We start from the raw sequence: 62,561 nt of genomic DNA on the forward strand, positions 1-62,561 counted from the left end.
CGAGGGCCCCTGCCCCCCACCTTGGGTGGACGAGGGCCCTTTAAGGCACCTGTGGGGGTGAGGGGAGAGGGGCGGGAGCTGGTGCCGTCCTGGCTGCAAGGACGGACTACGATTGGCAGGCTGTTGTGGGATGGAACCAATGAGAGGGTGTCAAGACGCAGGGACAGGATGGGGCCGTCCCTGGGAGGGGGCAGAGGGGCACGTAGTCAGGACTTGGTCAAAAACGACCCCAGTCCCTGTAGTGTAAAGAACGTAAATTTAAGGCCGCAGGCCAATCCTGGGCACAGAGGAAGGTTTGGCCACGCCCTCAGAAGGCTGGAGCCAATCAGGCGGGACAACCCAGGAAGGATGGGATGGCGACTCCCGGGTAATTGGTCAAGCCCTTTAGGTTCAAGCCAATCAAATGAAGGAGTTGTCCATTCTCTAGGCCGAACAGGCTTGCCACTACCCAATCCTGTGGCCTGGCTGTTCTCTTTCAACCAATGCCGCGCGAGCAAAGCCCTTGTCGCTAGGCAAAAAAACGACAGTTGACCCCCGTGAGGGCTTTAAACTAGCTACGCCCCGATCTGGGAGCGAGCCAATCCCTTAATCGAAAGAACCTGTCGCCGGGCAAAGAAAGCGGCGACAGACCCAATCGGGAAACGAGATAGGTCCCGCTCCTCAGCGCGTGAGGGGGTCGTGGGCTGGAAGGACGGCGGGAATTGGCAGGGAGGGGGCAATCCTGGGACCCCGGGGACCTGAGAGGCCGGTCCCGGGTCTGACTCGGATTGGCCCGCCCCGGCGGGCGGGGCAGGGGTGTAGTGTGGGGCGGGGCGGACGCTGGGCCGGGAAGCGCTCTCCCTGGGCCTCAGTATTTCCGCTTCAGCTTCTGGAAGTCGCTGGTGTTGAGCCGTGGCCGCGGCAGGTCCCCGAAGACCTGGGTGTCCTCGGCCTCCCGCAGCACCAGCGCGCGCATGCTCGCCGCGATGCGGTCCAGGTCCGGCGAAGAGGGCTGCGGGACCGGGGCGGGGTCAGCGCCCGCTGCGGCCCCGCCTCCTCTCCCTCCCCACCCCCGCCCCAGCACTTTTTGCCTACAGCCAGGAAGGCCCCTTACCCTGACTTGCTCCGTGTGGGATCCTTCGACCCAACTCAAACACCACCTCCTCCATGAAGCCTTCCTGCCCCTCTCCTCCTTCCCTTCTTGGCCTGACTCTATGCGCAAGAACAGCTATCTGTCCCACTGCCCTTCCAGTTCCTTCTTACACAGCGGAAGTGCTGCTTCTCTGCTGACCATCAAGGCTGTGTGCACCCAGAGGGTGTCATGTCTAAGGATTTGGCCTGGGCTTGGCACTGAGTCATGTAACAATCAGGCCTCTGCCACCGACTAGCTGTCAACAAGCAGTTCATCTCCAGAGGCTTCAGTCTCCCCTTTCAAACACGGGGCTGATGACGGAGTCTGAGACAATCAGCACAGTGATTTCTCAAGAACTGGGAACTACCATGTTGCCGGCGCTGTAGGGAAAGGATCCCTTTTCACATTGGCCTCCAGTCCCAGCAACTAGTGCGATCTCCCTTATGGCCTGACACCTTGAGCTGGGTCTGGCTTCCAGCAGAATGGGAGAGGCTCCGCCCTTTCAGAGACCAGCCCAGCACCCCCACCACTTGGGCCTCAAACGTTCACTGGGTTTCCCCCAGGGGCAACGCAGACAGAAGCTGCGGATGGATGCTGCCAACATGTGGCCACTGAGAGGCACCATAGGGAGGGGGACCGCGGGACCCCAGGGCCTCCTCCCTTGCAGTCTGTAATTCCTTTCCAAAAGGAGGCTGGGTTCCAATCCCTGCTCTGCCTCTTCCAAGCTGAGGTCTCAGGGAAGTCACAGATAGTCCCTGTGCCTCAGGGAGGTTCAGTGCTGGGCGATGAAGAGCCACCCAGGGCAGCCCAGGAAGGCCACATGTAGGATTGTGTGGGAGAAACGGAGGAGGTGGGGGAGGGGCAAATTCCAGGAGGAGCCAGGAACATGCAGGGTGGGGAGAGAAGGTGATCTAACCCCTCTGAGCCTCAGTTTCCCCTTCTGGAGGGGATACCAAAACACCTGTGCCTTGCCTGGAGCAGGTATTCTATAAATAAAGCTGTTCCTAAAAACCCAGAAGAGACTTTCTCTGTAAGGCACTGGGGTACAATTTAAGGCTGCAGGAGTTAAACCTTTAGGGCTCTGGCCCCAAAACCTGCCTCATGAGTTGGAGGGCAAGATCAATCCTAGGAAATGTGGCTTCCATGCCTGAGGGCTTCCTGGAGGAAGTGGCTCTGAGTCCCTCCCTCCACCCTCCTCTCCTTCTCCCCTTTGCTCCTCACCGGCCCATTCTCCTCATCCGATGACCGTGCTTCTGTCCTCTTCTCCTTGAAGGCCCAGACGGGCACGGACACGGGCAGGGACTTAGCATACTGCTGTGTGGGCAGGGCTGAGGCTGGGGGCACTGAGTAGGCTGGGGGACCAGCAGGGGTCTCCTCGCTCAGGCTGCCATCTGGGAGAGAGCGTGGACTTCAGCCTCCGTCCTTGCCTTTATCCCAGTATCCCCCAGGGGTGGGGACAGCCTGGGACACTTACCGTCTGTGCTCTCAGGGTCCGACTCACAGAAGGGGGGCAGGTCCTGGAGTGTGGCATCCTCGTCCATCACAAAGAGCCCTGTGGATGGTGTTAGTGGCCCGGGCCAGTTGGGTCCCTGCTGCTCTTCATGTGCTCTGGATTCCAGCCACCCCCACCGCCTCCCCACTCCTTGCATCGGCCAGGCCCTTGCAAGCCACAGGGCTTCTGGAATTATTCCCTCTGCCTCAAACACCCTTCCCCTAGTTATCTGCCTGGTTATCAGCACAAACAAATCCAGTTTTTGTCTGTTACACCCCCAGGTGAAAGCAACTGGCTGGATGAACATGAAATCAGCAAGATCTGTTTGCGATGAAAGACTCAAAATACAGACTGAGCGAATATGAGGCGATTATGATCCCTGTTTGATAAATGGGGACCACGAGGCACAGAGAAGTTAAATCACTTGCCCAAAGTTTCCCAGTTAATAACCATGTCACTAGGATTTGAACCTGGGCCACCTGGCTCCAGAGTCTGTGCCCTGAACCCTATGCGGGTTTTCTCCAGTGAAGAAGCAAGCGTTAGTAGTAACAACAAATGAGTAAGTCCTACTTATCGAGCCTGCCCTGCAAACTCCTAATCACTCTTCAAAGCCCTAATGTTATAGTCCAGTGTCTGAAGCATCCAACCTCTGGATTCCCCTCCAAGACAGCCAGTTGCTTTCCCCCCTGGCTTCCTTAAGCTGTTGCCTGCATCCCTGATTCTTCTGTAACATCTATCTTTGTTCTCACAAGCATGAGGTGCCCCAGATTTGGAAACAACTCCTGTTCTGCTCAAGCTCCCAGCTCAGGTCTCAACCCCATGGTCTCCACAGGGCACTGCCTCCCGTCAGGACTACCAATTTCTTGGCCAGATTGGGAGTCTCGCAAGGAAAGGGCCTGAGCGGGGCACCTGGGTGGCTCAGTAGGTTAAGTGTCTGCCTTTGACTCAGGTTGTTATCCTGGGGTGTTGGGATTGAGCCCCACTTCGGGCTCCCTGCTGAGCAGGGAGCCCGCTTCTCCCTCTCCCGCTCCCCCTACTTGTGCTCCCTCTCTCTCTCTCTGTCAAATAAATAAATAAATTCTTAAAAAAAGAAAAGGGCCTGAGCTGCTTTGTGTCTGTGTCTGGCACCTCCCAGCACAGAGCTGGGCCCAGGTTAACATGTAAGGATACAGGCTCAGAGAGGGGCCGTGACCGCTTCAAAGTCACACAGGGAGGCACAGGCAAACCAGCCTGCCCCCAGGTTCTTTGAGATTGCGGCTGCCACAAAACACCAGGGCTCAGAGACGGGCAAGTCCCACCTCTCCAGGAAAACCGACCTTGGAGACAAATTGCCAAGCCAAGAGCCTCCCCAGCCCCTGCCTCTCTCACCTCCATTATCGCTGACACCCAGCCGCTCCCCAGAGGTCTCAGTCTCTGTTGGCTCGTCCTCATCTTCCTCGTCCTCCTCCCTGGGCAGGGTAGGCCGAGGTGGGCTCCGCGCAGGGCTGGGTGGCTGTGGTGCTGGTGGGGGCACGGGGGGGCGGGCGGCGGCAGCAGCCCTGTGGGCCAGGGCGATGTCGTGGAGGCAGCGGCGGGCAGCCTCGGCCAGGGCCCCACGGCCGTGGGCTGCATAGGCACAGGGGCCCGGGCGGGGGGCGGGGGGCGGTGCGGCAGTCAGCAGCACCAGCTCCGTGCCTGTCCGGGCCCGGAAGCGCTCAGCGGCCCCCACCACCGCCTCCCACAGCTCCTCGGGGCGCCCCGACGCCATCCACGCCCTGCAGGGCAGAGCAGGACAGAGAGCTGAGGCCCCGCGGACTGACTGCACGGGCTAAACCTGGCCCCCAGGCGTCCACCTGCCCGTAGACGCCACTCCCATCCCTCCTGGCCACCTTGTCCCAGCTGAGCTCAGCCCCTTCCCCTAAATTCCTCCCCATCCGGACCTCTTGGCCCCGTCCCCAACCCTCCGGCCCCATCCTTCCTGTTCCACCTTGTCCCAACAGCCCCGGTCCCTCCTCTTGGCCCTGCCTTGTCCAATATGGGAACCACCAGCCGCATGTGACTAAGGAGCACGTGAGATGTGGCGGGTCCAAGGTGAGAGGTGCCGTGAGTATGAAATCCGCACTGGTGTTTGAGGACTTAGTACAAAGAAGTTGGATGTCAGAGGTCTCCCTAGCAGTCTGTTGACTACGCGTCGAAGAAATGACATTTCAGATATAATGGCTAAATAAAATATATGGCGGAAATGAATTTCATCTGTTTTCCTTTTACTTTTTTAATGTGGCTTCTAGGAGATTTGAAATGATTTGCATGGCCAGCATTCTTTTTCTGCTGGACCATCATTCCTGCCTCTTCCTGAACCTCTTAGCCTCCAGTTTGGGCAGTGCGCTGCCCCTTGGGGATCCTTCTACACTGCACCCGACCCTGCCCCTCCCTAGTATCCCCAGGACAAGGTCATGGCCCCTCAGCCTCACAGTCTTCCAAACTTCTGAGGCCTGAGGCCTTCAGTCAAGATCACGTGTCATCTAGTTACTTGTCAATCTTTCTCTCACCCTCGTGTGGAAGGAGCTTTTCCTCACCCCAGATTGGGTCAGTCCCCCCTCTTCGGACTCCAACAATGTCTGAGAATCCCCCCATTCTAGCACAGGGCTCTCTGGGGAGGACTGTCTGGATCCATCTCTGTCTCCCCAGCCACTGCGGAGCCGCCTGAGGGTGAGCCTGTAGGATTCATCTCTGAGCCACCAGCCTTGCCCCGCAGGGTGGCAGGCAGAAAATGGGTACAAACTGTTCTCTGCGCCTGACTCCATCTATGAAGCTTTGTACTTCCTACAAGACTGTTCTGCCAGTTCCTCTGGAAGTCTTCCTTGAGCCTCCAGGATGGATCAGATGCCTTCCCTAGACCCACAATGCCCTGGGCTACCTCCATTATAGCTCACTGTCCCTTGAGCTTATGACAATTGTACCTCTGTCTGCCTCCTCCATCAAACTGTGAGCTCCCCAAGGTCAGGGATCTGTGCCCCAGGACAGGTTGGCCCTAAGCAGACAATCTGCTGGATGCATCTCCTCATGAGATGAAAAGAGCAAAGTGCTGGGGCGCCTGGCTGGCTCAATTGGAAGAGCATGCAACTCTTGATCTCAGGGTTGTGAGTTCGAGCCCCACACTGGGTGTAGAGATTACTTAAATAAATAAATAAACAAACTTAAAAAAGAGAGAGAGAAAAGAGCAAGGGGCAAGGGGGCTGGCTTCCTGCCATCTCAAACCTGCTGTGTGACCTTGGACCACTCACTGGCCCTCTCTGTGCCTCATTTTCTTCTTCCTGTAAACCAGAGTGGTTGAGCCAGGGCTGCTGGGAAGCCAAGGAGCCTCCTCACGGAGGTAGGGGGCACCCCGTCACTGGAGGAATTCAAGCAAGGCTCTAGTCCAGCCAGGGTCATGTGTAGCTTGATTTCAAATCGCCGGCCCTTTTCAACTCATAATCACATGAGCCAGTGTTTGCTGAGCACCGACTCCGTGTAGGGAGCCCACACCTGTCATTTCACCTCCTACCTGACCCACTAAGGTGGGAGCTGTTACCTCACAAACGAGACAAGCAAGGCTCATGGAGTACAAAGCCCATGCTGGAAGCCACATGCAGCAAGAGCACAACCATTCCTGACAGATTCCATAGCAAATTCACACTGCACTTCCCACAGGCAAGGCAAGGGATGCAAGCGGGTCATCACCATTTTCATCCCAACCTCTCCCCAACCCTATGAAGGAGGGACTGTTATTACCCCACTTCACAGTTGCAAACTGAGGGCCAGGGAGATTCAGTATTTTGATTAGGGTCATAGGGCTGGAGAGGAGAGCCTGTTCTTAATCCCAAATGCCATCTTGCCTTCCTTATCAGGAAAGGTTTATGTCCAGTTGGGGAAAGTGAGACTCAGAGAGCCTCAGGTGGTGGTCAGAAGGCCCAGAAGTTAAATGGGTCAAAGCAGGGCTGACTCTGCTGTCTGCCTGACTCCAAAATCCAACAGAACTGAGAGGTGCTCAGGGTCCCCCCTAGTTGATGGAGGAAACCAAGGCTCAGGGCAGGGAAATGACTGGCCCAAGGTCACACAGCCTGGCAGTGGTAGGCCTGGGGCTCTCACATCCCTGGGACATCAGGATTAAACTCTCTGGCCTAGATCTTAGAGTAGTTACAGGATTGAAAAGAGTGAAATGGGGTTGAGTGGGTGTGAGGGTCCCTCCACTGTAAGAAGAAGGCCTGGGCAAATAGGAGGAGGGCAACTCACACCTCTCTGCTAAGGCCTGGGGGCTCTCTGGAGTTAGTTCTCCAAAAGTAAAGTGGCCAAGACCAGGGGAGACTCCACCCTTTCAGCTGCTGGAGGAAGTCCTGTACCCTCTAAGGAGCTCAGAAATGAATGGAGGGTTCCCCAGCCCCCCAAATTGAGGATCTTAGAATTAGGGAGAGGTGAGACTTGTCCCCCATAGGAGGGGGAGGGGAGAGCTAAGGTAATTGGCCTCTTAGGATGAGATGAGCACGTGAACTGAAGAAAATCATTCTAGGAAGAGGTGAGGAAAGAGACAAAGTCCGCCAAGGAATGAGGGATGCTAGTGAAGCCCCCTTCCAACCACCTGTCAAACTAGCAGTGCCCCTCCCCCAGCCCCAAAGTGGGAGAAACTCGAGGATGCCCCTCCACCCCACACCCCGCATAGCCAGGGTAAAGATGAACGTCTGGGCATTTCCTCAACCTCTCAGAGACCTCCTTCCCACCTCGCCCGGGGGTCCAGGGAAGACCCACTTCTCTAGGAAGAAAACAGGAAATCCCGCCCAGGTGGGGGTCAGGACCGGAAGTCCCGCCTTTGGACGGGTGAGGGGTGCCCCGAGTCCCCCCGAGCAACCCCCAGACCCCGTGGACATGGTCCACGACCAAGGCAAGGATCCTAGTGGGTCTGGAGACCGGAGGATAAGGCTGTCTAGGTTTTGCCTTGGGTCAGACACGACGGTTCCCGCGGGCGACCCCTTTCCAGCGCTCAGAGTAGGGTCGCTGGAAGATCTCTGTCCTCTGATCTACGCAGGCCATACCCCTCCCGCGAGCTACTCGCCCTCCCAGGGCCCCTCTCCTCCGGACGGCCAAATCCTCCCCACACCGCGGTTCACAACGCCGCCTCCACTCACGTGCCCGTAGCCAGCATGGCCGGCCCGGCGCCGTCACCGCCCTCAAAAGACATGGCGGCGCCTTGCGTCACTTCCGCGTGGTTGGCCCTCCTCCGTTCTGCACACTCCGCCTCCCTTATCCGGGCCGCCCGAGACCAAAATGGCCACGGGAACATCACCGGCTCACAGTGGGGCAATGATGACGGCATGGTGCCCGTAAGAAAGATGGTGAAAGAAAGGCTTCAGCTTGCTCAGAAACAAGCCAGAACCATCTCGATTTGTTCCCAAGAAATACGGCCATCGGAATGTGCACTCTCAGGACCACAGTAAACTAAGGCCAGCGACCTGACGCCCCTCACCCATCGTCGACCTTTTCCATAGAAGTGGAGGAAAGCAGTGCCCATTAACGACATGGCAACCAGCTGGCATCACTTGCCCAAAATGTATATGGACTCTCCCTCCAGCCTATCCCCCTTCAGCACCAAGGGTGGGAAAGATTCAATATGGCAACTTTTTTGCTTCGGTTTGCCAGGCTTCAATATGGCGGCCCAGACCGCCGCCTCCCGACGGTGACTCAGGAATTCGACTGGGTCCGCTTCGTTCCCGGGGATACTGACGGCTTCATCCCGTTAACCCAAGTCTCTCAGCACCTTTTGTGACGTACACCTCCTCTCACCTTCCTTCCCTTTACCCGTTTCTTTTCCAGGACCTCGCTGTCGCGCCCCTCAAAGAGATGGGACTGCCCCGCATTAACATGGCCGCAGCTGACAGGCTTTGGCAGTGCCCTCGAGCAAAATGGCATCTCCTTGGCTTCGATGCCAGTATACAATATGGAGAAAGAAGTAGGCGTTTCGGCGAGAGCTCGGGCGAGGGGGTGGAGCCCTTGGACCCTCCCCCTTGTTTACTGCGTGGTCAGGGGAGCAGCACTGCGCTTGCGCACTCTCGCTGGCCTGCTCCACCTTCGCCATATGCGACATGTGACTTACATCCTCGTGGTTCAAGTTCAACCACCCCATCTGAAAGATGGTTACATCCACTCCCGTTCTAGAACAGGCAAGGGCGCTACCACTGTCCAGGCTTGAGGGGAGTCTCCTATCCGGATGTGACAGCACGATGACCCGGAAAGGGAGAGGGCCGGGGGAGTGGGACCTCGGCCGCGGCTATGGAAGGAGCCGGTTACAGGGTAAGCGCTGAAAACGCGTTCTTTCCTTTCTGTGGATGCGAAGCGACGCCCTTCGGTAGTCTGCTTCGCCCCAACGCCCCGCCGGGGCTCTGGGAGCCCGGCTGAACCTTAGCAAATATACCGTTCCTTTATAAATGCGCTGTCACCCTCCTCCACTGCCCTAGGGAAGACCCTTTAGCCCCGCCCCCTGGGCGGCTGGGACGCTCCTCTGGGCCCCGCCCCCTGGGTGTCTTCCTGCGCTTGGGTCCCGCCCCTCACCGTTCCTGTCCCCAGGTGGTGTTTGAGAAGGGTGGCGTGTACCTGCACACCAGTGCTAAGAAGCACCAAGACCCGGACTCACTCATCGCTGGCGTCATCCGCGTTGTGGAGAAGGTGAGCCGGGAGGGAGCAGGGCTCGGGCAGGCCCAGAGCGGGATGGAGGCAGCATCTGTAGGCTATAATCTGGAGATCACGATGGGACGGTAGGAAGGCAGAGGGTGCGGACTGGAGCGAGAGAGGGGGCTTTGTGAGCCTGAGGGTCCAGACGGGGAAGAAGTTTGGAAATACGGCTTGGGGAAACTGGAGGGGAGGGGTCTCTCTAATCCCTCTTTTCTTTCCTCAGGACAGTGATGTCCTCCTGCAATGGGTTCCTGTAGAGGACGCTGGAGATTCCACCCAAATTCTCTTCTCCAAGAAGGTAGGCTTTCCTCCCTTCTCCTTTCTCCCCTTGTTTTTTTCCAGGTTTGAGCAGTGGAAGACATTTGAAGGACCTGGGTGCAATCTCAGACTTACTCTTGGGGCATGTGTGATCCTGGTTGGGATCTAGGCTCTCTTTGCTCCTTGGTTTCCTTCTCTCTGTGAAATGGGGCTGAAGATGCCCATTCAAAAGAAAGAAGACACCGAGAGATTCATAACCATGGGGACAGCGGCCCCCTCATCCCCTTTTCTCTTTGGGAGAGCCCTGCGAGGGTGCAAGAGGACAACACAGACCATGGATTCAGGTTCCACGGGCTCTCAGTCTGCACGAACTTGAAGGGGTATGGCATTCCCCTGGGGGCAGAAAGTACACTTTCTGGTATTCCTTTCTACTTTGGGTACCAGGCCCTGTGCTGGGACCTGGAGATGAGTCTGACCCTGCCTCAGTCTTCACCCCCATTCGATTTTGGGAAACTGAGGCACAATGATTGGAAGCCCCTTTTGCAAGGTCAGAAAGCTAGAAGGTGTTGGAACTTGAGTTTGAACCCAGACTCTCTGGCTCCAGGGGCCTGCCCCTTTCTGGAGGAAGCAGACATTTGCACTGAACTCGAAGGATGAGAAGGGGGCAAGAAAGTACTTCAGGGATGGCAGGAGGAAGATCGTTTCAGGATACAGGAGGAAATAGGATGTCTCTGGAGAGGGGTTTGCTGGGAAGGTGGTTGGGCGTGCAATGCCTGACTGAGAAGCTTGGACTGTGTTCTAGGGGCCCCCGGGGGAACCATGGGAGAAGGATGTGGGTGTGGAAAGCTCCCTTGGGAAATCATGCGGGAGATGGGCAGAAGGTCCGAATGGAGGGAGGTTGTAGGCTGGGAGGTGAGAGAGAAGATTAGAATGATGGGCCAGGGAGAGAGAAGGAAGCCTCACTTGGGGCAGTGGGGCTTTGAATAACCTGGTGGGGGTAACAAATGGAGATTCCAGAATTCTGTTGAGGAACCTGGCTTCCCAGGGTTGAGGAAGAAGCAGCCAGCATTCTGCATTTTTCGTCAGCCTCACAGGCCGGCCGAGTACCTTTCTTGAAAATGTGGCTGTCCTCCTCGGCACTCTATTTTTGACTAACAGAAACCCACTGAAACAGGCTTCAGCGGAAAGGGCACATACGCACGCAGGATACACTTAGCTCCAAGGAATGCAAAATTTGGCTGACAACAGGTTAAGCAGACAAATTTATTTCTCCCCTTTCACGAGACACTCAAAAGAGGTATGGGGCTGCTGGCCTTGGTTGGCAACATCAGGGCCTAGGTCCCTGAGACCCTCTTGTGTGTGCCCTGGTCGCCTTTAGATGACTCCTTCAGCTGCAACCCCTGCATCTTCCTTTTAAGGCAGGAAGACGGGGGCAGGCAGGGTGGCAGTCATACATCTGTTCTGCTCATCGGGAAAAGCAAGACATTTCCCAGAAACTGCATCAGCTAGGAGTTGTTTTTGGCCGTGTGAAATAGAAACAGAAGTGATAGAAACTCCTACCTTTCCCATCAAAAAGTCCAGAAGTCAGCCCACAGGTCCACGTGTCATCACCAACCGGCATCCTTCCATCTTTGCTCTGCCATCCCCGGCATGTGGCGGCCATCCTCATGGCTGCCTTGTGGTCCAAAAAGGCTGCTGGAGCTCCAGCTTTTTTGGACTGGTTTTGCTCACTGTATATGTGTGTTGCAGGTTGGCCAAGGAGCTCTGTTCATCGTGATTGCTCAGGGAAGCATGCTGCTAGAGCAGCTACTGTTCCTTGTGGCAGAGAGCAAGAGCCTGGCGATTAAACAGTCCATCCTGGAAGGGATGTGTCCCAGCCCCTTGGCCAGAACTAGTTGCATGACTCCAGCCAGCCAGTAGAGCTCAGTGATCTGCGATCCTGCTGCGTGCCCAAGAGGCAGAGGGTTGCAAACGCTGGCAGAAGGCAATAGTGGTTCTCCTTATGTAAACATTGGTGAAACAGCACATTCACCTCACAAGACACAGAGGACAGGGATGGCTTTGCCAGGGCTGGTTCAGCAGCCTCGTGGACAGGTGTCTCTGTGACTCCCTTCGTGGCCCTAGTTGGCTGCCAAAGCTACAGATACCACGTTCTCCCTCAGTAGCACCCAAAGACTGGCCTGAATAGGGTGGTGTTCACCCGTGGAGGTGCCTTTTTTATCAGGAATTTCCCTTTTAAACTCCTCACAGATGGCATCTCGGCTCCCACTGGCCAGAGTTGGGGCCCGAGGCCACTCGGAACCACAGGGAAGGCTGAGAAAGCAAATAGTGGGAGGTTTTAGCTTCTGTTGTGGGAGGGGCTCTGTCTGCCTGGAAGGAGCAGCAGAAATGGCTTTCGGGTAGACCCACCATCTGGGTCCTTCCAACAAGGGCCCCTCGTGCAGGGTTTTGTTGCGGGAGTCACGGAACATTCCGGTTACTTTCAGCAGGAAGGGATTAAAGGCAGACAAGTAGAGGCTTGGCGAGTTTGTACAAAGGCCAGCGGAACAAGACTGACCCTGCAGAACTGACCTGCCAGGGGAGCTGCCACCACCTCCAAAATGAGGACAGTGGGGAGACATCATCGTGGGACCTGTGGACACCCCAGAACACTACACCCGAGCTGCCACCCAAGGGCAGGAAGCCACTTGGCCCTCACCAAGCTAGTGACTGGGCGCTGGGAGACTGAGCCAGCCACCACCTCTACCCTAGTCACCTCTCTGTGTGTGGGAAAACAGGAGTCTCCAACGTCAGCCACGCAGCCCCGAGCGGCAGGAAGTTGCCCCTGCCTCTTTCCTGCTTTCTGCTGTCTTCCATCATGTGTCCTGACCTATAGCTGCAAAGGAGTCTGGGAAATGTAGTTTTCGCCTTCCAGCCTCTGCCTGACAGGAAGGCACACGCTAGCCTGTGAAAGGGACTCCCAGCCTCTGCAGCACTCATGTACTTTGTCCCCTCCCTGTCCTTCCCCATGGCCTGTGGCCAGCACTATCGGCTGTGACTGCCCTGCTGTCTGCCTTGGTTTCCCTCTTTGTTCACTGGGGCTGCCTTCCAGGGCAGCCTCACAGCTCGGATCTGGAAACCCCCCGAATCTACAGCCCCTCACTCTCTGCTTTTCCTCTCTTCTCCCAAGGATGTCAGTGGGGGTGAGTCCTGCACCTCTGAGGAGGAACCGACCTTTGACCCCGGCTATGAACCCGACTGGGCTGTCATCAGCACCGTGCGGCCACAGTCCCGCCATTCAGAGCCCACTAGAGGTAGGCTGAGCCGGTGCCCCTGAGGAGACGTGTCTTACCCTCAGTGGTCGTGGCTCCACAGGCTTTGCTGGCCACAGTCACGATGGCCGTCCATCGCTGGCCTCCAGTCTCAGGAGAGTGGATCGGGGTGCAGCACTGTCCCCAGCCCAGGTCCAGCCTGGCAGGGTCTCCAGGGTTCGCCGCCTTGCTCATCTCACCGGGCTCCTGGATTGGTTGTGGGCACCTCCACATGGTTCCTGCCTGTGAAGGTGTCCAGGCTGTGGGGGTGACCGTGCAGGGTGAGAGGGCGATTTGGGCTGTCCTAGAGTCCTACAGGGTGCTGGGGGCACTAGAGGAGGCATCCGGCCCGTCTGGGGTGTGGAGAAGCCCTCCAGGAGGAGGTGATGCCAGCCCCTGGCTCTGGGGGACACCTGGGAGTTTTCTCTCTCACGGAGAGACCAGCTGTGCAAGGCCAGAGGCACAGGGCCCTGAGTGTGTTTAGGACACTTGAGTGTGGGGTCTGGAGTGAAGAAAGGGCTGGAGATGAGATGCGCAGGGGGCAGGAGATAGACCTGAGGGGCCTGCCACCAGGTTGAGGAACATGGTCTTCACGCTGAGGGCCACAGGGAGCCAAGGGAGATTTTAGAGCAAGTCAGTTGTGTTTCCAAGGAGATGTGAGGAGACCCAGGGCTCCCAGACGGCTCTCAGCGGACATCTGTGCTGCCTATGACTCCCCACACCTGCTCCCGACACTGTGCTGTTCCTTAGGTGCAGAGCCCAGTTCCCCCCGGGGCTCCTGGGCCTTCTCAGTGAGTCTCGGGGAGCTCAAGTCCATCCGCCGGTCCAAGCCGGGCCTCAGCTGGGCCTACCTGGTCCTGGTGACCCAGGCCGGAGGCTCCCTGCCCGCCCTCCACTTTCACCGAGGGGGGACCCGCGCCCTTCTCCGTGTCCTCAGCCGCTACCTGCTGTTGGCCAGGTGAGCCTTTTCCCAGTACTGGGCCTTTGTGGCAGGTCCTGGCCCCCTGCGGCTGCAGCCTGGCCCCTCAGGGCTGTGAAACAGACTGATTTAAAGGCAGAAGAAGGGGGGCGCCTGGGTGGCTCAGTCGGTTAAGCGGCTGCCTTCGGCTCAGGTCATGATCCCGGGGTCCTGGGATCGAGCCCCACGTCGGGCTCCCTGCTCAGCGGGAAGCCTGCTTCTCTCTCTCCCTCTGCCGCTCCCTCTGCTTGTTCTCGCTGTCAAATGAATAAATAAAATCTTTTAAATAAATAAATAAATAAATAAATGCAGACTAAGGGAATCAGCTGGCACTTGTAACTGCAAAGCCAAGGAGTGGTTTGATTTCAGGCAGGACCTGGGTCCCGAAACATTAGGAAGAATTGCTCTTTTTCCCTTTGAGTTGGTGTCGTTCTCTGGGGGTCCCTGCAGACATGGCTTAGCAGCCCCCATGACCAAAGCAGCTCCTTCCCCAACAGCATCCCAGAGCCGCCTCTCTCTTGCCTGTCCCTGAATCAGTCACCCTCTGAGGCGCAAGGCCCTCAGCCCTCAGTGGCCAACCCTGGGTGCTGTGTCCATCCCTGGGGTCCAGCTGTGGTCAGGCCCTAGGTGAGGGATTCCCCAGGGGCAGTTGGACACTGAGGGGGAGAGGACACGTGGGGCCCTTTGCCTGGGTGTCACCACATGGCCCCCCTCCCCAGCTCCCCGCAGGACTCCCGCCTCTACCTCGTCTTCCCCCACGACTCCTCAGCCCTCTCCAGCTCCTTCCACCACCTCCAGCTCTTTGACCAGGACAGCTCCAACGTGGTGTCTGTGAGTGTCCCAGTGCCCAGCCTGGCCCCTGTGGGCAGGGAGGGGTGGACTGTAGTGGGCGAGGCAGGATGGGGTGGGGCTGTGACCTCCCCCTTGGCCCTGTCCACAGCGCTTTCTCCAGGACCCCTACTCCACCACCTTCAGCAGCTTCTCCCGTGTGACCAACTTCTTCCGGGGAGCCCTGCAGCCACACCCAGAGGGGGCCTCCCCCGACCTTCCTCCACCCCCTGATGATGAGCCAGAGCCTGGGTTTGAGGTCATTTCCTGTGTGAGTATCAGGTGGACCCTGGTATCTTCTGGCTGTCACCTGGGCAAGTGACTGTAATTCCCTGGGCCTCCTTTTCCCCTGTAATGGGGTGACACAGCACCCTAATCATCAGATCACATGAGGAGTGACTTCAAGGAGAGTGCTTGGAGCCTGTGTACCTATTGCCTGTTATTATGGGGGTGGGGGGTGCTTGCGGACACAGAGGTGACTTTGGCGCTGAGCCAGGGAAGGGGATGCTTACCACCCTGCATGTTAACTGTCCGTGGAGCTGACAAGCGCTCTGAGCTAACTTGAAGGTGGCCTAGGACAGGGCCGGGGAGGATGTGGGAGGCCCTGAGCTCACCTGCCTTGTGTCACGCAGGTGGAGCTGGGGCCGCGGCCCGCTGTGGAGCGGGCACCTCCGGTCACAGAGGAGGAGTGGGCCCACCATGTGGGCCCCGAGGGCCGCCTGCAGCAGGTCCCCATGCTGAAGGCCCGCATCTTCTCGGGGGTAAGGTGCCGGGTGTGTGCTGTGCGGTGGGGGGGGGCCTGGGGTGGGGGGCCTCAGGGGCCCCTCTGAGCCTCTGGCCGCTCTCTCCCCCAGGGTCTGAGCCCTGGCCTGAGGCGCGAAGCTTGGAAGTTCCTCCTGGGGTACCTCAGCTGGGAGGGCTCAGCCGAGGAGCACAAGGCCCACGTGCGCAAGAAAACGTGAGTGAGCGAAGCTCCGGCCGCCCGGCTCCGGCCTCCCAAGTCCAACTTGTCCCCCGTCCCAGCACGGTACCTGGCACATCACAGGTGCGCAGATGGGCTCGCTCCCCAGGCGTCTGTCGTGAGCCCGTCACGTGCTGGGCAGCCGCGGTCGCACACGGAGATGGCAGTAAGCAGGCAGCCTCGTCTCCCGTGGGCGTCAGTTTTCGTCCCAGCAACATAATGTCGCAGCCGTCGTCACTGCGGTGGGCCTCCTGACCCCGGGGGGCCCGCTTTTCCTCATTCCTGGTACACATTGTGCCCCGACTGCGTGTCCTGGTCCCCGCCCCGTGCTGTCTGTCCGGCGGGGATGACAGACTTCAAACAAAAGCCCACAGGGAGGTGCCTGGCTGGCTCAGTTAGTAGAGCATGTGACTCTTGATCTTCGGGTCGTGAGTTCGAGCTCCACGTTGGGGGTAGAGATCGCTTAAAAAAAACAAAACTTTAAAGAAAAGCTCACAAGGATGTTGTGGGTCTTGAGAGATGTCAGAAAGGAGCAGCATGGGGACTGTGGCAAGGATGAGTAGGTGGCCTGCTTCGGTGGCCTCATGTCTCCCCTTCCCCTCCCCCTCAGGGATGAGTACTTCCGAATGAAGCTGCAGTGGAAATCCGTGAGCCCCGAGCAGGAGCGAAGGAACTCACTGCTGCACGGTTACCGCAGCCTCATCGGTAGGTTGCAGGGCCAGGGGGTGGGGTGGAGACGTGGCAGATAGCAGGGAGGGGACAGGGGAAGCCCCTGCCTCCCCAGCAGTAGGGATGACGTCATCTGCAGTGGGGAGATGGGCAGGGAGCAGGGGTTGGGAGTGGCCAGGGATGGGGCAGGGGGAGAGGGGGAGCAGGGGAAGGGAGCCAGACTCCTTGGGTTCAAATCTGCCGTCTATTTGCCATCAGATCTTGGCAAGTGATTTTGCCTCCTTGGACCTCAATTTCCCATCTGTGGATGGGTTAGTAACTGTCAGTTGCTGGGAGGCTGAGTGCCTCATGTGAGGGTGTTCGGAGTGGTATCTGGACCTACTCACACCTGCCTGGGGTCGGCCGAAGAGAGGAGTGGGGGCTGGTGCCCGTGGCCAGGAGGGAGGGGCCCCCACAGCTTTCTCACTTTCGCACTCTGCGCCCTGTCTTCACAGAGAGAGACGTGAGCCGTACCGATCGGACCAACAAATTCTATGAGGGTCCTGAGAACCCAGGGCTGGGCCTGCTGAACGACATCCTCCTCACCTACTGCATGTACCACTTTGACCTTGGTGCGACACCAGCCCGGGGAGGGGCTGGGGGCCAGGCCTTCCCTTGCGGGGGTGGCTGGGGGCCTGGGCTGGGCCCTGACCTCCTGTCCACCCCCAACCTCAGGCTACGTCCAGGGCATGAGTGACCTTCTCTCCCCGATCCTCTACGTCATTCAGAATGAGGTGGACGCCTTCTGGTGTTTCTGTGGCTTCATGGAGCTCGTGGTGAGGCCCACGGCAGGCGTGGGAGACAAGCCCCCTCAAAGGATGGGGGTCTGGTTCCTCACGTGGCCCTGCCTCCCACAGCACGGGAACTTCGAGGAGAGTCAGGAGACAATGAAGCGGCAGCTCGGACAACTCCTGCTGCTCCTGAGGGTGCTGGACCCACCGCTCTGTGACTTCCTGGGTGAGTGTCTCCGCGGGCGGGCGAGGGAGGGTGGGGCCACAAGCCCCGCCACAGAGTCTCTGGAAGTGGCCGCTGACGGGGTCCAGGACGTTGGGTCCTGATCCAGACAAGGGAAACATCCCTGCAAAAGCCGGAACCCAAAATTTACATGTACAAGCAGGATTGCGGTTTGGAGCGAAACCCCAGCGAGCGCAGCTGTGAGCGCACGCCTGCGCACCCTGCCCCCCCACAGGCTGGCTCCTTCAGGCCCCCCTCAACCCCATACTTTGCAGATGAGGGGCCTGGGGCCTGGGCGTGCCACTTCCAGGGGCGCTTGGACACGAGCTGCCCGACTGGCGATGTGGCTGTCTGAAGTATGCACAAGAACAGATTTAACCTGATCTGCGGGACATTGCAGTCATTTGCAATTTTTCATCACATTGCATATCGTCTGGATAATTTCTTTAGGCTAAATTCCAAGAAGTGGCATTGATTGTATTTGGGGCAGTAGATCTTTTTACAGCTTTTGAAATGTTTGTTCCCATCATTGCTTTCCTGGAAATTCTTACCAGCTTATGTTTCTGCTAGCCGAGTCCGTGAGTGTCCATTTTCACACCTCCTCATGCCTCCACCAGCATTGGGTATTGAGAGATTTTATTTTTTCCCCGAGTGTCCAGCATCCCTTCTATGTGACGGTGGGACACGGGATTAACTCACTTCATCTGGAATCTGGAAGGCAGGATGGGAAGGGTTCCTGTTGACACAGAGCATTCCTGGCTCAGCTCTGAAGCCTTCTCATGCTGGGCATACGTTACTTGCCTAGACTGGTAGAGATTCTTAGAGCCAGGATAACTTCTTAGAAGCTCAGTCTGACCAGCCTGCACGCTATGAATTAGGATGGGATTGGAATGGATTTTGAGCTTGTTCTTTGCTGAGCACCCCTCCCTCCCACCACTGTCTTCCTCCAGACTCCCAGGACTCTGGCTCTCTCTGCTTCTGCTTCCGGTGGCTGCTCATCTGGTTCAAGAGGGAATTCCCCTTCCCGGATGTCCTTCGGCTATGGGAGGTGGGCCCGCCAGTTTGGGTGGGAGGGCAGAGAGGAAAGAGAAATCAGTCAGCTGTCCCAGGCTGGGAGGTTGGTGGGAAGTGGGCAGGGGATGGGGCAGAGCTGGGTGGGACTTCCGGCAGAAGCTGGGCCATGACTCCTCGCTCCGGCTCCCCCAGGTGCTGTGGACAGGGCTCCCTGGTCCCAATCTGCACCTGTTGGTGGCCTGTGCCATTCTGGATATGGAGCGTGACACCCTCATGCTTTCTGGCTTCGGCTCCAATGAGATCCTCAAGGTGAGGCCCTGGCTCCTTCCCGGTCCTCCCCCCTCCCTGCCCATCCTGTCCTCTCTAATTGGAGACACGTCAGCTGGGGTGTGAACTCCATGGAGGCTGGCACTATGCCTGTGCCGAGGGCCTTGGGGTAGTAGGTACTCAAAATAGGATTATTCAAAGTATGGTTGGCTAAGCGGTGGGTGAGCACCATGGCCATGAGACCCGGCCTTTTTCTCCTACTGCATCCCACCCCTGGCTCCCAGCAGTGCCCCCAGAGTGTGGCCAGCACATGAGGGGGGACCTGCCCCTTTCCCAGTACATTAATGCGAGGCAGGGCCACAGGGGGTGAGCTCAGTGTCCTTTCCCTTCGTTGTATCCTGCCTGTGGCAAGCCACTGGAGAGGGCATGACATCCCCTCCCCCCCAGCCCGGGCTCCACCCAGTCTGTCTTTCCTCCATTGTATCCCCAGCACGAGGCACAGAGTGGGCGCTCGGGCGGTGGTGGTTGAGTGCTGACAGGCAGGCAGGCAGGCCTGACCCACCCCCTCCCATAGCACATCAACGAGCTGACCATGAAGCTGAGCGTGGAGGACGTGCTGACGCGGGCTGAGGCCCTCTACCGGCAGCTGACCGCCTGCCCGGTGAGTCCCCGACCTCTCCCAACAGCCTTCCCCACCCAACCGCCCCCACCTCCGGGGGGAAAACCGCTGACGTTTCGCCTCAACCCCGCACCCCTCCAGGAGCTGCCCCACAACGTGCAGGAGGTCTTGGGTCTGGTGCCCCCCGCAGAGCCCCAAAGTCCCTCGCCCCCTACCTCTCCACTGCCTCTCTCGCCCACCCGGGCCCCACCGGCCCCACCGCCCCCCGAGGACACAGCCCCGCAGCCGGACAGCAGCCTGGAGATCCTGCCAGAGGAGGAGGAGGAGGAAGAGGAAAGCGCAGAATCCTAACCCCCCTGGGCCGGTGGGCCCGCCCAGCACAGGCACTTTATCCGGCTCCCAGAGGCTGGGGAGGAAGGGTGTGGACAGGGCGGGCCTTCCCGCCGTGCCTCCCGTGCCCTCCCAATGAGCTGATTTCCTTAAACGGACACTTCTCGTGTCCAGTTGTCCTCGTGTAGGTGGAGGAAGGAGCCTGCCACCTTGGCATGGACCCACATGGGGAGGGGGTGGTGGCTCGGGGTCCCTTCTGGCCAAGCTGCCGAGCCGACATCTGACCACGTGATCCTGATCCGGCCAATGAGACGTAGGAAAAGGACCCTTGTGGGCTCGTGGAGGTAGGGCTCTGTCCCCCGCCTGGATCTGGGGCTTTTGGAGGAGGATGGGGTGCGGGGGTATGGCCACCACCAGTAGCTGTGCGGGGACACATCCCGGACATAACCGAGATGGAAGAGCCTGCAGAGCTGTTGAGACGCTCTGGGGACTCTGCTTACCAGCTTCTTGTTACGTGAAAAAAAAAAAATAAACTCGTGTTTAACCCACTGTCCGTCGTGCTGTTACTGGCATCAGGACTCTATCTGTTTCGTGACAGCCGGAGTGGACACTGTGATTACCATTTCCCAGTGGCGCAAAGCAGTGTCGGTCCTGTCCCCCGCCCCCAGCGGAGCCCCACCACCCAGGGAAGAGGAGGACAGCTTCTGGGGGCTCCAGAATAGGCGCAGCCGCTTCTCCCGCTAAGGCTAATGGCTTTGCTCCACACAACGGGGGAAGCGACTGAACCCAGGGAGAGGGCAGGCGCACACGGCTTTTTCTGAAAATACTTTTAATGCTCGGGGCTCTTGTGGGTGATGTGCTGAGCGGTTATCCTTTGTGCAGCCGGGGAGTGGGTGGCGTCAGCCTTTTCGAACTCGCAGCGGGGACGGCTGGGCACCAGGCGCACAACCCCATCCTCGGTGTCGCTGTCGACCAGCATGTGCCCGTCTCGGCTGTTGATCAACACCGCCGCACGCAGCGCCGACTTGACAGCGGTCTCCACCCAGCCGTGCGGGTAGGCCGTGTGCTCACCCGCGAAGTAGATGCGGCCGTAGGGGACCGCCCAGTCGTAGTCCGGCCCCTCTTCCTTGTCCTCACGCCAGAGCAGCGGCGGCTGCACCACGAAGCCGCCCTGGCTATGCGGGTCCTCGGCCCAGCGCTTGACGATGCCGCTGCCGTCCCACAGCCGGTACACAGTGGGCCCGTGCAGCGCCGCCACGTCGTCGAGCGCCACGCGCATCGCGTCTTCCGGGCTCAGGCCGGCGAACGAGGCCGCCGCGTCCGACCACGTGTACGAGGCCAGCAGCAGCGCGCCCTCGCCCGGCGGCGGGTAGAATATCACGCGCGACGGGCGGGCGGTGCTCGAGTGGCCGCCCTCGATGTGCTCGTCGTGCCAGAAGGGCCGGCGGAAGCTCAGGAACACCTTGGTGGCCGGCACGTAGTGCAGCGCGCGCAGCGCCTCCTGCCGCCTGCGCGACAGCGGCGGCGAGAAGGTAATGCGCTGCAGCGCCGGCCCGCTCGCCGTCAGCAGCACCACGTCGGCGGTCATGGCCTTCAGACTCCGGGCCCTGCGCGAGCTGGCGATGTGCACGCGCACATCGTGCGTCCCCTGCGTTATCGCCACGACGGGCGCGTGCAGCAGCACCGGCCCGGACAGCGAGCTCAGCAGCGCGCGCGGCAGCAGGTCCCAGCCGCCCACGATGCGGCTGTACCTGCGGGCGGGGCGGGAGCGTGATGCCGGAGCTCGGGCACTGCCCCTCCTCGCCGGCTCCTCCCCGCGGGCCCCATCCCGGCGCACTCCCGGGTCCGGGTTCTAGTTTTCGCCTGCCGGGTCCCTTCTTGTCCCGCCCCTTCTCGCAGGCCGCGCCCACTCCCCTACCGGCCCCGTCACCTGCCGGGTCCTCGCTGACCCCGCCCACCCGTCTACCCCGGCCCTCGCCAGTCCCCGACGTCCCCCGAGGACCAGGGAGCAGAGAAGTGGCTGACCCGGGCACCGCCCCTCTTCTCCTCTGGGCCACGCCTTTCTCCGGGAACCTTTCCTACCCAGTTCCGCCCGAGGACCCGGGATGAGGAGGCCCGTGTGGCCAGACACGGGAGCCCCTTCTCATCTTCCCATCAGCCCGGCCTCACCCAACGCCGACGGCCCCGCCCACTCCGTTAACTCGAGCGCCGGGGCCCTCGTCGGCCCCGCCCCTGCCAGCTGGCCCCGCCCCTCACCGGAGCCGGTCGCTGAGGCAGCTGTGGGCCCTTAGGGCCTCGGCGAAGCTGAGATAGAAGAAGCCGTCCTTGGACATCACGTCTCCCAGGAGCCTCACGGCGGGCTGGCTCAGGTTCCCCTCCCCGAGGAGGTATTCCTGCAGGACGGGCGCACGCCCGGGTCAGGACCCAAGCCGGCTGCACCTCCGGCTCTGTCCCCACCCCCACGGGGGTCCCTCCCAGGCTGAGCCACTTGGTTCCGTGACATGACCGTGAGCTTAGTACGGTTCTCTGAAGCTTGGCGATCCAGTGCCCCCTTTGGTGACAGATGACGGAAGCAAGCCCAGGGAGGGAGGCGTGTGCTGCCCTGGGGTGAGGCAGGGGGTCCACGGTAAGCCTGGAGTCCAGGATTTCCGCGTTCTGACTCCAGGGCTACTGCCCCACGGGCACCCTCCTTGTTCAGGTTTCTCAGCGACGCTGAGGCCCCCACTCACCAGGAGCGTGTGCCTTTCAAACTTCTTCATTGCCTTTCTGCAGCCCAGTGTCTTGAGATCTTTGAGGGCCTGTGGTGGAACAAGAGGACAACGCTGAGCTCCAGGGGCAGGACTGCAGAGGCCAGACTTGGAGTGCAAAGCTGGGGTCTCTCCCTGCACCTGCCCATGGCCAGCCATTTGCCACTCTTGTTCAAGCCGCCAGGCCTTTGCCCATGCTGTGCGCTTGGCCTTGCCCTCCACTGCAATTCACTGTCGCCACTCTGTAAAGTCTCCCCCAAGTCGTTACGGCCCCTCCTGCCCCAGCCTCAGCCCACCCTGACAGTGTCACGCTCATCCCCATTGGGCATGGTTTGGTCTGCATCTGTCCTAGCCTGTGAGTCAATGCTGTATCCTGCTGGTGCTTAGTGATTGTCACCCGGATCCCTGTGGGCACAGACAGAACTGGTTCTTCCCCCGCCCAAAGCCCTGCCGTGGCTCCCCAGTGCCTGGAGCCGCAGAGTCGCACCCTCAGCCAGCCCCTTGGTCACCATCTCTTAGGGAAGCTCCAGTTCGGCAGCCCTATGTGCAGTGCCCAGCACCCCCCGCCCCCATCTGCACTGGTTCCCCTGCTTCATCTCTGCCTGAAACACAAGTAGCCACCCTTTACCGTGCTAGTCAAGTCCCTTCCCTTCCTGACAGCCCCGTCTCACTTTAGCCCTCTTCGCTGTCCACCTGGCTTCTCCCTTGAGATCAGGGAACTCGCCAAAGGATGTGCCCCTTCACTCACTCACTCATCATTCACCTCGAGTCTCCCTAGGCTCCCTGAACTGGACGGTGCCAGGGCACAGAAATGGCCTGGACTTGGTGCCCACCCTTGTCCCAGAGGGGAGATAAACAATTAGGAGCTCCCAGAGGAGGTCAAGGCCTGCTCTTCCCTGAGGGCACCAAGGAAGGCTTCCTGGAGGAGGGGACATTGGAGCTGGTTCTTGGGGGATGAGCAGGGTTCTCTGGGTGAGAAAGGGAAAAGGCCTTTCAGGCAGGGCGGGAAGCAAGAGCAAGTAAGGGCGTGGGTGCAGGATGGTGCAGGAGCACAGTGGGTATGAAGGAGTACGGAGCTGGGGTGTTAAGGCCACCATGAGGGCTTTGAGGGGTAAAAAAATTTCTTGGAGGAGAGAAGATGAGGCTGGGGGTGTGAGAGAGACCAGACCATTCAGGGCTTGAACCTGAGGCTAAGGTGCTGGGGAGCCATAGGGGGCTGTGAGCAGGGGAGGAGCAGGGTGAAGGTCCAGGGTAAAGGATGAAACCTGAGCTGGAGCAGGGGCTGTGGGGACTGAGAGGTGGGAACAGTGCAAGCGATCAGCGGACAGGAAGGGTGGGGCAGGGGGGCACTGATGGTGGAAGGGAGAGGGAGGGAACTAGGATGGCACCTGGGGGTCTGTCTGCCTGTGACTGGGGTGGGGGTGATGGGGCCATTATGAGCGGGGAGAACGTGGGAATATGAGTGGGGTTAGGGAACGATGCTGAGCTCACTGGGAGCTGGCGGGTCCTGGGGTACGGCCAGGGTGGGCACAGACAGAAGGCTGGGTCTCCAGAGATGGATGGGGAAGACATCAGCCTGCAGGTCAAAGTTTACGCCAAAGATGTAGAAGGTGAGGCTGTCCGGAGAGTGTGTGTGTGTGTGTGTGTGTGTGTGTGTGACGTTTACACCAAAGATGTAGAAGGTGAGGCTGTCCGGAGTGTGTGTGTGTGTGTGTGTAGGGGATCAGAGACCAAAGGCTGATGGAGCTCTGGGGATGAGCAGCATTTATGGGAAACCACAGATGGAAGAGCCAGCGACGGCAGACTGCAGATGGGAGGAATGAGAGAGACAAGCAGCCAGGCACGGAGGAGGCTGGGCAGAGGGCAGAGCGCAGAGGGGAGTGGGGGACGGCTGCCTACCCGGTTGAGAGCCATCTGGTAGATTTCTTCGGGCGAGTGGCCCTTCTCCCTGGGGCGCAGTTTGTAGCCCAGCTTCTCAGGCATCTTCTCCACCACGTAGTTCCGCAGCTTCAGGTTGTTCACTTCTATCCACGTGTTCTCATCGTACTGAGTGAATTTGGTCAGGTTGAGCCCCAGGCTCTTGCAGAGCTCGTGGAGGATCCTGAAGGAGCCGGAGAGGCCCGTGAGGATCAGGCAGGGCATGTGTGTCGGTGTGTGTGTGTGGAGGGGGGGTCAGGGCCCCTCTCCGGGGGCTTGGGGATGGGCATGAGGCTGCAGTGGGGCTAGAGTTGGGGTCATGGGTGCTGAGGCCTGGGATGAAATGGGAACAAGGCTCAAGGCTGGAAGGCTGAAGGTGTAGCGGTTTGGGATTGTGTTTGGAGTGGGAGCTGGCTTTCACTGGGGCTGAAGTGGGACTGGGGACAGAGTCTGGGTTGGGTGGGGGCTTGTCATGGGGAAAGGACAGGATTGGGGTCTGGCGCTCTGGCTGGACGTGGTGGGGCTGGAGCTGGGAGATCTTGAAGTTAGATCAGGACAGAGGGGGAGGTGGAGTCTTGACACAACTTGATTGGGGTTTTGGGTTTGGGGTCAGAGTTGAAGTTCAGCCTGGCACTGGAGTGGGGATGGAGTTGGGGATCTGGCTGAGTCTGAGCATAGCCATGGGACTGGGGGTGGCCTCGGTGCCCGCCTGGCTGCCTGGTCAGGCCTCACCTATGCGAGCTGGGCATGCGCATGGCTCCCAGCTCCCCAATCCAGCCCGTCTTCCGGTCCCGGTAGGTGAAGATGCGGCCCCCGATCCTGTTGTCTGCCTCCAGGATGGTGACCTGGGGGATGGGGGGGACAGCAAGCAGGGCCCTTCAGCTCCTCCCACTGACCCCCCCCACCCCCAGCCTCCCATCCCCACGGCAGCAGAGACCTCAACTAGAGAAGGACCCCCTTCTTTATGGACAAGTGAGAGGAGCTGAACAAATGTCATAGCAAACACTTAAAATATGACACTCTCCAGACTGCAGCAGGAAGACGGCAAGCCAGATTGCAAAGGGACTTCCCAGCCCGGAAAGTGGGGAGATTTCTTGCAGGCACAGAGGTCCTGGCCCAGCCCATTCTCATTTTTGGATTTCAGTGACAGAGGCAGTGGTTAGACCTCAGGGGGCACTTCTCCTTGAGTGGAATTTCCATCTCCACCAACACAAATTTCCCCCAGGAGGTTGGAGGACATTCAGAGGGAATTCCTCAGGAATGAGAGAGAGCAGGACAGGGAAATCAAAGGCCTCTCAGCCTCCCTCTGGGTTTCACTCCCCAGACCAAGCAGCAAAGCACATCTCTTCTCCCCACTTCCTACCAGCCCCTTAACCGGGATGTAGCCAGGCCCCTATACCCAGGACTCCCAGCCTGCTGCAGGAAAGACTCAAGGTAGATGACAAGCGGCACTTCTCACCTTGTGTCCCGCATCACTGAGCACCTTGGCAGCTACCAGCCCAGCTGCACCAGCACCAACCACAATCACCCTCTGAGGCTTCGAGGTCCGATTGAGCCCCAAGGTCACAACCTTGAGCAGCACCTCGTAGTCAGGATCATGCATACATTTTTCAAAGGGATCCTGGCTGTGGGAAGTCTTCCAATCCAGGGAGGCCACCAGGCTGAGGAAGATGGAGACCAGGACGAGGAGGTACCGGGCTGGAGGGAGGAGGGACGGGGTCAGTGGGCAAGTCAGTAGGTACGTGTGGGGAGAAAATTGGGCTCCGTACCCCCTGTCCCCGTGGCCCCTTGCTTACTTACCTAATGAGGCCATAACTCTCGGTGGGAGATGGTGTCTAGTTTGGAGGGGAGGCAAGGGTCACTGTGACAGGGGCCTGGCCGCCCCTACGGCCTCATCCCTCCATCCCCATCTAGCTGTCTCCTGTTCTGTGCTCACCTATCTGCCCTTCGGTACCCCTCCCTGCACTCCTTTCTCTTCTCTCTTCCCCTCTCCTCTGCCCTCCCTGTCCCCAAGTGTCTGTTTCTGGGGGTCCCAGTCTCTGCAGCCTCCTCTCTACCTTGGCTCTCCGTGGACAGCAGCAGCACTTCTGTCCTCTGTCGCTCCCACTGGTCTGCCCCGTCCCCCTTCGCCTGTCCTTAAACCAACTGAGCCCCGCCCTCCCCTCCCTCTGGGAAATCTGTGGCAGGGAAATGAAACTACTCTCCTGGGTTGTAGGGTCAGGTGCTCAGAGTTTAGCTGAGGCTGGAGGGGGTGGGTGGTGGGGAAGGGGGGCTGAGAGGAAACGAATCAGTCTATTTTCTTCCTTTTGCCCCAGATAGTTCTGGGGCGGTTAGAAGACCGGAAATAAATGCTCAGGTAACCATGCTAAGGGGGCCTGGTCTCGGGGTCCCTGTGTCTGCCCTTGGGGTTGCATGTTCCCTGTGACGGCCTCCGAGTCCTCCTCTGTGTCAGCTGTCGCTGTGCCCTGAAGGGCCCTTGCTGGCTCCACTCCCCTCCCTCACGGCTGCTCTGAGCCTCAGTCTCTGAGGCCAGCCTGCCGCGGTCCTGAGCCCGGTGCCTGCCTCCATGGTTCTGGTCTGCAGCTGTCAAGTGGGGGCCATTAAAATGTGGGGAGGATAAGGCACTGAGTCCAGGTCAGGCCCTGTGAACAAGCACCTGGGTCAATACTACAACTTGCTCCTTAGGAAATGCCCGCTGCTACCACCGTGGGGGGTACTGGGAGGGGCTCAAGGAGTGACCCCCTGCTCCCCAGCCCTGCACAAGGAGCAGCCCTGGATGTGTGCTCATCCATCCCATCCCTGCACCGAGATGCTCAGCTGTGGTGCTCAGCTCAGGCTAGGGTGCCGGGGGCACCTCAGCCAAAAGGCCGCAGGAACCTCTGCCTCTTTGCCTCTGGCCTTAGCCCTTACCATCCCTATATGTGGGGTGCTTTTTTCCTGAGGTCAGGCAGTGAGAAGAACAAGATGACCGGGCTCCAAGGAGTCTCTCCACTTGTGGCAGCAAGGGTCCCTCGGCTCTGGGGGCTTTAGCCAAGGGCACATGTGGTAGGTCCCCTGAAGTGGGTGGAGGTAGAAGACACAACTTGGGAGATTTTTCCTGGGGCAGGGGCAGAGGGCACCAGGCAGCTGGTGAGGAGTAAGGCCAGAAGCAGCAGATCCTCTGCAGCAACAAGATGGGAAAATCCGAAAGTGTACATCAAAGAGGGATGTGGTTTGATGGAGGATGGGGGGCGGGAGGGGAGCATGAGTCAGAAAACATGATGCGGGGGCCTGGGAGGAGCAGCCAAGAAGGAAACAATCCGCTGGACAGAGCCTTGAGCCTCGAGACCGAATGCCAAGAAAGCGAAGGGCACAAGTCAGCACAAACGGCAGAGACCGTCCCCACGGTGAGGACCCACTAAGGTGGTCCTGGCTCAGTGCTTTGCGCTCACTGTGGGCCTCACAGTGTTGCACTTGGCAGAGGAGGGATCTGAGAGATGGAGAGCGGGCAGGCAGGGGAAGACCCCAGGACTTGCCCAAGGCCTCCGAGTGGGAAGGCCTTTCCCGGGCCGCCCCTGCCTGCTTCCTTCTCGGTGACGCGGGGCATCTGAGCACCACCATGCTTGACTCTACTCACAGTAGCTGCATGAGCTCATGGCAATGATCGCTCCTCTAACCCCAGGGACCTTGTTGGAGGGCAACCCGGCCCGCCGAGGGCAAGGCTCGTGCCCCGGGTCCCACAATGGGGAATGACAGAGCCGGGGGTCCTGCTGGCCCCCGGCGAGAGGCCCATCTGCTCTACTTCCTCAAGGCAATGTCGGCCCGGAGAAAGCGAGCAGCCATACCATGGAAACAGAAAGGGGTGGAGGCAGCAGAGCCATGAACTCCTGCACTTGTCTAGGCAAGAGTGTTGGTCCCCAAAACAGCTTGGGGGGCCCTGCTGGGGTCCCTGAGCCGACCCCGCTCGTTTCTCTCCCACACAGGATTTCTGTTCAAAGCCCCCTGGCTCCGGGCACACCCCTGGCTCGCCTCCTGGACTCTAAGTGAAATGCCAACTTCATGGGGCACCTGGGTGGCTCAGTTGTTAAGCGGCTGCCTTCGGCTCAGGTCATGATCCCAGGGTCCTGGGATCGAGCCCCGCATCGGGCTCCCTGCTTGGCGGGAAGCCCGCTTCTCCCTCTCCCACTCCCCCTGCTTGTGTTCTCTCTCTCGCTGTCTCTCTCTGTCAAAATAGATAAATCTTAAAAAAAAAAAAAAAAAGAAATGCCAACTTCAAGGCGTCAGCAGGGCAGGGAAAGGGAGGGAGAGGAACCCAACTCATGAGGCGACCCAGGGTTGGGAGCCAAGAGCGCCTGAGAGTAGGGATCCTGTTAGGGCAGGGCTCCCTATGAAATGCCTACGGGTGCTATTTACTACCACGTCCCAGATACTTCATACATTTTACTTCATTTACTCCAGTAAGGATTCTGACAAGGTGGGCTTAGCTGTGCCCTTTTTACAGTGGAGAAAACTGAGGTCCAGAGAGGTCACCAGCTGAGAAGCGGCAGCACCTGGGTTGGATCCCAGCAGCCTGGCTCCAGGCCCATGTTCTGAAACGCTTGTTCGTCAGCAGCAAGCTCGGGCTTGTGAACTAGGGAGGGGGCCAGGCCAGGGTCTGTCTGCCTCATCACCGTTGACATCTGGGGCCATCTTTGTGGGGGTCATCCTGTGCGTTGTAGGATGTTGAACAGCCTCACTGGCCTTTACCCACTAGATGCCAGTAGCACTTGTCCCTCGAGCTGTGACCACCACAAATGTCTCCAGACATTGTCAATCATTCCCAGGGGAAGGGGAGGCAAAATCACCCTAAGAACCACCGGGCTAAGCTCAGGTTGATGTTTAATGGAAGTCCCACAAGCAGCCAGCTATGGTCCAGGACAGAGACCTGGGTACAGCTGGCAGGACAAGAAATACTGGGGGCCACACAGTTGTGCAGGGGACAGGGCTCGAGCTTTACCATATTATTCTCTCTGAGGCAGTTCAAAGACTGTGAGTGGTCGCTACTAAAACTTTCACCAAGTGTCTGAGGGGGGAAGGCCTGCCCAGGGGATGCCCAGGGCCCCAGGTGGAAGTCAGGGGTCCAGACCTGGATCCGGGAGAGGCTCAGAGAGCAGAGGACAGACTTACCTGAGGCCCTTAATCTATGGCCTGACTCCCGGACAGAGTCCCCCTTCCCGCAGAGCCCTCCTGCCCCTCCTTCCCCTTTCCAGAACCCCTGGGCCCCATTGGGGGGCACTCACAGCATGGCTGGCTCTGGGGGGCTCTCTCAGCGCCCATGGCCTTTCTGGTTAGCCCGGGACAGAAGTCATCGTCGGGCGTGTACGGAAACGGGGTCAATGGCAGTAGCTTTGTCCTGATTCCCGTTAGACCAAAGGTGCCAGGGTCCTGGTGAAGTCAGAGCAATTGGGAGGCTGTGGAGGGCAGGCCCTCCCTGCTCAAAAGCTTTTTATTATGGAAATTTCAAACATACATAAAAACAGAGAGACTGGGATGATGAACCCAAGTGCATCCATCGCCTCCTAGCCCATCTTGTTTCATTTACATTTTCTCCCTCCCCCACTGCATTATTTTACAGCAAATCCCAGACATCTTGTTATTTTGTAGGTAAATACTTTAGGATGTTTCTCTAAAACAGAGGTCTACAAACATTTTCTGTAAATATTTGGGGCTTTGGGGGCCACACTGTCTCCATCTTGCCTACTCAACTCTGCCCTCCAAGTAGCCACAACATGTATAATGAATTGGCGTGGCTGTGTTCCAATAAAACTTTATTTACAAAAACAGGAAGTGGGACTGTAGTTTGCCAACCAACTGCTTTAAAAAAGATTAGAATTTAAAAAAAAATAAATAAAAAAATAAAAAAAATAAAAAATAAAAAAGATTAGAACTTACTTGCTTTAAAAAAAAAACAAAACCTACAATACCATTATTGCATTTAAAAATGGCATTAAATCAAAGTCCAATTTCCCTGTCTCAAAAAAATTGTTTTTTCAAGTAGGCTCCACACCCAGCATGGAGCACAGAGCGAGGCTTGAACTCAAGACCCTGAAATCAGACCTGAGCTGAGATCAAGAGTTGGGACACTTAACCGACTGAGCCACCAGGTGCCCCTCAAAAATTTTTTTTGGCAGTTGGTTTGAATCAAAATTCAAATAGGAGCCCACTTTGCATTTGAGTGATACTGAGGGTCTTTGTTAGTGTTACTTTCAAGTCCCTGGATTTGGGGTCTGTGTCCTCAGAACCGAGGGATTAATGGGACCCCACAGCACCAGGCTGGGCCTGAGCCTGGCAAAGCAGCACACCAGGTCTGGTTTCTGCCATGGGGAAACCTGTGGAGGTCATGGGGTTGAACCAGGATGGTGCCTGGACGTGAGGTGCGTGCCTAGGTGAGTCACTGCTGTTTGAAGTGATTTGTGCCACTGTGTGAGGGCTGCGGGACAGGCACGGGTCCGTGTGGGACAGATAAGCCTGGCTGGGGGCTGGCTTCTGAGGCTGAGGGCGTTTGTTCCCTGGGAAGTTCTGCAGAAAGCCCTTGCCCTGAGAGTCTGAGAGCGGACTTTTCAAGCACCCAAGTAATTTCAAGGTTGACTGAAAACTTGGCAGCAGTGGTGTGCTGGGCTGGCTCCTAGCAGTGAATAAGAGCTGACCGATTTTTAAGATCTTTGGTTTTGTTTTGCACGCCATTCTTTAAAAAATTGTATTTATGATTAATCTTACTAAAAATGAATTTAAATACTCAAAACTCATCATTTCCCAATCATTTGATTACATTTTACTACTATGTATACTCTTGAGGTGAACCAATTGTATCTATAGGTGTCAATTTCCCAAATTCCTGTTCAGTGACTTCACATCTGTGGCTTGCAATCAGCCGTGGTGGGAGTCTTTACACCACAGGCATTGGCATTTGCTACCCATCAGGGCTTTCCCCTACCCCGGAGAGCCGACTGTTACATTCACCAGCACACCACTGCTTGGGAATCATTCATTTCAACCTCCCCCAGGATATGAAGGGTGCTGTGGCTCTGGGAATCTCTAGCTGTTTGAAACATCTGATCCTTCTGATGCCAAGCTGTGCCTGACAGGCAGAGACATATTCTGGGGAAGCGGCTGGGCCATAGAGAGAGTCATTTGAGGGTTTCCTTGAGGTCGGAAAAAAAAGCCATAACCATACATCTAATTGCCACTCTTATCCCTGAACTGGGAGAAGAAATGCAGTAACAGCTTACTGAGAGATTCGCCTTTAAAAGCCTCTGATTCCAAATTTAGTCACCACATTTGCTGTCTTCATACTACTTAATGAAGAGGAACCTAAGTAGAGGCCGTTTGTCGGGACTGGCAAAGAAGCGCATCTGTGTTTTCTTCCTGGAAAGGGAAACTGCAGTTACAACACAGCCATCATCTGCAGGGTGGCACCCCGTCAGCTGCTGGTCCTGTGGCAATCCCGGGGACCCCTCCCTGGTGCTCCCAGGAAGCCTGGCGGGGCCATATTCCCCATGGTGCGAGAGCACCGGGACCATCGTCCTGATTTATGATTGTGTTTTCCAAAGTGGGGTGCCCATGGTCCCTTGGGGCATGGGAATAAGTGAACTCAGTATTTCCATTTAAAGAAGTACCTATGTGAAAGCAATTAAGCGTTACTAATGTTCACTATGCAAAACAGGTCAATTAGATACATTGGAAACGCAAGCTCAAGAAAAATTCTTCTAGCATGATTGCATGGCCCCTTCCAGCAACTTGCGTGGGCAGAAACACAGTTCCATTTTAGTGACCCCAGTGCCAGATCAGGATCTGGTATATAGAAGGTGCTCCAAAACTAGATGTTCTATGAATCAATGTGGGTAAAATACAAATGACTTCCTACTTTCTAGGGGGGCTTGAGGCTGCTCCATCTGGGTCGGATGTGGGTCATGCAGTTAGTCAAGGCTCAGATTGCACAAAGGGCCACTGCCCAGGGGGCGGAGCTTTCAGAGAGAATCAAGTGGGTCAATGTGGGGTCTCCCCCTCCTCTATTCTGTTCCCTTCCCTCTCCCGTGGCTTCTGCTTGGACAGGACACTTGTTCTCGGAAGCCAAAGATGGTCCAAGGAAATGACTTATGACCGGAACTTTGGGTAACTGGACCATACATCTCCGGGAATGAGCTCTGGGCATTCCTTGGCAAAAACACGGCTTCGGGAGGCAGAGGCTGAAGGGGCAGACTCTCCACCCCGAAGCAGGAGATCCAAGCGCTTGGCATCATTCTAGAACGCCCACGGGAGCTGGGGACAGAGGCAGAATGCTGGGCCAGTACTGGAGATGATCCCCATAACATATCCACATCCCAGCTTCACCTGTTTCCCACCTTTGAAGCACAACTGGTGCCCTCCAGCTAGCCCCCCAGGTAATGGAGAGGAAGGCCGCCAATGGCACCTGTGGCCGCTGAGCTAACACCTTAGGGATGATGGCAGAGGCCTTGACATTCATGTGTATCTAAGATGGAACCCGGAACACACCTCATGTGTGTTCCTCTTCTGCCATCAGCAGAGAGGAACCCACGACTTGCTTCTGTGTGTATGTGTGCCTCAACGAGTTCTGCTGGTTTCTGAGCTCCAGACAAACGGCACCCCACTTGATGTAGTCTTCTGGAACCCGCTTTTTCCCCAGCTTTCTAAGCGATCCACACAAATGGCATCTTTTCCGTTCCACAATAACTTTTATTTAGGAAAGCAAAATATAGTCATAGGTATCTCAGACAGTGCAGTAAAGTATAAAGACAAATACAAAAGACACTCAGGGAACAACCGGTTGGCTTCTGTCTTCTGGACGCCATGGATCTCACTGTAACAGACTAGGTTTGCTCCAGCATTGGTGAGTTCCAACCCAAGTCTGTGGCCGCCTCTGGCACCTGTGGCCATTTCAGCAGGTATTTTGTGGATGAACATTTGATGCCGTGTTTCATCTCCATTGTCTGTTCATTCAAAAATGTGAGAGGGATTGTGCTGAGGACACAAAAGGGACAAGAAACAGTCCCTGCCCACAGGGGCTCACACTCTAATGGGGAGGCAGAGAAGTCAACAGTCGGTACAAGACAGTGCAGCAAGTGTTACCAAAGATGCACGCTGTGTGTGGCGTAGGGGCCACAGGACAGCCACCTGACCCAGCCTTGGGGCAGCTGAGAGGGCTTCCTGGAGGAGGTGAGGCCTAAGATAAGGAGACCTGGAGGATGAAGTGGCCTGTCAGCCAGGCAAGGTAAAGACCTCCCCAGTGTGAGTCTGACCCTTTTCTCAACACTGCATTCAAGTCCCTCATCTGACTGGTCCTTCCTCCTTTGAAATTCTACATCCCACAGTTGGTCCTATTCACAAGTCCCTCCTTCGTACTATAGTGCATCTCCGCATGCACACACCTTACACCAGGATGCCGTGTCCTCGAGGACGGAGACTCTCTTCACTGTACCTACAATTATGTTGGGCAGAGTGGCCGCTCAGCAGACCCTGGGACTGGGAGAAGATGGGTTTTGGGTGAACTTCTCCAGCACTTCTCTAGCACTTGGCTGGAGCAAGAAGGATGGGTTGGGTGGGGGTCATAGTGAAAGGGGTCTGAGATACACAAAAAGATACGCAAAGAAACCACACCCACTAGGCTGCTGCCTGGACCAGAGAGCTTAGAATACTTCTGTTTTCACTAATGCAAAGTCAAACCACAGAACTGTTCTCAACGGCACTGTCACTTGAAAGAAAGGAACAAACAAGTATTCACTGCAACCAAAAACTAGACAGTAATTGCGCGTCCCCCACTGCCCCCAACACCCTGGGAACCCACAGGCCCTGAAGATGGCTGCCAACTCAGTCGAATGTGATCCGGAAACTGCGCTCCTGCTCCTTGCGACGTCCCTCGCACACCTTGGTCACCTCCTCCACCTTCCGCTGCAGCAGGGCCGAGTTCTGGTCGATCCACTGCAGCGAGTCCATGTGTGCGTTGAGGATCTTGCAGATCTGCTGCAGTGGGTCGCTGTTGTCAGCCGGACCTCCAGACGTGTTCAGGTGCTCGATGATGTCCTTGAGGTCTTGGGCCATGCGCTTCAGCTGGGCGTCGATGTTCTCAGCCAGCTTGTAGGTTTTCTCACGCTCCTCGTCGGCATGCTGCAGGTAGACAGTGCCACTCTGCTCCTTGACCGACTCCTCCAGAGGGCTCAGCAGGTCTTCCAGCTCCTTCTGCTGAGACAGGATGAAGTCGAGCTCTTGGTCCAGCCTCTTCTGGTCCAGCTTCACTTTCTCCACCTCACGGTGGAGGGTAGTGATCTTCTCCCCGTTCTCAATCAGTGTGCGGTCCCAGGCATTGACCTGTGTGGCCTGCTGCAGGAAGTGCCGCTCCTGGTCCTCCAGCTCCAGACTCCACTTGTTGATCAGACTCTCCAGCTGGGCGTAGGTCATCACAGGGCTGGCGGATGCCCCAGTGCTGCCACTGGGGCCAGGTGGCGCGGCCACGGCAGCTGGTGCATTGCTGGCGATCCCGGCGGGCGCCAGTGGCTTCAGATTCAAGGCGAAGCCCGTGGTGGTGGTGGATGCCGTGGTGGTGGCGGCGGTGGATGTCGTTGTGGAGGCAGAAGCAGCTGCTCCAGGGGCCTTCAAGCTGAAGCCCAGCGTTCCAGCCCCGGGGGCTCCGGCCGTCGTTAAAGGGGTACAAAGGGAAAGCCCAGTGGCGGGGGACGAGGTCGGAGCAGTGGCTAGCGAGGCGAACAGCGTGGGCCCGGCACTGGTCGTGGCAGCAGCGGGGGCAGGAGCGGCTGGCTGGGTGGCTCCCGCTCCGGTGGCAGCCGGGGTGGCGGGAGTGAAGGGCAATCCGGCAAGGGCCGAGGGCTGGGTGGACGTCCCCATCGAGCCAATATTGAAACCTGAGGCCCCGGTCTGGGACGTGCTTCCGCCTGTGAATGAGAATCCTCCCGGTGCGGTGGACGGAGCAGCAGAGGTGGTGGTGGAGCCGAACACGAAGCCGGTGGGGGCTGTGCTCTGGCTGGAGGTGACGGTGCTCGAGATGGCGTTGGTGAGGGTGCTGCTGCCAAGCCCAAAGCCGCCAGCGTGGCCTGGGGCCGGGGCCGGGGCCGGGGTGGCCGCTGCACTGCTCAAGTTTAGCTTTGGCGCGCTGATCCCCAAGGAAAATCCAGTTCCTCCTGTCGCAGGAGTTGTGGTTCCGAAGCTGAATCCCGGGGTCTGTGTTGCTGGAGCTTGGGTCGTGAGCGAGAACAGGCCACTAGAAGGGGTGCTTGCAGCCGGTTGGGAGGGAGTCCCAAAATTGGGAGTCCCACCAGTGCCAGATGTAGAGAAAGAAAACCCGGTAGCAGGCGTGGTTGTCGCCGTCTTTGCAGCGCCAAATGTGAACCCGCCTGTGGGGGCCCCAGTGCCTCCAAAATTAAACCCGCTCATGGCTCCAGAGTCTGGTGGCGGCAGCTACTCGGGCTCCCAAAGCAGATCCGTCAGTGTCCACAACCTTGGGAAGATTTTTAAAGCAGAGTAAGTCACATGATCAGATGGCACCTGGGGAAGGCAACCTCACTGGCAAGACGGAGCAGTGTGGAGGGTGGCAGGACTGGATAATTAAGAGGATGTGGCCACCATCCCACTCCCTGCTATAACCTAGCCAGGCCCTGCTAAAACTAGAAAAGAAAGATCCAAAAGCAAAAGCCCATGCCCTGGGGGTCACATGCTAGGAACTAGATGCGCTTGGGACAGGCACGGCCACATTCAGCACAAGCAGGACTATCTGCTGCCCTAGAGAAGGCCAAAGAGCCCCTGAGGAGGAGGTCAGATTCAAGGCACTTCTGGAGAGTGGGACTAGAAGCACACAAAGTAACACCTTCAGGACCTGCTCCCTAGGCTTCCCTGCTGAATGCAAGTGGGAGGTGGTAGGTGGTGGACTGCTCTGAGTGCCACCCTGAGTGTCTTTCTGGACCTCACAGAGAGGCCCCAGAAAGCGGAGTTGTATGGCAGGGCACGAGGCACCTAAAGGCCCCATCTGTGCACACCCCTGACCATTTAGGAGGATGGAGGCATGTTGGAACGTCCCCTTGCCCCCTTTTTTTTTTTTTTAAAGATTTTATTTATTTATTTGTCAGAGAGAGAGAGAGCAAAGCAGGGGGAGCAGGGGGCAGAGGGAGAAGCAGACCTCCTGCCGAGCAGGGAGCCCAATGCGGGGCTCAATCCTGGGACTCAAGGACCATGACCTGAGCTGAAGGCAGACGCTTAACCGACTGAGCCACCCAGGTGTCCCTCCTGCCCTCCTTCTAACTCAGGGGTGGACATGGGACCCAAGTCAGCTAACTTAGACCTCCCCTGGGATTTCTCTCCAGGGACTCAAGAGGAGGTGGCCTCCTTCACCTACGGGTGTAGGGCACAGAGAATGTGCATGTGGGGCATCCCCTCATCCTTCCAGCCATCTGCAGCTGAGCTGCACACAGTGGGGAGGAGAAGGGAGGGAGGAGAGGGAAAGTGATCATGTGCCCAGAGGATTCATACATGCTCACAGGGTCCTGCACTGGCTCTGGTGAGGAAAGAGAAGGGAGCCCAGGAGGACCTGTGAACACCCGGCTGTAAATAAGTTCTCAGACACCTGGGGGTTGTAGTTGACCTCAAGTTTAACAGGAATTCATGGTCGGCTGCCACTGCTCAGTGGGTCCCCGCCCCGCCCAGGCCCCCTCACGCTGTGGCTGCATGATGAGAAATGCCGATTCCAATGCAGACACCAGGGTGATTTCCAGGCAGCCTGGTGTGCCCAGTACCATGCTACATACATTCTCCTTAGCCACCAGACCCTCAGCTAACTTCACAACAGTCCTACAGGGAGGTTGGGATGATGGTCCCCATGCAAAGACAGGGAAAGAGAGGCTCATATGGAAGTAACTTGTCAATTCTTATCCCACAGTGGGCCCTGAACCTGGCCATGGGCTGTAAACCCCTCTTTATTTCCACTCCATCAAACTGGTCCATCTGGTCACAGGGCATGCAGCCCTGCTTTGGGGCATGGCCACCATGCTGTACCCCAGCCTCCACCCAATACCCCGCAGAGCTTATTTTCCCTTCATCTAAAATAGCTGAGGTAGTTCAGCAGCAAGACAGCTCCCTGTTCTCAGGCACAAAGTTGGTTCTCCAGACATAAAGAAAAGACCCAGATTTGAACTCTGCTTCTGCTACGAGCCGTTGGTCCTGGGGCACGTCACTCCTGAGCCTCTCTACACCTGTTTCCCCAACTATAACGAGAAGGATGATCCCCTCCCACTGTGAAGAATAAACAAGGTCACGACAGAGAAGCCAAGTGCCTGGCCCAGAGAAGGCATCCACAAGTCCTGTTTCCTCTTCCCTCTCTCTTCAGGGCCAGTTTTACTTCTTCCAAGTGTCCTCAGGAATCCTCTCGTGGCCTGGGCCAGAGGAAACCTGCTGTGGCTGCCCCTTCCCAACTTCCACGGCACCCTCTGCCTTCCTGGCAGACCCCGGTATTTCCTTCTCCTCCTCCACACAGACACATGCTTCTAGGGAGATGACCTCAGTGTGGTCCGCTCTGCCCCCGGGGCCGCCTGGTTTAAGCAAGCAGATCTCAACTGGCCGCCCATCAGCACCTCCAGGGGTGGGTGTTCAGAATATACACTGCTGCCAGACCAACGGGGGCAGTCTCTTTGGGGGTGGGGGGCCTGGCTGTGGCATTTTTATAAAGCTCTTCTGGGGGCTCCTGGGAAAGGTCCCTTCATTCTCACCACAGCTGTGTCTGAGCCCCCAGGGCCGCTGGTGCCCCACACTGCCCTGCGCCAGACCCCCTCTCGCATGGGAGCGCACACCTCCTCACTCGAGAGCCACGTCAAGCCAGGTTTGCTGTTACCGGCAGCCCAAAGCGTCTGAACAGCTACACCTACGTGTTTCATTTCTCAAGACCTCAGCCCAAGAGAGTTTCTATTAATATGCTGCAGCTAAATTTTTCCACAAGAGCGTTTATAAAAAGCTCTCTGCAACTATTAAAAAACTAAAAGAAAAACAATTGTCTGTGCGGGCTTTTCTGGTTTAATGGTTCACCATTTATTAAACGCCTCATCAGTTTCCGATACTACACATGCTAGGGATCTACTAACAGTGGCAAACACATATTGATTCAGCCCTGTGCTACGTGCTTTAGATGTATTATTGCTCACTTACTCGAAAAGCAGGTCCATTTCATAAACCAGGAGAGTGAGGCCCGGAGAGGTCACCTAAGCCATGGCTCTTGCTCTTGAGGTAGCCAGAGACAGGGCAAACATGAACTTCAGTACCAGGGCTCTAGGCAGGGACAGTGGGGGGTGAGAGTGGGGAGGGGTCACATAAGGGAGCATTTTCCTGAGCTGAGTGTGGAAGGATGTGAGGTCAGCCAGGGTCGGTCAGGTGGGTGAGAGGAAGGGCCTGGGTGAGGCAGAGAGAAGCTGAGACACAGGTGTCTCTGGGGTGCTAAGTGATTTGGTGTGGCTGGAGGGAGTGTTTGTGCATGGAGTAAAGAGCTGACTCAGAAGGCCTGGGTTATCCACATCCTGCACGTTCCAAAGAAAAGACTGGCCCTTTTCTAGTTTCCTGTGAGATAACCTGCAAGCCCTGACAGCTTGACCTCTGCAGGGGCAAGAGACTAATGACGGTCAGTCACACAGACGCTCCGGCCTACGTGACCGACCTCCAGCAAAAATCCTGGACACCAAGGTTCAGGTGAGCTTCCTTGGAGGGCAATACTCCACATGGGCGAATTAAGTGTTATCACAGGACTCCACTGGGAGAGACAACGGGTAGCTCACACCTCGTCTCTATCCTAGACTCTTCCTGGTGCACCTTTTACCTTTGCCGACTGATCTTCCTTTTGCTGTAACCATGAATCTAACAGCTTTGCTGAGTTCTGTGAGTCTTTCCAGCTAATCACTGAACCTAAGGGTGGTCTCGGGGAATCCCGAGCACAATGTGTGCACAGTGCTGTGTGATGTGACGGGAGCTGTTGGTCGGGAAAGACATGTTGATGGCCCAGACTTCATTTTGAGTGAGCCATGCAGGGACTTGAGGGTTGGGGAGACTAACACGGCCAGATACATGTGTGGGGAATTGACTGGAGGAGAAGAAGCTAAAGGGTCAGGTGGCTGGGAGGAGGCTGGGGTGATGGTCTAAGCCAAGAGCCTGAGCGAGGAGCCAGGACTCTGGGGACAGAGGAGAGAGAACCCCAACCTGGGAAACGTGTAAGTCTGTGCAAAAATGAAATGAAGTGATGTTTCTGCGGTGGCTGTCTCAAGTGAGCAAAGCCGTCAACCAAGACCTGGACTTTGGGAGTTTCTCACAAATGTGTCTGAACAGATACACACTATTCTGAGCTCTGATACAGGATTTTCCCCTTTTACCAGAGGGCCAAGCTTTCCTACAAGAGCAGCTGACAGCGCTTGGGTCAGGTGCTCAGGGCTGGGCAGCCGCAGACGTGGCACCTATAGCTCATGTGGGCCTGGAGTGAGGAGGGGCTGCCTCGAAGTCCTCGACTTACTGAGAGCGCCGCCTGCCCTGCACCTGTCCTTGTTTTTCAAACCACATCCGCCTACCTTCACAGCCCAGGGGAGTCAAAGGTTCTGACCTACAGACTCATCCTGTCCCCCGGCTTCGAGGACCATGGTTCTCTACCATCACCTCCAACTTCACTCAGGTCCACTGACCTGACCTCTCCAGTTCTTTGCTACTCCAAATCCCAACTTTAATTTATTTACTTAGCCCTCTTCTGTTTACAGTGAGGACAAGAGAGACAAAACAAACTCTCGGTAGTACAACATTAACTCACACAACAAACACATCTGAGCACCTGCTATGTATGAGCACTGTTCCAGGCCCTGGGAATATGGCTGTGACGGAGAGAATGAGTCCCTGCTCTCACGGGGCTTCTCTTCCAGCAGAGGAGACAGGAAAACAACAAACTTCATAAAGGAATCCTACAGCATGCTAGAATAGGCTAAGCATTATGGAGGAAGAAAAAGTGGGGCAGGGAAAGGGGATCAGGGCAGCGGCATGGGGGTAAAGGGGTTGACTGAGTCATACCGAGGAAAAAGCTAGAACAAAGCGGGGGGCGGGGCGGGGCACGGCCATGACAATAGGAGGCCAGTGTGGTTAAGCCCAGGGACTCTCCCTCTCTCCCTATCCCAGCCCCTTTCCTATATCCGGGACAGGGGTGTTTGGGAATGAATATGTGGGGATCTCAGCCTTGGACCAAAGGAACGGAAGGATTAAGAAGGCAATGTGTGTGTGTGTGGGGTCTGTGTGACAGAATAATGGCCTCCATACATGTCCACCCCCAACCTCAACCCTGTGGATACAAGACCTCACATGGCAAAAGGAACTTTGCAGATGTGATTAAATTAAGGATTTTGAGATGGGGAGATTACCCTGGATGGGCTGCATGGACCCTAAATGTAACCGTGAGGGTCCTTAAGTGGAAGGGGGAGACAGAAGATGTGACCATGGAAGAACATTCTGAGAGATGCTATGCTGCTGGCTCTGAAGACAGAGGAAGGGGCCCCAAGCCAAGGAATGCAGGGGGTCTCTAGAAGATGGAAAAGGCAAAACATGGATTCTCCCCCAGAGTTTCCAGAAGGAAGGAGGTCCTGTGGACCCATTTCAGACTTCTAACTTTCAGAACTGTAAGAGGACAGCTGTGTGTTTTAAGCCACTAAGTTTGTGATCCTTTGTTATGACAACAGGAAGCTGATAGAGGAATAGGGGAGAAAGAACAGGATGAACTCAACCTAGATAAATGGATGGGAAATACATCCTGGAGTTGGGGCCAAGGAAGAGGCTGGAGAAGAGAGGCGACGGGGCCAGGGCAGGTCTGCCTCTGTGCACTGGGGCCAAGGGGAGAGGGTGCGGCAGTTACTGGGCCCCGGAAGCCGGGGAGCTGGTGGGAAAAGAACAGAAAGCTGCGATTCTGAGAATCTGGACATCCCCTGCTGCTGGGGCGACCTCACCAGGGGTGTGGGATGTATGCGAAACCCAGCAACGACAGGCCAGCTCTGACAGAGGGAGGGACAAGGTGGCCTGGGAGCATGAGAAGGGCTGGTGATGGTGACAGTGTCAGCCCACAGGGCAGGATTTTCTGCTTTTGTTCACTACTGCAATGCCCAGCACCTAGGGCAGGGCCCCAGCATGCAGAAGGCGCTCCATAAATAACTGCGGGTGACTATCTGACAACTAAGAACTACCATTTACGGAGCGCCACCTATGTAATGGTACTGGGCCAGGAATACTAGGTAGCAGCACAAAGAATCCTTCCTGGATGGGAAACAGGCTCAGAGAGGTGAGGTAACTTCTTCAAAGTCACAGAGTAGCAAACACTAGTCCCAGGATGGGAATCCAGATCTTTCTGGGGCTAAGTCCTGAAGTTCTGCCTGGAGCAAGGAAGGAAGAGATGTCAGAATTGTCTTAAGTTCTCTGGGGTTCTCTGGGCAGACATGTCACCAAGAGAGTGATATCCACAGGCCAGCTTCTGTACAGCTGTGGATGGAGCAGCAGGCTGTGGGGAGGTGGGGTTGGGGGCCAGGTCACAGAAGGAGGTTGCCAGGCTAGTCCATCCAATGGAGACAAAGCCATAACACTGTTTCCCTTCCTCATCCCGTAGCTGTCCTTCAACTTCACACGTCAGAAATGTAAGTGACCCACACTAGGCTCCTCCACTGGGCTGCTGTCTCCTTCCTTTATACCAGTTCTACTCCACTTCATTTGGGGCAGCAGTGAGTCCAGCCAAAGGGCTCTAATTCCCAGGGCTTCTCGATGGGGCTTGGGATTATGAATCCAGGGTTTTCTAGTCCACTAATGGGCCAGGATGGGGGGAGGCACTGCAGACAATAGGCCTGTAGCTGTCATTACAAGTCCAGACTGTGGATTTCTGTGCGCTCTGAGGACAGGGGCCTTTGTTCGTCCTTTTCTGTCATTCACTCGGCAAGGTTCCGCAGCAGCCCTTTGGCCAGAGCCCCTGCTTCTCCACTCCTAACCCTGGGATCTTAGATTCTAAATTCATCCCCCATGCCTGTTTCCTCATATGAAAACCAGGGATTACAATGCATGGATCTGCACTGGGCGCTTAGCACGCGGCACCTTGGGGCCCAGTTAAAGCTAACCTCTTATTAATGCAAGTTCTGGGAGCAACTGGAGCAGATGCTCCTGACATTTCAGCCCATGGCCACCTGGTGGTGCTGCCAACAACGCTGAGCCCAGGAAGCAAGGAAGGAGGAGCTATCTCTGTGGGAGCCACCCCTCCAAATTAGCAATTTGATGGGGCACCTAGTTGACTGAGTTGGTAGAGCCTGGGAGTCTTATCTCAGGGTTGTAAATTTGAGTTGGGTGGAGAGATTACTTAAAAATAAAATCTTTAGGGGCGCCCGGGTGGCTCAGTCGTTAAGCGTCTGCCTTCGGCTCAGGTCATGGTCTCCAGGGTCCTGGGATGGAGCCCCACATCGGGCTCCCTGCTCGGCAGGAAGCCTGCTTCTCCCTCCCCCACTCCCCCTGCTTGTGTTCCCTCTCTCCCTGTGTCTTTGTCAAATAAATAAATAAAATCTTTAAAGAAAAAAATAAAATAAATAAAATCTTTAAAAATACGTAATATCTTAAAAAAAATAAATTAGCAATTTAAGACTTGGGAGGATGTGTGATGACGGGCTCAGAGAGACCAGAGGAGGAGAGAAACAAGGGGAGCACAGGAGGTGGGAGCAGGAGAGAAAAGGGGGGAAGTCAGAGACTGAAGGGACCTTTGCCTTTGGCCCCCGTCAGCCCAGCCAGGGAAATCTGATCCCCACAGAGATTTGAATGTGCTCCGCTGTCCAACACCGCCCCCACCCCACCCCCGCCGCCCCCACAATCATCTCTCTCCTCTGGGTTGTCTCACCAACATGTAAAACAGAGCTCATTGGCCACTCACCCCAAGTCAGCCAACTCTGCTTCTTAAACATCTCTTGAATCAGTTCCCCTCAAAGAAAAATCCTCTAACCCTTAGGGAACAGGTGAGCTCAGAGAGCCAGCCCTCCAGGAAATCAACTGATAAGCAGCGAGCAGCTTGCTAACAGCCAAGGCAGAGTCTCCACTGGTCCAGGCTGAAGAGACAGCAGCGCAAAGGCCGAGGCAGCAGTGTGCTGGGAGGGCTCCAGAGCAGTGAGGGGTCGGTGTGGCCAGACTAGGGTGCGGTATGAAGCCACAGGTCCTATGTGAAAGGATCTCATTTGTTTCGAAGGACTCCCCCAGGCAGCTGGGGAGGAGCCCGTGGTGTTCTGGACCACTCTGTCAGGCTCTCACACAACTACCGTGCCTGCCGGGCATGGCTAACCCTGGTTGCCCGGAATGGAGCCTTGGAGAAAGGCAGGCTTTCATAAGCCAAGTTGGCAGCAGGGAAACCTCAGTGCTCACGGCAGTGTGAAGGCCTTCTCTTCCACAGGTGCACGGTGTCCCCAACAGGGAAGGCAGACTGACACCCGCCTCTTTCCAATGGCCCTCTCACCGCCTTAGGCCGCTTGGGATTCCGGTCCCAATTTCCTAAGCCTGCTCCTGAGGAACTGTACATTCGAAGCCCTTCAACCTCCCAGGTACAATTAACTTGTGTTAAATATTAGAGACCTGTGAAAGAGGACACACAGGAGGCTTGTCTGTCCATCTGTCTGTCTGCTCTCCAGGGGGAGGAGCTGCAGAAAGCCTCACAGCTTGTTTCACTGCTGCCGGTCTTCTCCCCCACGTGGTGTCCCATGATTAGATTCTTCAACACACCCCTGCACGCTGATGAGGCTGCTTTGTCACACATATTCCATTTCTCAATCTACCCAATGATGTGGTAGTTATTTTATTTTTAAAGACTTATTCATTTACTTGAGAGAGAGAGAGAAGCTGACTCCCTGTTGAGCATGGGGCTCCCCCGGTGGTGGCTCTTTTAAAAATGAAATTTAAATTCTTTTTGTGAACAAACAATTTGATCATGTGGTTCCACATTCCAAAGGGAATACTGTGGTCTCCGTCCTCCCCTGTCCCCACAGCCACCAGCTCTCTTTCCCGGAGATAAGCGGTTGATTTCCCGTGCCTCCTTCCAGATTTTTTTGATGCATTTAAGCAAATGCAGTGCGCTCTCTACCCCTCTGTACACGAAACGTCACATGTCAGACCCACTGTCCATTTTCACTTACTCTATGTTAGGACTCATTTTATGCAGGCTTATTATCCTCATTGGACAGAGGAGAGCCAGTCTGGCAGAGGCACCAACATCCTGCGCCTCGGCTGTTTGCTCCTGTGGGTTGCCTCGAGCTGGTACCAAAATGCTTCTTGGATTCATAGGTTCCAAGCCTTCTCTTCCCTTCCTTCCTTCCCCTGAAAAAACTACCCCAAGAAGTCACTTCCCAGCTAATTAGTGATTACATTCTCCTTTACTACAAGGCTGGAATTATACCCAAAGGAGCTCAGGTGGTGGGAAAAACAGCAGTTTTCCCATAGGGAAAACAAATCAGGTTAAGACCTGCATGGAAAAGAAGTCAGGAAACAAAAGAGTCGATTTTAAGGAAGGTTCTAGAACAAGAACTCAATATAAAATAATGGGACTCGAAGAGATCTGAGGAATACTCTGGTGCAGGGCCCCCTACCTATTTTGCCAAGAACTGTTTCCTATAGAAAGATTTTTTTCTCTAACTGCATTTTTAATATTTAAATTTTATTTTTTTTCCTTTTTTAAAGATTTTATTTGTTTGTGAGGAAAAGAGAGAGAGAGCGTGTACAAGCAGGGGTAGTGGCAGGCAGAGGGAGAAGCAGGTTCCCCGCTGAGCAAGGAGGCAGATGTGGGACTTGATCCCAGGACCCCGGGATCATGACCTGACCTGAAGGCAGACGCTTAACCAACTGAGCCACCCAGGCATCCCTAACATTTAAATTTTAGCTGCACAATTAATACGAGTTCTTTCTTTAAAATAATGTCTTGCACATCACCAACAAAGCTAAAATTCTCTTGATCACCACCCTTCACCCTGGTTCCCACACCTGTGAGGTAATTGCTGTCATGTATCTTTTATCTATGTATTTGTGTATGCATTCATAGCCTGAGGAGATGAAATGATTCTAATTTTCCTTTTCATTAACAATACTGCAACAAGCATGCTTGTTCACACCTTCTTTGACACAGGTGCATTTTTTCCAGGGCAGATCCCAAAAAGGAGAGTTGCTGGCCAAGGATACTTGCATTTTGGTTTTCCTGGGGGCAACCAAAATGCCCTCCAACCTGCCTCTACCCATCTTTATTCTAACTGGCAGTTCCTGGAGAGAATCATTTCCCTACAACCTGCCAGGACCTGAGATTAGGTAGCTCCATCAATCTGATGTACCAACTGCATTTATTTAAAAATAATGATAAAAGCACTAACCATTCAGCACTCATTATACACCAGCCTGTGCTGGGTAATTCACAAATAACCTCATTCATTCAGTCAGCAAACATCCACTAAAACTTAGAACGGGACAGGCCCTGTGCTGGGCAAACAAAGACAATATGATATGGTCACCACCTTCATGAAACTGGAGTGATAAACAGAAAAAGTTACCAGAATTGAAAACAAAACAAACAAAACCTGCACACAAATATTCACAGAGGCATTATTCCCAATAGCCAAAAGGTACCCTCATTGGCAGCCACTTTTTCCATCATTCCACTCCAGCCCCACTTGTTCTCGACTGCCTAAAGTATTCCTGCCTTGGGGCCTTTGCACCCGCTGGTCCCTTATCCTGGAACGCTCAACTCAAGTGTCCCCATGGCTCACTCCTTTACTTTCTTCAGCCTTTGCTAAAATGTCACCTACTGGGGTGGTGCCTGGATGGCTCAGATGGTTAAGCGTCTGCCTTCGGCTCACGTCATGATCCCGGGGTCCTGGGATCGAGCCCTACATCGGGCTCCCTGCTGAGCAGGGAGCCTGCTTCTCCCTCTCCCTCTGCCTGCTGCTCCCCCTGCTCGTACTCTCTGACAAAAAATAAAAAAATCTTTAAAAAAATAAAAAAAATGTCACCTACTCAGGGAGGCCTTTCCTGGCTATCCTTAGGACTCAGCACCATCTGAGACAGTAATATACTGAACTTACGGATTTCATTTATTGTCTGTCTCTCCATTAGAATGTCAGCTACATGAGGGGCAGCATTTTTGTCTGTGATCCCCACTGTGGTACCCCCAGTGTTAGTAACAGTTGCTGGCCATCGCAGGCACTCAGCAAATGCTTGTCAATGGAATAAAGAGATCCAAGGGTTGCTTTGTGCCAGGTGCTTTTTGTGTACTGTCTCCTTTAATCCTGACCCCACCAACTGCGAGGTAGGTACCACCAGTATTTCCTTTTTAGGGTTAAGTAACTTGTCCAGTGTCAACATAAATGTCAAAGTCAGGATGATTAAGATAAGATCTTTTGTCCTCAACGAATTCAGAATTTACTGAGAGTAACAAAGAGATAAATGATAGGATGACAGTGTGAAAGAGCTCTGGTTAGAACCTACTAGAAGCCTAGGGGACATGGTGATTACCTTCACCTGGGGAATGGGTAAGGGGAGGGTCAGGGAAACACTCCTAGAAGAGGAAGGGATATTTAAGCTTGGTTTTGAAGGATGTGAAGGGGTTAGGTTAGGAAGGAGTTAGGTCAACACCTCATTACCGGCAAAAGCTTGGAGAGGCAAGGGCCTGCTGCCTTGTGGAATGGTATTAAATACCTGTGTTAAAACCACAAGATGCCAGAGGTGTCTGGGTGGCTCAGCTGGTTAAGTGTCGGACTCTTGATTTCGGCTCAGGTCATGATCTCGGCTCAGGTCATGATCTCAGGGTTGTGGGATCAAGCCCCACGTCAGACTCTACACTGGGCGTGGAGCCTGCTTAAGATTCTCTTTCTCAGGGAGCCTGGGTGGCTCAGTTGGTTAAGCATCTGCCTCCGGCTTAGGTCATGATCTCAGAGTCCTGGGATCAAGCCCCACATAGGGCTCCTTGCTCAAAGGGGAGTCTGCTTCTCCCTCTGCCTCTGCCCTTCATTCTGCTCATGTTCTAATAAATAAATAAAATCTTGGGCTCCTGGGTGGCTCAGTTGTTAAGCATCTGCCTTCGGCTCGGGTCATGATCCCAGGATCCTGGGATCGAGCCCCGCATCGGGCTCTCTGCTTGGCGGGAAGCCTGCTTCTCCCTCTCCCACTCCCCCTGCTTGTGTTTCCTCTCTCGCTGTTTCTCTGTCAATTAAATAAATAAATAAAATCTTAAAAATTAAATAAATAAATAAATACAATCTTTAAAAAAAAAAGATTCTCTCCTTCCAAAAAAAAAAAAAAAAGAATGAAGTATTGACATGTTACAAAATGGATGAACATTGAAAGCTGGACAAAAGACCATCTATGACATGATTCCATTCATATGAAATGTCCAGAATAGGACAGACAAATCTAGAGACAGAAAGCAGGTTAGTGGTTGCCTAGGGCTGAGGGATGGGGGAACAGGGAGTGACTGCTAATGGGTATGGAATATGGGGTTTCTTTGGGGAATGATGAAAATGTTTCAAAATTATATTATGGTGATGGTTGCACAACTCTGTGAAAGTACTAGAAACCTCTGAATTGTACACTTTCATAAATGGAGGTGCGTTATACAATACCTCAAAATAAAACCAATAAATAAACCAACCAGGCATGGGATGCCAGGAAGGGGTTGAGAGGGCAGAAGTGAAGTTACAGAGGTGGGCAGGGGCCAGGCTCAGTCCTGACTTTACCATGAGGGCAGGGGCTGGGCAGAGGAGTTTCCAAAGATAGGATCATGCTTTCTTCTGGGGACAAGTAAAGCTGGCCTGGGAAGGAGACAGGAGTTGAAATGCTCCAGTCATCTATGAGGCCATTAGGGGCTCCCTGAGAAATGCAGCTGGGCATGCGGACTCTAAGAGCACAGCAGGTGGGATTCTACAAAATTCTATTTTGTAGAATCACACACACCCGTGCTCCCTCCCCAGCCTCACTCCCTGTAATCAACACCAGCATCTCAGAGGAGAGGCAGTGATGTCACTGTGAGGGAGGAAAAGGTCCAGGCTGGGTTGTGGTAGAGACAGTTGCCATGAAGATGGTTTCTCTGGGGACCAGGTGAAAGCCACCAGAAGTGGGCGGCAGAGTGGCTTTGACTCTGAGAACCAGAAACCAATCACAGCCCCTACCTGTCTCTAGGTATCAACTGCCATGCTAATATTTCTGGACGTTTATTAATGTGCTGGGCTGTTTGCAGTGCTTTACCTGCATTGACTTCCAACTTGATGAGGTGGGAACTGTTCATGACCCCATTTTACAGATGAGCAAACTAAAGTCAAGAGAACTTTAGTAACTTACCCAAAGTCACACAGGTAGTCAGTACCGACCCAGGCTGTCCAACCCCAGAGCTGAGCTAAGTACTCACGAGCCTCTCCAACGTGACTTTTCCACCCTACCCCCCAACACGTGCCATGTCTCGTACTCCCTTCCCACTCTCTAAGGACATCTCGGACATATCCGTCACCTTCCAGACTTGTGTAGGTTTCACCCTGAATCCAATTCAGTGCTGTCCACCTTCTCCAGCCACAGGCCAGACTCCTGAAGGCTCGGAGTGAAGGGGGGCATAAGCTGCTCTTTCCTGTCCCTACCTCTGGAATCTGTTCCTGCTCTGGGTGGGGGCAGGCAGAGAAGGGCAAAGGGCTCTTGAACTAATTGAGAGTGGGGCTCTGCTGGTCCTGACCCAATGCTCTCCATGGACAGCCCCCACATGTTCGGGGGGGCACCTGGGGGCCGTGGGGGACTATGAGGTTTCCCCGTTTTGGTCCCCTGCCTCTACCTCTCTCTCTCTTGCTCCCCTCAGCTCCCACTATGCCTGGCCATCCCAGGAGTGCTGGCAGGGTTCAAGTCCTGCTACCTTCCTCTTGCGCTCAAGCCACCCCGTGGGAACTATACATGTGTGGCCCATCCCTTGGCAGGGGCTCTCCACTTCTCTTCCCCCATTTGGAAGGATGAGCTGGTTTGCTTTGAGAAAGGGAAAGCAGCCCTGGTAGCCAGGTCCTGGAACACTCTAGTCAGATAGAACAACTTCAGAGGATACCAACATCAGGCAGGGCCACTCTGACGGTGGTGGACCAAGACAAAATAAGACCAGTCTTTCAACATAGACAAAAGCACAAATGTTGTCCAAAGCATAAAAATGACCCAAATCCCCTTCCTGGCTCAGAGCTGATGGGTGCTTCTCACATTAACCACCGCATTAGCTCTGCTCATTCCTCCTGGCTCTAGATAAGATAGCCAGTCCCGACTTGCCTCTGCCTCCCAGCCTCCAATCCAGAGCGAAGCCTGCTTCCCTGAACCCTTCCCAAAGTTACCTAACTTAACCCAGCTCCCGTAAGTCCTCCTTAATACCCACATACTGAGATGCCCTGAGAGCCCCAATGGTGGGTAGCTCCCTAGCTGCAACAGCAAGAAACCCAAGTTGTTCAACTACATGTGTTCCTGGTGGCCTCTGGCTGGAGGCATGGACAGCTGATAAGAACAGACAGGGTGATAAGACACCAGCCCCTCTCTGGCAGGCACCCAACCCTCAAGGACAATTCCTGAGACCTCCTTCCCTGCTCCCCACAAACACAGCCCTTTAGACTCTACATGGGACTGGGTCCGAACAAAGCCCTACTCCTCCTCAAATTTGATCAGTCCAGCAGGGAGGGGTTTGGTCTAAATTCTCAGCAACTCTAGAATGAGGAGTACTTGGTTCCTTTTGTTCTCTGCTCTGGGCAGAGAGGATTACAGATCTGAGGGTGGGGAGAAATCACTGAACCAAAGGTCAGGGATGACCTGCAGCCCGAGTCTATCCACACTCCTGGTATGTTAGGGTTTCTCTCAATTACTCGCCAACTTTTAAAAACTTGCATCTTACACAAACTGCTGGACTTTCAACTTCTGTAAAATCGGAAGCTCTGCACTGCTGGGCCGGCATTGCTGCCCAGCAAGTTGAGCCACCTCAGAGCCGCACCTGTGACTTTTGGGCTCCCTGGGGCTTTGCTGGCCTCTCCCTGACACAGGGCCTTTGGGTTTACAGAGGTGGCTTACTCGCTGAGCCAGGAACTGTTCTAGGCCTTTTCACGTATTATCTCTTTGGTCCTCATCCGCTGCCCTCTGAGGGTTGTTACTGTCCCCACTTTACGATGAGGCCACTGCAGCACACGGGGGGTACAGTACATTATCTTGCTGGAGGTCACACAGCAGTAAGTGATGGCATCCCGAGCTCTGGGCACTATGTGGTCAATTACCTTCAGTTTGCCTGGTCCTTTTCCTATAGCTAGTCCTGGTGGGCATGGGAAGGGGCTCCCTAAGGCTGACCCTAGCCTTCATCTCCCAGATGAGAAAACAGGCTCCCAAAGGGAGGTGTGGTAGGCTGGATAATGGCTCTCCAAAGAGGTCCACATCCTAGTCCCCAAAACCTGTGAATGTATTACCCTACATGGTTAAATTGAGGATCTTGTCATGAAGACATCCTGGATGATCTGGGTGAGCCCCAATGTAACCATAATGGCCTTGGTAAGAGGTAGGGCAAGAAGATCAAAGGAGAAAACAGGAGAGGAGATGATGGAAGCAAAGGTCAGAGTGATGCAAAAAGGGCCAGGAGCTGAGGAGCACAGGCGCCTCTGGAAAAGGCAAGAAAATGGATTCTCCCCTCCAGCCTCCAGAAGGAACACAGCCCTGCGAACCTATCTTAGACTTAGAGTCTTCAGAACTAAAAGGGAATAAATATGCGTTGACTTGAGCCACTAAGTTCAGAATGGTACGTTACAGCAGCCACACAGGAAACAAGACGGAAGATGCCCGAGGTGCCAGAGCTGGTGCAGCAGCCCGGGGCCTACCTCGGCTGGCAGAGCTGTGGCTGCCTCTGCCCAGGGACACACAGCAGGAGCCAGGGGAGGGCTCTGGAGCTACTGGGCCACGTGGCAGATCAATGCTCCACGTGCCTGGCCCCTACGCTGCCCTCTCCCCAACTGGGATGGCCTTGGCCTTCCTGCCCTTGTTTGCTAGGACGTCCGCCTCCAACTCCTGCCCCCAACCCCCCACCCGCATGACCCAGGTACCTGCCCTAGCGCCTCTTCAGAAAGAATCTAGGCCCATCTGATGCAAACTCTGTCCCTTTTCCATCATGCCAGGCTGTCACCTTGATTGGGAAGCCAGTGAGGGGTGGCTGGTGAGGAGGGCCTCCACTAGGACAGGGGAGATGGGGAGGAGCAGGTCGGAATCAATAGAATTTGGCAATTGTGAGCTGCAGCAAACCTGAGGTGAAGGTCTGGATGAGGTGGCCTCCCAGCAGGCTATGCCCTAGGCTGGGGGTCAGGGACCTCATAGATCTGAGGGAAAACAGGCTCTCCCTGGGGCTTGTAGGGCCTTGGAAGCTGTGCAGTATTGCAGAGGCCTGGGCTCTAACTAGCACTGTGATTGTGCACAACCCTCTTCACCTCTTGGGACCTCATTCTTGCCCCCTGCAAGACAAGTAGGTTAGCTTCTGCAGTCTGAGGCCCCTTCTCAGCACTGAATCTCAGATACTCAGGGTCCCGCACATGTGGCTGCTCTCCTGCCCCCTCCCTTGCTGTGCTGGGACCTCTCCCCAATTCAGGGCTCTAGGGCTGCGCTAACCAGGAACTGTTGCCAGGTGAGCCAGGGCCCCCAGAGAATCCTCCCCCCAACTCCCCCTCCCCATCAAAGAGCCAGGGTGATGCAACCTGCCTGCAATTTCCACCTCACTCCCTAAGCCTGTCTCCTCCGCACTGAAAAAGAGTCCCCAGAAGCCCCACCCATGCTCCCAGCCCCAGCTCAGGAGTTGAAGGGACTGGGGCACCTGGACCCTGGAAGACTCTGCAAGCTGAGGGAGGCAGAGGCATTTGAGTCCTGGAATTGCCATGGGTCCAGGTCAAGAGTAGGCATAGGAGAAGGCTCAGGGTGCCAAGACCTGGGCTCAAAGGTAGCCAATGATGACCTACAACCCACAAATTAGAATACACCAGGAAGGGCTAGGGAGCTAAAGTGTGCAAGCTGGCACCCACTCAGTAGGAATCAGTCAAGCTGCTTGGGTGGGACAGCGGGCACCAGGGCTGAACAGGGTGAGATCCAACAGCTAGAGAGAGAAAAAGGTGCAAGGGGCTGGGACAGGAGGACCAGGGTCCCTGCCCCAACGTCTCCTCAGTCAGCATATGCGGCATGCAGCTGACAACATGATTCCCACACTAAGCAAGTTCATTTCCAGTTACTAAAAAGTATCCTACCTGGCCATCCTCTCAAAAACCCGTAATTCCAGTCTATGAGACAAAACCAAATTGAGGGATATTACATAGAATAAGCAACCAGCACTCTTCAAAACTGCCACGGTCATGAAAACCTAGCACAGTCTGAGAAACTACTGCAGAGATCACAGGAGGCTTAGGAGACACGATGACTAGATGTGATATGGAATCCTGGAACAAAAAAACAGCATTAAGAACAACTAGAGAAATCAGAATAAAGTGTGCACTTTAAAAGCCCATACCGTTCTCCCTCTCCCACTCCCCCTGCTTGTGTTCCCTCTCTCGCTGTATCTCTGTCAAATAAATAAATAAAATCTTTAAAAAAAAAAGGAGGGGGGGCACCTGGTGGCTTAGTCGTTAGGTGTCTGCCTTCGGCTCAGGTCATGATCCCAGGGTCCTGGGATCGAGCCCCGCATCGGGCTCCCTGCTCCGTGGGAAGCCTGTTTCTCCCTCTCCCGCTCCCCCTGCTTGTGTTCCCTCTCTCGCTGTGTCTCTGTCAAATAAATAAATAAAATCTTTAAAAAAAAAAAAAAAAAGCCCATACAGATGTGGGTTCTTCAGTTGTGACAAACGTACCACAGTGATGTAAGAGGTCAACAATGGGGAAAACTGGATGAGGGGTATATGGAAACTCTCTATACTATCTTTTTAAGTTTTCTGTAAATAAAAAATTATTCCAAAATAAGAACTTAGGGGCACCTGGGTGGCTCAGTCGGTTAAGCATCTGCCTTCGGCTCAGGTCATGATCCCAGGGTCCTGGGATCGAGCCCTGCATCAGGTTTCCTGCTCGGCAGGAGGCCTGCTTCTCCCTCTCCCACTCCCCCTGCTTGTGTTCCCTCTCTCGCTGTCTCTCTCTCTGTCAAATAAATAAATAAAATCTTTAAAACAAAACAAAACAAAACAAAAAATAAGAACTTAATTAAAAAAACACCTTGTTCAAGTGTACATACCTGAAAGATCTTTTCAGAAGAAGACTCAAGATTTTGGGTGGGAAGGGAACATGGGACGGACAGGACTTAGGCAGTCTGAGAGTCCACCCTAATCCTACCTGCTATGGCTCAAATATCTATACTGAGAAGTGAAAGGAGGTTGGCCCTTAAGTCTCATTTAAAAGGCTGGAAGATCTTTTAAAGCACTTACTACTTAGCAGTGCAAATAAAACACATCCACCTCAACAATAATAACACCCCCCCCACGTAGCACCTACTGTTTGCCAGGCACTAATCTAAGTGCTTGGCCTGAATTAACTCACTGAATCCTCGTAACAGTACTAAGTAGTAGTCACTATTTCTTTTTTAAGTAAACTCTACCTCTGACGTGGGGCTCCAACTCACAACCCCGAGATCAAGAGTCACATGCTTTACCAAGACTGAGCCAGCCAGGTGTCCCAGGAGTAAGCACTGTTACCTGCCATGTGTACTGCTGCGTTTCTATTAACTAATCTCCATACTTTATTCTGGTACTATTAGTGGAAACCGAGGCACAGGGAAGTAAGAGAAATTGCCAGTAAGCTAGTAAGTGGGGTAGAATCAAGGTATGAACCCAACAACTTGGTGCCAGAATCTGCGCTTAGCTGCTACTCTATGCTGCCTAGGTAATAACCTAGCCCCTATAGGTCAAGTCCTCAAATACTGGCAGAGTGGACAGTAAGTGCTCTAAGTGAAAGTAGTCAGATCCCAAGGACTTCCTGCATGCAACAGAAGCCTGCAAATCTTCATTCCCAGATAACTCTCAAGATAAGGGTTCTCTGGATCTCATAACCGCCACATTCGATGTCAAGCTAACTCCAGGTGTCCTGCTGTGGACAGATGCAAGGTGGGAAATGGAGGGGTTTCTGAAGCAAAGACGCACACCTACTGGGGCTACTGGAGGGCCTAGTGCACAGGGAGGGAATGGTCAGGAAGCCCCCTCTCTTGTAGTAAAGGGCAATGCAGATCTCCCTATTTGGGGCAGGGCTGGTAAACTGATCTGGTGGGGGGCAGCTAAAGCAGAGAACCTTCTGAAAGGAATTCTGGATGAGCGCTGAGGATAAGGGCTGATGGGAGGCGGGCAGAGGATGGAGAAAAGATAAGAGTCAGGGGGATGATGCCTGTTTCCCTGCAACGGCACCCCGTGAATGCGGCTGAGCGTCATCATCTGGAACGAGGAAGGGTGGGGATGGCCGGCAATTACTGACACCTTGAAGGAGCGAAAAAGACACAAGAATGACCTACTAGTAGGTGTTGGATGGTCCAACGTCTGGGGCTCTTGCCAGGGCAGGAGAAAGCGGTGAGACTGGACCCCAGACTGGACCCCCAGGAAGGGGTGGGGTTATTAAAAATAAAATACGCCGAACAGGCACGTAAGAACCCGGATCTGGGTTTCACAGGCATCGAATTATTTGATTCTCACCAGGCAGAGTTGACTATTTTCCTCATTTTATAGGTAGTTCCCGATCTACGAGACTACAGAACTTATTCGCCACCGTCGCAGGTAGGAGATCTGAACGGCGCGCGCGGTCTCACTGTGACTCAGACCAGAGTCTAACCCACAGAGTTCTCAGCGTGGGGCGGCAGGTGGGGGGATGAGGAGACCAGCATGTGGCTAGCCGGAAATTCGGGAAGCAGGGCAAAAGAAACGAAAGGTGAACGGGTGCAGGTCTCAGAGAAGAGGGACCGAATCCCCAGAATCAGGGGGGTGGGGGGGCGGGGGCTGGACCTCAGAGTCAGAGAGACAGAGAACCAGAGTCAGAGGGAGCAAAGGGCCACCCAGCCCGGATCAGGAGGAGGGGGCCGGAACCCCTGGGGTAGGAAGGAAGACGGGGCTGGATCCCCAGGTCAGAGAGAAAAATGCCGAACTCTCGGGGTCGGGAGGAGGAGGGGGCTGGATCCCAGGATCCCCGAGAGGAAGGGGCCAGGCCCGCCTCCCGATTGGGGCCTCGCAGGGCGGGGCGCGGAAGAATCCGGGCGGGCCGTGCTGCGCCACCCCCAGTATATCTGTCCCCAGTCCCCGGGGCCGCCTCATTCCCCGTCCTCAGATCACAATCTCTCCTCAGGCCACCGGGACGCCATCTCCGCCCACATAGCCCTGGCTATGGCTCTGTAGCCGCGACCCCTCCGTGTCCCGGCCCGTCTCCGCGCTCACCGCGCTTGCGCTCTTCTCTACCGCCTTCTTTTCTTCAGCCGAGGCCGCCGCCGCCTCTCCTTTCCGCAGCCATGGAGTGAGTAACCGCTCGCCCCTCCCTCTCCAACCGCCTTTCCCGCCCTTTCGAAGCTCGAGGCCTTCACGACCAGTCGAGGTGGGGGTGGGGTGGGGAGACGAGAGTGAGGAATCACGGTCGCGCAGGCGCAAAAGAGGAACGACGCCCCGTTGGTACGTGGCCGAGCATGCGCATTCGGATCGATGGCGGGAAGGGTGCGTTCTCCGGGAGAATGTTGGCGTTTAAAGATTGTCTGCGTGCAGGTGCGCCTGCGCACTAGCCCCAAGGGGAGGGGCAAACGAGTCTGTCCGCGAGCCGTTGCTCACGTGCAGAAGCCCACCAGATCCCGTATTTTTCTGTGAAGGGCGGACAGTAAGCAGCCGCACATGCGCACTGACTCCCCCAACCCCCGCAGGCGTGAGAGAGCAGTTGGATCGGTAGCGGAGCATGCGCTTCGGCCCTGAGCGAGAGAGCCGCGTGTGAAAAGGGTTGGGGTTGGGGACCGGTTCTCCGCCGGCCCCCTCCACCCTCCCGGCTCCACGTTGCGCAGGCGCACAGCAAAATTTACGTTTCATTCAGGCACCTGCTGGGGCGGTGTCGGGGGGGCTGACTTAGATTGACAGGGCGGAAGGCGAGGCCTAGAGGCTACGGGTTAAGAAGGGGGTGGAACTAGGATCACAGCGGCCGCGAAGGGCGGGGCTTGGGGAGGGTGGAGTCCATTGTGCGAAGGGGAGTGGTCAGGCAAATTTAGCCGAGGGGTGGGGTTTCGATAGGAGAAAAGGCGTGGCCTCTGGGGAATCATCGGAAGGGGTGGGGTGCGAGACTTGGGCAGGACTGGGGCGGTCATCACAAATTTCAAAGGAAACCCTGGGACTTGGTAGATGGACCACGTTAATGGAGGGGCAGGACTGGGGGACTTCCCCTGGGAACTGATTTGAGGTGGCTTCTTGGGAGGAGGTGGAGCCTAAAGAAAATGCTTTAGAGGAGGGGGTGTGGCTGGAAGAAAATTCTCCTGGGATTGAGTTTTTTATGAAGTGGGGCGAGTGGGTGGGGCTTAAGGGAATTCCCCTGGGAGACCATTAGGTTTCTGTACTGGAAGGAGCGGGGCTTGGGAATTCTAAGAAAAGTAACTGGGACCTAAAGAGAATTCCCTTAGGAGTGGGTGGGGCTCAGAGATTTGGGGAAAGAATAGATTTAGAATTCCGATAGGGCAGGGTGCAGTCTCAAGCCCCGTTGGAAGGGGAAGGGAGGACCCTGGGGACATGGAGGTGTGGCTTGGTTTCTCTAAGACTTTGGCGGTGGATGAGGATGGCTTCTGACACCACCTACTTTTGTCTCACTTGTAGGTCTTCCACTTTCGCCTTGGTGCCTGTCTTTGCCCAACTGAGCAACCTCCAGAGCCTCCTTCCAGCTGTCGGTTCAGCCTTCTTCATTGCCACCCGTGCCCAGAGCCGGTGCTGCCGCCATGTCACTCCTGGCGACTCCGGGGCTGGAGCTGGACAGGGCCCTGCTCCCAGCTAGCGGTCTGGGCTGGCTCGTAGACTATGGGAAACTCCCCCTGGCTCCTGCCCCCCTGGGCCCCTATGAAATCCTTGGGGGAGCCCTGGAGGGCGGGCTCCCAGGGGGAGGAGAGCCCCTGGCAGGTAAGGGCCAGGTGGGGAATGGAGGTGGGCTGAGCTGGGCCATGGGGGCAGGGGAGAATTCAATGATTCATTCAATAAATGTTTACTGAGTACCTGCAATGCATGAGGGGCTGCTTTAGGTGCTGGCAGATACAGCTGAGACGAGACGGACATAATCCCTGCCCTCCTGGAACTCACACTCTATTGGGGAGGCAGACAAAAGACAAATTAGGTGATGATGGGTTGGGATAAGTGGGAAACACTTAGTAGCTGAGCTGAAAAATGAAAACAGCCCTAGTTCAGAGAGGGTAGCCAGGAAACACATAGGTAACATTTTGGCCGAGACCTAAAGGCTGGGAAGGAATAAGCCATGAAAAGACCCAAGGGAAGAGCTTTTCAGGTATAGGAAACAGCATCCCCAGGAGCCCTGGGGCAGAAGTTATTTTATTCATTAGTGTATCCCAAATGCTTGGCACACAGTGGGTTCTCAATAATTAATGAATTAGGGGCGCCTGGGTGGCTCAGTTGGTTAAGCGACTGCCTTCGGCTCAGGTCATGATCCTGGAGTCCCTGGATCGAGTCCCGCATCAGGCTCCCTGCTCTGCAGGGAGTCTGCCTCTCCCTCCGACCCTCCCCCCTCTCATGTGCTCTCTCTCAAATAAATAAATAAAAAAAAAATCTTAAAAAAAAAATAATAATTAATGAATTAAAGATGAAACAGGCTGTGTTGTGTGTGTGATCTAGTTTGCCTTTTAAGAATAGAGAGTAAATCAGAAACTACAGACATAGGGTAATCAGTAAAGTGGATGTTGGAATGGTTGAAGAAATGTCTGGTTGACTTTTGTTGTTTGGGTCATTTGGTTGGTTGACTGGTTCATTGACTGGTTGGTTAAGGTGTTGACTGGTTGGTTGACTGATTCCTTCAGTTCCTTGATTGGCCAACTGGTGGTTAAGTTGGTTGACTGGGTAGTTGATTGGTTGGTTAACTGGTTGGTTAGATGTTTGTTTGTTGGCTGGTTTGTTGATTTGTTGAGTAGCCTGATGATTCATTGATTGGTCGGTTGATTGATTGTCTGCTTGGTGGTGTCACTCAATGAATGGCATGAATGAAGCAGGTGTGAACAAGCACCAGGTTGGGTGGAAGACCAGGAACTCAATGACATTTATGTCCCTCCTCCAATCCTCCAGGTGACGGCTTCTCTGACTGGATGACTGAGCGGGTGGACGTTACAGCCCTCCTGCCCCTGGAACCCCCCTTGCCCCCAGGTGCCCTCCCCCCACCTTCCCCACCCCCACCTGACCTGGAAGCCATGGCCTCTCTCCTCAAGAAGGAGCTGGAACAGATGGAAGACTTCTTCCTTGATGCTCCACTCCTCCCACCATCCTCCCCACCACCGCAGCCCCCACCCTCAGCACCCTCCCTCCCCCTCCCACTCCCCCTCCCCACCTTTGACCTCCCCCAGCCCCCTGCCCTGGATACCCTTGACTTGCTGGCCATCTACTGCCGCAGCGAGGCCGGGCAGGGAGACTCAGGGTTGGCGCCCCTGCCCCCACCACAGCAGCCCCCTCCTCCTCCCCCTCTGCCCTCTCGCCCGGCCCCCTACCCCAATCCTGCCACCACCCGAGGGGACCGCAAGCAAAAGAAGAGAGACCAGAACAAGTCAGCAGCTCTGAGGTACCGCCAGAGGAAGCGGGCAGAGGGCGAGGCCCTGGAGGGCCAGTGCCAGGGGCTGGAGGCACGCAACCGGGAGTTGAGGGAGAGGGCTGAGTCGGTGGAGCGTGAGATCCAATATGTCAAGGATTTGCTCATCGAGGTGTATAAGGCTCGAAGCCAGAGGACCCGGAACAGCTAGAGGGGCAGGGGCTTTGGGCCATAGGGGGCACTGGTCTTCAGCTCCAACTCACTTCTCTTTCTGGGGCTGAGGTGGGAGGGTCCCTCCATCATCCCCCTGTCTGTCTCTCTCCCCTTCTCCCAGTCTCCTTTTATCTTTGTCTCCTCTCCTGTCCATTTCTGAATCTGCTCCCCTTCTCCCTCCCCAGAATCATGGAGTGTTTGGCCTTAGTCAACATCTACACTCCTCACGTAACAGCTGAGGGCCTGGAGCCCGCAGGGAATTCGGGGAGCAGGGGAGAGCTTGCAAACCTGGCCTCTCGGACGGGGAAGTGAGGCCAGGAAGCTATGCAGAATGAATGTGCAACTGAGGACGGGAGAGCGAGCTGGGGACGTGAGGCAGGGAGGGTTTCAGGAACGGCAACCTACTAACGATATAAGCAAAAAGCAAGCCAAGTGACCTTGGGGAAGTGTATTTGGGTGGGAAGCCAAAAGGCGGCCAAGTTCACAGAGCAGATGAATATGCAGGTAGATGGGGAGGTGGGCGGGGCGGGGGATGGCCATAATTGGTGACTGGGTGTTCATTTTAGCTCTGGGAGGAAATCAGTGTTTGTGGAGGTGTTTGGGGAGGGGCTGCAGGGACTGATCCTTTTGGTGATTTGTGAGCAGAAATAAAATGAAGAATTTCCCCTGGTCTGTGTGTCTTTGTCTTGGAGAGGAGAAATTGGGGAGAGGGCAGTCTCAGGCCAAAGACGATACTAACAGTAGACAGAACAGATAATACTTCTAGTTAAGCTTTTGGCACATGGCCAAAGCCCAGATGGGATGATTGAACTAATAAAGACACAAGACCCACTTTTAGATCCAGACCATTTTTTTTTTTAAGATTTTATTTATTTATTTGAAAGAGTGAGCGAGAGAGAGAGCATGAGAGGGGAGGGGGGTCAGAGGGAGAAGCAGACTCCCCACTGAGCAGGGAGCCCGATGCGGGACTCGATCCTGGGACTCCAGGATCATGACCTGAGCCGAAGGCAGTCACTTAACCAACTGAGCCACCCAGGCGCCCCTAAAGATTTTAGGGGTTAGGGGCACCTGGGTGGTTCAGTCAGTTGGGCGCCTGCCGAGGCGCCCCAGATCCAGACCATTTATTACTTATATAGCCAGCAAAAGAAAGAGTAGCCAAAGGGGCCAGCTCCTCGTGGTTCTTGCTGCAAACACCAAAAAGGACCACACTCAAAAGGGTCCGGACGCTGCAGCCAGAGTCCTGGGGCACCCCTGCCAAGGAGCCAGCTGTCTGATGAAAGCCTCTCAGGGGAAGTTGGGAGGTCAGTGAGAATATGGCCTGGAAGTCACGAAGGAGATGATCCCCTACATCTATTTGTTGAGGGCTTACTATGTGTGAAGTGCTATTTTAAGCCCTTTGTGCGGTTATTTCGGTGAACACAAGAGGATGGTACTGTTAGATTTTTTTTGTTTTTTTTAATTTTATTTATTCATTTGAGACACAGAGATATATATAGAGAGAGAGCATGAGCAGTGGGAGAAGCAGAGGGAGAGGGAGAAACAGACTCCCCGCTGAGCCAGGACCCCGATGTGGGGCTCGATCCCAGGACCCTGGGATCATGACCTGAGCCGAAGGCAGATGCTTAACCATCTGAGCCACCCAGGCGCCCTGGTACTGTTAGATTTTGGATGAAGAACCTCAAGCACGCATTCCATCTGTGCAGTCTCTGCCAGCCACTAAGTGGGATGGGAAGGGCTGGCACACAATGTGAACAAAGTCATGTTCTCTGCCACCATGGAACCTACGTTCTGGCCGGGGAGACAGATTATGTAACTTGGCCCAGTGTAGCAGTTATAAATGCTTTGGGCTGCAATGAACAGCAGACCTGATCATCAGCATACACATAAGTTAATTTTTCTCATATACATCTAGATATGGGGGAGGGGGGGCCTGCTGACTTTGTTCAGAGGTTCAGAGACTGCTGTTGCTGAGGTCTCTTTGATTCTCTTGATTTTTTTTCCACATAGTCACAAGATGGAGGCCACAGCTCTGAGCATCGTGTATGAATTTGAGGCAGGAGGTCAAAACTTTCTTAGCCTGGTAGATTTCTGCCTATATCTGGTTGTCTAGAGCTATGCTACATTGGCATTTCTAGCTGCAAGGGAGGCTGACTACAGACATGTAGTGGAATATAATTCAGTCTTTAAAAGGAAGTAAACTCTGATAGTTGCTACAACATGGATAAATTTTTTTTTTTAAGATTTTTTAAAAAAATTTATTTATTTGACAGAGAGACACAGTGAGAGAGGGAACACAAGCAGGGGGAGTGGGGGAGGGAGAAGCAGGCTTCCCACGGAGCAGGGAGCCCGATGCGGGGCTCGATCCCAGGACCCCAGGATCATGACCTGAGCCAAAAGCAGACGCTTAATGACTGAGCCACCTAGGGGCCCCAACATGGATAAATCTTGAGGACGTTATGCTAAGTGAAATAAGCCAGTCACAAAAAGATAGTGCGTGATTCCACTTATATGAGATGCTGTTCTAAGTCCTCAAGCTTTATCCAGAAGTGGAATTGCTGGATCATATTTTTCTATTTTTAATTTTCCTGGGAAGTGCCTAACTTTCCGCAGCAGATGTACCATTGTATGTTCCCACCAACAGTACACAAAGTTTCCAATTTCTTCACATCCTTGCCAACACTTGTTATTTTCTGTGTGTTTTTTAATAGTAGCCATCCTGATGGGTGTGAAATGTATGCCTAAAATTCTTTTTTTTTTTTTTTTTAATTTATTGGGACATCTGGGTGGCTCAGTTGGTTAAGCGTCTGCCTTCGGCTCAGGTCATGATCCCAGGGTCCTGGGATCGAGTCCCGCATCCGGCTCCTTGCTCAGCGGGGAGCCTGCTTCTCCCTCTGCCTGCAGCTCCCCCTGCTTGTGCTCTCTCTCTCTCTCTCTGACAAATAAATAAAATCTTTATTTTTTAAAGATTTGTGCAAGCACACGAAGGGGAGAGGGGCAGAGGGAGAGGGACAAGCAGACTCTGAGCTGAGATCATGACCTGAGCCAAAGTTGAATGCTTGACTGACTGAGCTACCCAGGCACCCTTAAAATTCTTTTTAAAAAAAATTTAAAAAATATATTTTATTTATCATCTGGGGGGGAAGGGCAGAGGGAGAGAGAGAATCTCAAGGCGATTCCGTGCTGAGTGTGGAGCCCAATGCAGAGCTCTGTCTCGCCACCTGAGATCATGACCTGAGCCAAAATCAAGAGTCAGTCACTCAACAGACCTAGCCACCGAGGGGCCCCTAATTTTTTTAAGTTTTTATTTAATTTCTACACCCAACATGGGGCTTGAACTTACAACCCTGAGATCAAGAGTCGTGGGCTCTTCTGACTGAGCCAGCCAGGCACCCCTAAAATTCTTAATTCAAAAAAGAATCAAAAGCACCTGGCTGGTTCAGTCAGGAGAGCAGGTGATTTTTTTTTTTTTT

The 62,561-nt window shown here is 55.1% G+C and overlaps 5 protein-coding genes across 11 annotated transcripts in view; 2 read left to right on the forward strand and 3 right to left on the reverse strand.

Annotated features, from left to right (window-relative positions):
• AKT1S1 (AKT1 substrate 1) overlaps nucleotides 1–8,501 on the reverse strand; it is an 8,593-nt gene extending 92 nt beyond the window's left edge. Inside the window, exons 1-5 of one of the 2 annotated variants that reach the window (XM_081807692.1) lie at nucleotides 8,397–8,501; nucleotides 3,972–4,357; nucleotides 2,586–2,663; nucleotides 2,333–2,502; nucleotides 1–991 (exon numbers count right to left, since the gene is read on the reverse strand). The exon at nucleotides 1–991 is cut by the window's left edge and continues 92 nt beyond it. In XM_081807692.1, the coding sequence (XP_081663818.1) occupies nucleotides 848–991; nucleotides 2,333–2,502; nucleotides 2,586–2,663; nucleotides 3,972–4,350 (771 nt within the window). In that variant the 5' untranslated portion in view covers nucleotides 4,351–4,357; nucleotides 8,397–8,501 and the 3' untranslated portion in view covers nucleotides 1–847. Of the gene's footprint in view, nucleotides 992–2,332; nucleotides 2,503–2,585; nucleotides 2,664–3,971; nucleotides 4,358–7,741 lie in introns of both variants that reach the window. The other variant, XM_006751229.3, reaches the window with a different exon arrangement.
• Nucleotides 8,502–8,683: 182 nt separating this feature from the next.
• TBC1D17 (TBC1 domain family member 17) lies at nucleotides 8,684–20,017 on the forward strand. 2 transcript variants are annotated; one of them, XM_006751230.3, is made up of 17 exons: nucleotides 8,686–8,903; nucleotides 9,177–9,275; nucleotides 9,505–9,579; nucleotides 12,709–12,832; nucleotides 13,580–13,787; nucleotides 14,507–14,618; nucleotides 14,728–14,886; nucleotides 15,248–15,376; nucleotides 15,470–15,573; nucleotides 16,187–16,281; nucleotides 16,740–16,856; nucleotides 16,960–17,060; nucleotides 17,142–17,241; nucleotides 18,189–18,286; nucleotides 18,445–18,561; nucleotides 19,094–19,180; nucleotides 19,280–20,017. In XM_006751230.3, the coding sequence occupies exons 1-17, from the start codon at nucleotides 8,883–8,885 to the stop codon at nucleotides 19,487–19,489; spliced, it is 1,956 nt and encodes a 651-aa protein (XP_006751293.2). In that variant the 5' UTR covers nucleotides 8,686–8,882; the 3' UTR covers nucleotides 19,490–20,017. The 2 variants fall into 2 exon arrangements, with proteins under 2 accessions (XP_081663779.1, XP_006751293.2); XM_081807653.1 differs by lacking the exon at nucleotides 19,280–20,017 and having other exon boundaries at nucleotides 8,684–8,903; nucleotides 19,010–19,133.
• A 269-nt stretch (nucleotides 20,018–20,286) lies between these two features.
• On the reverse strand, nucleotides 20,287–26,223 carry IL4I1 (interleukin 4 induced 1). The gene is made up of 8 exons (XM_081807272.1): nucleotides 26,190–26,223; nucleotides 25,933–25,967; nucleotides 25,592–25,830; nucleotides 24,865–24,977; nucleotides 24,115–24,316; nucleotides 22,198–22,266; nucleotides 21,725–21,861; nucleotides 20,287–21,219 (listed from the first exon to the last, which is right to left on the reverse strand). The coding sequence occupies exons 2-8, from the start codon at nucleotides 25,943–25,945 to the stop codon at nucleotides 20,298–20,300; spliced, it is 1,695 nt and encodes a 564-aa protein (XP_081663398.1). The 5' UTR covers nucleotides 25,946–25,967; nucleotides 26,190–26,223; the 3' UTR covers nucleotides 20,287–20,297.
• Nucleotides 26,224–32,823: 6,600 nt separating this feature from the next.
• Nucleotides 32,824–55,724, reverse strand: NUP62 (nucleoporin 62). Of its 4 annotated transcripts, none has more exons than XM_081807273.1 (3): nucleotides 55,560–55,699; nucleotides 52,419–52,451; nucleotides 32,824–35,617 (listed from the first exon to the last, which is right to left on the reverse strand). In XM_081807273.1, the coding sequence occupies exon 3, from the start codon at nucleotides 35,551–35,553 to the stop codon at nucleotides 33,976–33,978; it is 1,578 nt and encodes a 525-aa protein (XP_081663399.1). In that variant the 5' UTR covers nucleotides 35,554–35,617; nucleotides 52,419–52,451; nucleotides 55,560–55,699; the 3' UTR covers nucleotides 32,824–33,975. The 4 variants fall into 4 exon arrangements, with proteins under 4 accessions (XP_081663399.1, XP_081663401.1, XP_081663400.1 ...); XM_081807275.1 differs by lacking the exon at nucleotides 52,419–52,451 and adding an exon at nucleotides 36,509–36,574 and having other exon boundaries at nucleotides 55,560–55,694; XM_081807274.1 differs by having other exon boundaries at nucleotides 52,419–52,571; nucleotides 55,560–55,659.
• Nucleotides 55,499–59,761, forward strand: ATF5 (activating transcription factor 5). Of its 2 annotated transcripts, none has more exons than XM_006744327.3 (3): nucleotides 55,499–55,635; nucleotides 56,961–57,257; nucleotides 58,425–59,761. In XM_006744327.3, the coding sequence occupies exons 2-3, from the start codon at nucleotides 57,080–57,082 to the stop codon at nucleotides 59,087–59,089; spliced, it is 843 nt and encodes a 280-aa protein (XP_006744390.2). In that variant the 5' UTR covers nucleotides 55,499–55,635; nucleotides 56,961–57,079; the 3' UTR covers nucleotides 59,090–59,761. The 2 variants fall into 2 exon arrangements, with proteins under 2 accessions (XP_006744390.2, XP_081663402.1); XM_081807276.1 differs by lacking the exon at nucleotides 55,499–55,635 and adding an exon at nucleotides 55,785–55,877.
• Nucleotides 59,762–62,561: the final 2,800 nt, after the last annotated feature.

The sequence above is a fragment of the Leptonychotes weddellii genome, chromosome 16, assembly GCF_054177405.1.
Source record: "Leptonychotes weddellii isolate Sample4059 chromosome 16, ASM5417740v2, whole genome shotgun sequence".
NCBI lineage: Eukaryota > Metazoa > Chordata > Mammalia > Carnivora > Phocidae > Leptonychotes > Leptonychotes weddellii.

Excerpts from the sequence above, each read along its gene's own strand:
- TBC1D17 (XM_006751230.3), top strand. The coding sequence starts at position 8,883 with ATGGAAGGAGCCGGTTACAGG. Across the intron at positions 17,242-18,188 it reads ACCGCTCTGTGACTTCCTGG|ACTCCCAGGACTCTGGCTCT; the intron begins GTGAGTGTCTCC and ends GTCTTCCTCCAG. Across the intron at positions 18,562-19,093 it reads GCTCCAATGAGATCCTCAAG|CACATCAACGAGCTGACCAT; the intron begins GTGAGGCCCTGG and ends CCCCTCCCATAG.
- IL4I1 (XM_081807272.1), bottom strand. Across the intron at positions 21,862-22,197 it reads TTGAAAGGCACACGCTCCTG|GAATACCTCCTCGGGGAGGG; the intron begins GTGAGTGGGGGC and ends CCCGTCCTGCAG. Across the intron at positions 21,220-21,724 it reads TGCCTCAGCGACCGGCTCCG|GTACAGCCGCATCGTGGGCG; the intron begins GTGAGGGGCGGG and ends CCCCGCCCGCAG.
- NUP62 (XM_006744326.3), bottom strand. The coding sequence starts at position 35,553 with ATGAGCGGGTTTAATTTTGGAGGCACTGGGGCCCCCACAGGCGGGTTC.
- ATF5 (XM_006744327.3), top strand. The coding sequence starts at position 57,080 with ATGTCACTCCTGGCGACTCCGGGGCTGGAGCTGGACAGGGCCCTGCTC. Across the intron at positions 57,258-58,424 it reads GGGAGGAGAGCCCCTGGCAG|GTGACGGCTTCTCTGACTGG; the intron begins GTAAGGGCCAGG and ends CCAATCCTCCAG.